At 42.4% G+C, this 72,089-nt stretch overlaps 5 protein-coding genes and 1 pseudogene across 5 annotated transcripts in view; 3 read left to right on the forward strand and 3 right to left on the reverse strand.

Moving 5' to 3' along the window:
• LOC139155387 (olfactory receptor 14A16-like) overlaps nucleotides 1-7,848 on the reverse strand; it is an 11,562-nt gene extending 3,714 nt beyond the window's left edge. The window contains exons 1-2 of the mRNA XM_070730519.1: nucleotides 7,834-7,848; nucleotides 6,767-6,793 (exon numbers count right to left, since the gene is read on the reverse strand). Coding sequence (XP_070586620.1) covers nucleotides 6,767-6,793; nucleotides 7,834-7,848 — 42 coding nt within the window. The remainder of the gene's footprint in view (nucleotides 1-6,766; nucleotides 6,794-7,833) is intronic.
• Nucleotides 7,849-10,843: 2,995 nt separating this feature from the next.
• Nucleotides 10,844-11,773, forward strand: LOC139155381 (olfactory receptor 14A16-like). Its single transcript, XM_070730513.1, has one exon. It carries the CDS (start codon nucleotides 10,844-10,846, stop codon nucleotides 11,771-11,773), a length of 930 nt encoding a protein of 309 aa, XP_070586614.1.
• An 8,432-nt stretch (nucleotides 11,774-20,205) lies between these two features.
• On the forward strand, nucleotides 20,206-21,135 carry LOC139155389 (olfactory receptor 14A16-like). The gene has a single exon (XM_070730520.1). The coding sequence runs from the start codon at nucleotides 20,206-20,208 to the stop codon at nucleotides 21,133-21,135; it is 930 nt and encodes a 309-aa protein (XP_070586621.1).
• An 8,325-nt stretch (nucleotides 21,136-29,460) lies between these two features.
• Nucleotides 29,461-30,414, forward strand: LOC139155390 (olfactory receptor 14A16-like). The gene has a single exon (XM_070730521.1). It carries the CDS (start codon nucleotides 29,461-29,463, stop codon nucleotides 30,412-30,414), a length of 954 nt encoding a protein of 317 aa, XP_070586622.1.
• An 11,785-nt stretch (nucleotides 30,415-42,199) lies between these two features.
• Nucleotides 42,200-48,800, reverse strand: LOC139155370 (olfactory receptor 14I1-like; annotated as a pseudogene).
• A 15,808-nt stretch (nucleotides 48,801-64,608) lies between these two features.
• On the reverse strand, nucleotides 64,609-65,523 carry LOC139155368 (olfactory receptor 14J1-like). Its single transcript, XM_070730502.1, has one exon. It carries the CDS (start codon nucleotides 65,521-65,523, stop codon nucleotides 64,609-64,611), a length of 915 nt encoding a protein of 304 aa, XP_070586603.1.
• Nucleotides 65,524-72,089: the final 6,566 nt, after the last annotated feature.

Raw genomic sequence — 72,089 nt, forward strand, 5'->3', positions numbered from 1 at the left:
CTTCTGCATCCTATTTTCCTTACAATAACAATCTTATGAGATTAAATTGGACTGAAAGAATATGAGTAGCCCAAAGACACCAAGCTGGATTGATCTGTGATTGAGGAAATGGTTATATCTTTTTTTAGTTTGAGGTTAAGGAGCTTTGACATCACAGATCTGTCCTGGCCGGCCGAAATGTGGCCTCCAGGAAGGATGTCTTCGTGACTTCAAAGCTCCACCCATGGAATTCCCTATTGGGATTCCCCACCTCCGTTTGAGCCTCCCGACTAGCCGACAGCTCTGCGGCTCTTCTGCAAAGTTGACAGCTGGGCGGCGGTGCTTCTCAGCGGCCTCCCGAACCCGAATGCTGAACCTGAACTTTTGCCGAACTTCCAGGTTCGGCGTTCGGGAGAATGCCGAGAAGCCCCCCAGCTGTTTCAAAAGGTGACAGCTGGGTGGTGGTGCTTCTCAGCAGCCTCCTGAACCCGAACTTTTGCCGAACCTTTTGGGTTTGGGTTCAGGAGAATGCCGAGAAGCCCCCCGGCTGTTTCAAAAGGTGACAGCTGGGCAGCGGCGCCCAGCAAAGTGCCATTTTTGTGGGTTTTTTCCTTGCACGCATTAATCCCCTTTACATTGTTTCCTATGGGAAACATTGTTTCATCTTACAAACTTTTTGCCTTACGAACCTCCTCCCGGAACCAATTAAGTTTGTAAGACAAAGTATCACTGTATTTTGTTTGCTGCTAGATTGGCTTTTGCACAAAAATGGAGGAACAAAGAAACTTGCTCAGATGAAGAGATATTACATAAAATACTGTCTAAAGATATTACATAAAATACTTATGCAATAAGATATTATATAAAATACTTACGATGGAATTGAAAAATAAGAATGAATTGGAATACTTTGAATCTGGGATAAACTGTACCATTGGTGGGAATTGAGGAGGACTGTTAGGATGAATCAGTAACAAATTGGAAATGTATATATTCTTATGTTAACAAATAAGAAAAAAATGGATTTATTATTGTATGTAAAGTTTGTATATATTTTTATAGAGATAAAGAATTGTATTAATGAGAAGAAATTAATTGATGGAAATATTTAAAAACTGGAATGTTACATCATGTCCAAAGTTTTTATTTTTTAATTGTACTATAATAAAAAAAACTTTAAAAAAAGGTTTGTTACTGGTATCAAAGAATATAGCAATCACTAGTACTCTGTACTAGTGTACTAGTACTAAAAAACATGCCAACAGATCTGAACATTCCACAAATAAGGTTATATAGAAATGTCAGGATTCAATCTTTATACAGTAGTACAAACTGTACCCATTTTATATAGAGATGTGCAACAATTCTCTTAAGGCATCAGTTTAGAAATCAGGAGACCATGTGTACTAATTCTATCTTAGGCACAAAGCCAGATGGGTGACAAATTTCCAAGCAATGGCCTGAAATACCAACAACCCTACTACTTTCGAAGTTTACAGTCCCATGTCAGAAACCTGGGATGCTTATATGGAGATGTTCAAGTGTTTTTACAAGCTAATGATTTCATTGAACTCTCCATAGCGAGGAAATGGGCTTACTTCCTCAAAATGCATGCAGCACCAGATGTTCTCAATAGCTAAAGTGCTGGTTGCCCCCCCCCCCAGATCATATACCATGTGCCTTGGGAAGAGTTCCTCAGTAAATTGAGGAATCACTACTCTCCCATGCCTTCACATATTGCCCATCACTTTGCATTCTGACAGAGAGTTCAGAGGGAAAGTGCGGCCATAATGCTGCCCTGGAGTACGATTTCCCAAATCTCAATGATTCATATTGGAGCAGTTGGTTTGCAGCATATGTGACATTCAACTACAGCAGGGCCTTTTGGCCCACTCAGAGCTCACCCTTAACATTGCATTGGATAAGGCATGCGTGCCAGAAATGTCTACCACCTCAGCAGCCAAAATCCAGAGATTCCAGCTTTCTGTGTCCCAGGGCCAGCTTTTTAATGCTCTATGCTAATGGGAAGCTGAATTTGAGGAGGCCATAGATGTCAAGGATGATGTCAGCCACCTGAGAACCACTCCTCTGAAAATATGGGCCTGCCTCAAAAACCAGCCCTGCCACCCTGCTTCAGCTGCAAAGATCCACATTGCTACAGCTCATGCTGTTTTAGAACAGTCAACTGCAGATGCTATGGGACGTTTGGCCACCTAGCCAGAGTTTGCTTCTCTGGCCCATCCGCTGCTGCTCCAGCCGCTGTCCCTTCAGCACTCCAGCAAGATCTTTCCAGACCAGCAAAGTCACATGACAACTGTTACAATATCAGATGAGCCAGGGAAACTGCAGAGGAAGATGTGTGACTAGCTTCTGGGGGAAGGCAGAGAAAGCTACGGATGACCATTAAACTTGAGGAAATTCCTTGCTCTATGGAGGTCAATACTGGCTTCTACAGGAGCATAGTGTCTTGGCAAATCTTAAAATGTCTACTGCCCTCCTTTTCTGAAGCCTCTTTAGCCCTTGCAACATAAAGCTTAGGGATTACCAGGGGAAGGAAATTCCAATTAAGAGGCAGGCCAGGCTCTTAGTGGAGAAGGGCTCCTTTGTGGGCCCTCTACCGTCATTGTGGTTTCAGGGTCCCTACTTTCATTCCTACGCCTTGACTGGTTTTTCTCTCTAGGCCTGGCCATCACTAGAGTCTACTCCATCTCAAGTGATGACATCAGCAGCCTGTTCACAGAATTTGTTGGTGTATTTGAAAACAAACTTGGTAAATATGTGGGCACCCCTATTTCTTTAAATCTCAATTCTCAAGTGGCTCCAATTCACCTCAAGCCCAGATGCATCCCACTTGCCGTAAGGCCAAAGATTGACACAGAGATTGACAAGCTCTTAGCCCACGTCATCTTGGAGCCCACAGATCATTCCAAGTGAGAGACCCTTATGGTAGTTCCCTTGAGACCAGATGATTCTATTCACCTCTTTAAATGTTCTCTCAACAAGGCCCTGCCAGCCCTACCCTGTCCCCATTGTCCAGCACTTGCTCCATTCCTTAAGCCGGGGCATCCTCTTCACCAAACTGGATGTGGTGCAGCCTACCAACAGTCCCAGTGGGTGAGACCACAACAGAAACCCAGACCATTGTTACCCACTGGGGTGATTTCAAGTGCCACCATCTCCAGTTTAGAGTGAGCATTGCCCTGGGCCTCTTCCAAAACCTTATGAAGTGGTTGCTATGTGGCCTGCCTGGTGTCATATGTTACTTTGATGACAACCTTGTATCTGCTAGCAACCACCAAGAACTCCTCTCCAGAATCAGGAGCATGCTGCGGAGATTCAGACAGGCAAGTTTCAAATTAAAATGGAGCAAGTGCAGGATAGGGGCCCCCAGTGTCAAATTCTGGAATACTTAATAGATTATACTGGCATCCATACTACCTCTTCTAAAGTAGATACAATTAAGCAGGGCCCTCCCCAGATATCAAGGCCAAGCTACACAGGTGTACACTGCCTTTTAGATGCCAATTGCTCCTGGCTTTGGGGTCCTGAGGCTCAGACAGCTTTTGAGGGGTCAAGATGCTCCTTATGTCTGATGCTGCACAGTATAGCCAGGATTTGCCTCTTTCCCTGGCTGTGGATGCATCCTTTTACAGCATTGGGGCAGTTCCGGCCCACATTCTTCCAAATGGCACAGAGGCACCAGTCACATGCTTCTCCAGAACCCTCTCTTCCATTGAAAAGAACTATAGTCAGACTGATGAAAAGGTCCTAATTCTGGTATCTGCAGTTAACAAGTTCCACAATTACTTGTATGGGTGACCATTCCTTCTATTCACCGATCACAAACCACTTCTGGGGTTGCTGCTTGTGGATTGCCAAACACTTTGGTACTTCTTCCCTCAAATGTCCCGGTGGGTGGAATTCTTGTCTGGTTACTCCTATAAGACCTGGATAATAATGGGGTCTCTAGCAGAATGGGTGGCTATGTCTATGTCTTTGACTTAATGACCTGGCAAGGCCCTCTCCAATGCTGATGACCTCAACCATTGCCCTCTTCCTGTATCTGTCCAGAACCCAGCCCCAGCTTCTGACATTCTTCTCATTGAGGGCCTGTGGCCACCCAAAAAGTTAGAGACATAGCCACCCATTCTGCTAGAGACCTCATTATTATCCAGGTCTTAGAATGGGTTAGAAGGGGCTGGCCCCTTGGGGAGCTCGAACCCCCTTTGGACCTGGAGCTTTCAACTCACAAGGGCTGCCTTCTCTGGGGAACAGGGTGATGGCACCTACTTCTTTACACAGGCCTATTCTTCACCTATTGCATAAAAGTAATCCTGGAATTGTTAAGAATGGAGGCCCTGGGGAAAATTTATATGTGTTGGTCTGGCATGGATCAGGCAATCAAGCAGTGGGTGTCTAAATGCCAGTCATATCAGTATTCCAGATCTGCCCCACCTAGTGCCACCCCTAGGTCATGGGAGGAATCCAGAGGGCACTGGTCCAGGCTTCATTTGGATTTTTCAGGCCCCTATCATGGCCATCAGTTTTTGGTAATAGTGGATGCTTAATCAGGCTCGGTAGAACTTGAACTCATGGCCTCCTGATGAAAACTTTTACAACCCATGGTTTCCCGGACATAATGGTTTCTGACAGTGGACCACAATTTACATCCATGTGGTTCCAACTTTTCCTTGCATCCTAAAGCATTCACCAGGCCTTGATCATCCTGTGACACCTGCTAGCAATGGCCAAGTAGAGCACATGGTTCAGTTGGCAAAGAATGCATCCAATTGGCAGGACAGGACATCCCAGTACCTTTTGGCTCTGCACTCCACTCTGTGCCTGGCGACTAATTGCCCCCTGGCAGAAACCTTATTGGGATATTGACTCCATATAGCCTTTTAACTGAATGCACCCACTGTATGCTCCAGAATGCCGATGACCCTACAAGCCTGGGCTCAGGGGTTTGCAGAGGGGGCTTTCATTTATGCCCTTAATTTTTGAGAAGGAACTATGGTGGCTGCCATGCAGGGTGATCTCCATAACTAGCCCTTTTTCCTACAGGGTCAAATTCAGTGATGGGCAAATCTGGAGGCAACACATTGGCCAGCTGCAGAGATGCTTACCACTGGATGAACCACCACATCCTAGTGACATCATTCCAGACATTTAATTAATTAATTAATTTGATATTTTTTTTTAAATGCAACCCTTCTCCTTAGACTCAGGGTGGCTTACAGCATATTAGCAACAGCACTTTTTAACCCTGCTGTTCTGCTCTAGTCTGTGCAACACGAAATTGAAGTTTGAGACCCTGTAAAAAAAAATTCCCTGCATTTCTGAAACTTGAAATTTCATGACTTTTCATCATTTCAGGGGTTCTCTCTATGATAATTTTTTTGGGGGGTGGGGGGCTTAGTTTTTGCTGGCAAAAAAAGTCACACTTGTACTGTTTACGAGTCTGTGTGACTCACACTGAAAATTCTTTATTTTAAGTGCTTATATTTGGTCAATTTAAAAACTTCTTTACCTTGTAAACTAGGTTGAACATTTATGCACACAATGAAATGAAAATTGAAATAAAAATAATGCTTATTGGTTTATTTTGTTCATCAAAGACCGCCCGCCCCCTTTTTTTTGTGAATTTTTTTCAATTTATAGATAGTTTAGCCTGCAAAATGTGTACATTTTTACTAAATTCGGTATGGGATTACTAGTTTGAACATTCCTGATCATAAGAAAAATATAAATGAACTGAAAAAAATAATGTTTATTAGTTTTATTTAATCAGAAATAAGGCCACCCCCCCCCCGGCTGCTTGCAACCATTTTCACTTTAAAAAAAATTTTAGGCTCCAAATCTGAAATATTTGTAATATCTTATGCATTCATTTACTCAATTTAACATTGCTGATCATCATAAAAATATTATGGGGGGAGGGGAGGGATGGGGGGTAACTTTTTTCTGGGCAAAAACCCTTCAGGTTGAGTCTGTTTCTTGTCATATACGACCCGGACCAAAAATATTTTTTTAGGTACTTAAATTTAGTCTTTTTGAAAACTTTCTTCACTGGGAAACTAGTTTGAACATTTCTGAACATAATCACATGAAAATTAAACTGAAAAAAATTGATGCTTATATTTTTAGTTTGATCAAAAATCCCCCCCCCCAATTTTATGAGCATTTTGTGTCAGTTTATATTTTTTTAGGCTACAAATCTCTAAGGAATTTCCTCCAAAAGTTTTGATATACTAAATTGAACATTCCTGATCATAAGAAAAATAGAAATGAACTGAAAAAAAAGACGCTTATTTGTTTATTTTGGTCACAAAAGGGCCATCCCCCTTTTGCCATTAATTTCACTTTTTATATAGATTTGGCTAGAAACATTGGGAATATCCTTTTGAAAAGCAAGCACATGATAGCCAGACAATTAATTTTATGAAATAAATCCATTTTACTAACGACAAGTATGTAATTTTGAAATTAACAGCATAATTTTTATATAAATTGAAATAATTGAACACAGTGGGGGGGACTTTTATGTGCAAAATAAACAAATAAGCATCAATGTTTTCAGTTCAAGTGTATAATGGTTTTGAACAGAGCAGCAGGGTTAATCAAATTCAAGCTAAACCTGTGATAAAAACCCTAACCAAACCATCCTGCTCTGCAGTGTGGAATAGGCAAAAGAATGGTCACAACTAAGGTGCCATGACCACCCAAAATTCCTATTCGATCCCCTAGGGCAGTGATTTTCAACCTTTTTTGAGCCGCGGCACATTACTTTTAAATTTTGTTTCTTTTTTTGTAGCTATTTTTATTTCTTTATAATTCCTTTAAAAAGGAATTATTAATTAGTTTTTCTTTAATTCTGTAATTCGGCTAATTGGGTGTTATTATGAGACGTTTTTTATTTGATCTTTTTTGATTTTCCCCCTTTAGTTTATTATTGGAAGTCTTCTGGTGTTTATTTTAGATGTTTCTTACTAATGGTCAATTATCATTTTAAATGGTTTTTAAATATACATGAAAATAGACGTAGAAGAGATATGGAGAAATTTGAAATTCTATAACCTAATCATCTTTTAGATTTTGAAAATGTGAACAGCTTAAAGGAGGTTTCGCTAATAGTATTGTTGTTTAATGCAAGAAAATAAGCAGCTATTTTTTTTATCCAGATGTCAAAAGTTAAGGAGGCAGCAATGGGGGTTTTTTTTGCATATCATATTTTTAAAAGTGACCTATTGTAAAACAATTTGATTGTATTGGTATTTCTTTGTATTGTGTATAGAGAGAAAAAATAAAAAATTCTTTGGCAAAAAATAATATAGTTTCTAAATGTATTTATACTCACTTAGTGTGAAACCTGGGCCTGTTTCGATGAACACAAAATGAAGTTCTCTCTGTTTTTAGTTTTTATCACAGTCAAGTTTGAGAAGCTTAGCTCACATAGATATGTGGTTGAAAACGGGAGCAATCTTTGTTAGCCAGAATGGGGAACTCCTTGGTGACAACCAAAAACTGTCCAAAGGAAGATCAGAAAACTTTAGCTTTAAACCACGATTAGAAATTGGGAAAATGGGGAGGAGTGCACGGCAGCCTGAACGGGGACCTTCCTGGGTTTGGACGAGAGGCGGCCTGCTATTGGTTCATCGCGAGTGGTCGGGATGAATCCTATAAGGTGACTGGTCAGTGAGCATTCCCTGTGCCTCCACTCTTCCTGTCGCTGATAGCTGGAGGGATTGTGAGGGGAATGTTTATGTTCGGATGGATGCGGCTGGTATTGGGCTGGATAAATGGCCTCCACGGGCCATAGTTTAGGGACCCATGTTTAATTTCACCACGGCACACCTGACCATGTCTCATGGCACACTGGTTGAAAAACACTGCCTAGGGTGACCCAATAAGCACACTGAAAGATGGGGAGGGAGGGAGGGAGGGTGTTGGCTCTTTAGCAGCCAGGGTGAAAAGGAGGCCCAAACTCTTTTTATAGGGCAGCCCTTTGTATAGGGCAGGCAGGCCTGCCCCAGCTGTGTCATAGAGCTGGGCCATCACGTGAGGCCTGGGGCCAGGATCTTGCGAATTCTCACGAGATCCTGGCAGGCAAAATGGTGGCTACACCGTAAGCCATGTTTCCTGGCTCCGGCACAAATCCCAGCTGGCCAGCAAGCCGGCCGGCAGGTAATTATAGCCAATATCATTTAAAATAGTTTTAGCCCTCCTGCAGAGGTAACTCTTGATATGGCCTACTTAGTGACCCTGACATTAATGATGTCAGTATATAGCTCTTAATGTTGACTGAAATTTGCTATTTCTAAAAGCAAAGAATGGAGCAAAACCATCTCACTCATTCCAAATTCTGCCTAAGACTTGTCAGGATAAATAATCTATAAAATGCATTGTATGTGTGCATACTATAAATGTTTCTTTGGCCTGACCAAACTAGACTTTTATAGATTATTACTTTTGCTGTTATAAATTGCACTCTTTTGGGAGTTTGTGAATGTTAGAAGGTATGTTCATGAATCCAGCATTTCCTGTTATGTTCTCCTACCTGCCTGATCTTTTACTTAACAACGGAAAATAGTTGGTTTGCTGTTTGAAAGGAGAGACTTCCAAAGTAGATGAGCCAAAGCAACTAATGAGCATTTGAGTTAGGACATGTTAATTGGATTGATTTATTCTGCCTTCAGAAATTAAATTCTTTGATCCTTTTGGGATTTCAACATTACTCAGTTCCATGGCACAGCTATATTTTGCATAGTTATAGTTTTGGTTTACAGAATGACAGACAATAAATCTATAGTAATAAAAACAATATTTTTCTTGTGATGGGAACAATAATATTTTGCTATTTGAAGAAACAACAGCAACAGAAAAGGAAGGAAGGAAGGAAGGAAGGAAGGAAGGAAGGAAGGAAGGAAGGAAGGAAGGAAACTTACTTAAATGTCATTCATGATATCATATTTCAAACCTGAAGAGAAAATTCCCGGTAAGTTCCAAGAAAACTGCTAAATAATAAGTTAAGTTCTTTCTTTATATACTTTATATTTTAGAAAAAGAAAGCCATTTCTCAACTTCTTAGACAACTTTAACATTTGAAATTTTAATATATTTGTCAATTTCATCGACATAAAGAGATTAAAGAGCAGCAAACAATAGAACTGGCCTTTTTTATGTAATCAAAAGCGGATAGTCTTTTACCATAATTCAATTGGTTTCTAATGGCAAGATACAATCTGTGGACATTTCAAAATGTCTAATTACACAATTATTGCAGATAGGTATGAATTTTAAAATTATTAAGGTCAAGCACCCAGAAATGAATACCACCTCTATTGTCCTTATTTTTTAACAATAGAAAATAGAAAATCCTTTTTATGTTCTTAAAATGATAAGTCAAGTTCAAGTATAAATTCAGAATTTATATTCTGTTATAGTGTTGCAATTAAAAGATAAATGTCAAAGTGGGCTATGTATACAAGAGTGTAGTCTATTTGCTTCTTTCTTTCTTTTGCTTATTTGCTTATTTGCTTCTTCCTTTTGCTTTTCTTCCTCTCTTTTTCAGCATATTTTCACTTTATTGGTGCTTTTAATCCAAAATGTTAATGCAAATGCTTTGAAAGCATGTGTAAAACATAAAACAGCATGCAAGAACTCATTAGTAGGGATCTATTCTGTGGAAAATATTTAGATATTTTTAAAAAAATTGATTAATCCAGACTACTATGACCATTTTGTTGATATTTTTTTTTGTAAATAAACCGGATACAGTCTCAGAAATTCTTGTCCATAGTTTTCTTTTCAATAATAATTTGGATGACGTTCGGTAGATAAGATGAAATTGCTTATCATCAATATGAGTTTATTTACAAAGTCTTTAAAATGTGCTTGAGAGTATACAGGAGGATGTATGTAGTCTCTCTCTACAATAAACAAATTGCATTGTTTCTATGATCACATGGCAGTTGGTGGAATGATTGAATCTGGCACGAATTTTATACCTACAGAATTTCAATTCATATTGATGATGGGCTTTGTGGGATGGAGACAACTTAGTCAATAATGTCAAGATGAAGAGGGAATGATTTGGGGGGGGGGGGGGGTTACCTTGCATCCTTTCCTGATTCCCCCCAAGGTTTCCATAAGGGCAGAACTTTTTTCCTTTCCTTTCTTTTTCTCTTTCTTTTTTTTTTTTTAATCACTACCAACAATTTGTTATATCCCCATTCTATCACATGAACCTGCCACATATATTTATTTCATATAGAAATAAAATATCAGTGTATTTATTTATGAAGAGATTTTCTGAGGTCAGTTGGAAATATTTCAGACTGATCATGTCTTTAAGAACTATTAACTAACTGAATTTTAATTTAATAAATTTTCAGACAATGATAAGTTTTTTTGCAAAATATAGTAAATTGTTTGTGTGCTGGTAGTTATTACTGATGTTTTCTGGTGATAGTTTGCAATAATCTTTTTTACTTATTTCATATAAGTAAGTTTCTCTCTCCTTTCAAATTATTCACCTGTAATTTTAATTCCCTCAGAATTGAAAGGCTAATCAAAATCCAGTGCTGACTTTCTTGTCTGAAAGTGGGAATAAATATTTTTTGCATAAGAATAGGCTATAATTTGTGGGTCTACGCAAAGAGGCTTAGGAGGAAAAAAGAAGACAACATTGCTTTTGTAAGAGTCACTTCTAGTTAACACAGGAGAGGGAAAGTTTGCTTTAACACATACAGGATAGTACTTGTAGACTTGAAATGCCCAAAGAACTTTAGAAAAATATTTTTGGAAGCTGGGAATTGCCTAATTTAATTTTCCTTTTCTTTTAGATACTTTACCTCTTAATACAATGGATAATATGTCACATCCTTCCTATTTTCTGCTCCTTCAATTCTCAGAAGTCTGGGAATTACAGATACTCCACTTTTTTCTGTTCTTGGTACTGTATCTGGCAATTGTCTTAGGGAATCTCATGATTATTTCTGCTGTTATTTTTGATCATCGCCTTCACACCCCGATGTATTTCTTCCTGATGAACTTGGCTATTCAGGACCTTGGCTCTGTTTCTACTATTATTCCCAAATCCATGGGCAATTCTTTCATGAACTCTAGAAACATTTCTTACTCGGGGTGTGTGGGTCAGGTTTTCTGTTTTGTATCCTTTGTTGGATCTGATTTCTCCCTCCTTACAGTCATGGCATATGATCGTTATGTTGCCATTTGCCATCCACTGCATTATGGGATGGTGATGAATAGGCAAGCTTGTGCACAAATGGTGCTTTGTGCTTGGCTAATGGGAATTTTCAATGGAGCAATGCATACTACAGGCACATTTGCAGTCCCTTTTTGCTCCAATATTGTCAATCAGTTCTACTGTGAAATCCCACAGTTACTCAAGCTAGCATGCTCTGATTCATACCAACCCGAACTTATTGTTCTGGCAATCAATATTATGATAGAAGGAGCTTGCATTGTCTTTATCATCATAACATATGTGCTGATCTTTACAACAGTTCTAAGAATCCCTTCTATTCATGGACGACAAAAAGCCTTTGCAACCTGCATTCCACACCTCACTGTATTTTCCATATTAATATCCACTGGGTGGTTTGCCTACTTAAAACCACCTTCTAATATTCCATCTAGTTTCAATTTGGTACTGACTATGGTATATACCTTTGTCCCACCTCTGCTGAATCCAGTGATCTATAGTATGAGAAATAAAGAGCTCACAGTTGCCCTCACAAAGTTATTTCTTTCAGTATGTTCTTCTATATAAACCTATTTTAATGTTTTCATATCACAGTGAGTTTTGCATTGACTTATTCACTTTCATATAATGCATATAATGCCGCCCCGAGTCTTCGGAGAGGGGCGGCATACAAATCTAAGTAATAAATAAATAAATAATAAATAAATTTTAGGGAGATTAAATATATTTTAAATAGGATATCACCAAAATTTAGGCAAAGCCATGTTCCAGAAAGAATTTAAAATTAATATAAGGTTGAAACTTGAAAATTTGCCCATCTTCTGAATTTGAAAAAATATTAAATGTCCTAATTAAACACACTAATTATTTTAAAAAAAGATAGTGTTCTGATGTATTTGTTTGTTCCCAGGGTTTTGGAAATACAAAGATGATTTTTAAAAAACTTTTGACTCGTCAACTCTATTTAATATAATTTATTCTCCTCTTCCTCTTCCTCCTTCTCCTCCTCTACTGTGGTAGAGCCAGGGCGGCGCAGTGGTTAGAGTGCAGCAGCACTGCAGGCTACTTCAGCTAACTGCTAGCTGTAGTTCAGGAATTCAAATGTCATCACCGGCTCAAGATTGATTTATCTTTCCATCCTTCTGAGATGGGTAAAATGAGGACCCAGATTGTTGGGGGCAATATGCTGATTCTGTAAATTGCTTAGGGAGGGGTATAAAGTCACTATGAAGTTTATTAAGTTTTGTTAGATTTTGTATGCTTCCCCGCTCCACAGACTCGGGGCAGTATATAAGTGTAAATGCTATTGCTGTTGCTATAGTCCTTCATTCAAATATAATTAGTTACTTACAATTATAAATAAGACAGATAATTTTAAAAATATATTTTATTATCTAGTGGGAATACAGGCAGTAGAGGGTTGCTATTCGTACAGATAAGGATATTGCACCAGTAGCAAAAATTGAGCTGCACACACAGCTTCACGTCTCTGGCATGCATACAAGCACATCCGAGCAAAATTTTGCTTCTGTACATGCGCAGGAAGCAAAATCTCACAAGTTTCAGTGATTTTTGTTTGCTTCTGCACATGAGTGGAAGCAAAACAATCGCTGAAATCTCTCTCTCATGCATGTCCCCTCATGATATTTTGTTTTCTGCACATATACAGAAGCAAAATCTTGCTCATATGCGCACGCACACGTATGAAGACATGAAGCTGCACACAAAGCACACCAGTAGCAAAGGGAGTGGCACACCATCCCCACCCTGGATACAGGTAATTTTTTAACAATTACTTAGTTTTTTAAAGATAAGCTAAAATTATATGGGCATTTCCTGGAATATTACTTTAAATTTATTTTTAAAAACTCTTTGTTTATATTGAACTATTTACACAATCTCCACTATAGCAGCTTACATGCAAAATTGAAGTATTTAGCTAAGGAAAAATAAGCAAAAACAATTATGCATACAAATGTAGAGACTTTACTTCTGGAAATGACATCAGTATAGATATCATTTGCAACTATCAAATCATCTTTTTTCTATAGATTTAAGGAAATATGAACAAATCTCTAATCATATTTTCCCACATCTACATAGACTAAAGATTGCTTCGTTCACTCTGGACTGCTTAAGCGCCACCGAAAGACTCCTCTGGCAGCCCATAAAAGCCCAAGATGGCCAGGATTATAGGGGGAATGGCAGGAAACTGGCCAGCCCTTTGTGGCACTCTCAAATTTCCTGGGAAATTTTTCCAGGCTCAGTTCTTAAGTAGAAAATGGTTCTTAAGAAGAGACAAAAAAATCTTGAACACTCAGTTCTTATCTAAAAAAATTCTTAAGTAGAAGCATTCTTAGGTACTTGTGTATCTTAGATTTTTCTTACATTTCACAGTTTATCGGGTAGTCATCAATGAAAGAATTTGTTGTACCTCTTATCTGAAATATAATAGCTTTCCTTTTTTGGGTTGAATTCTGTATATTTTTGAATTTATTAATTTAATTTTCTTTACTTTTTACTGTATTTGAATCATTTTATCCATTTGTACCATTGATCTCAAGCATTATAAAAATCCGTTTTGTCTCTGTCTTGAATTTCATAGGTCATTTAAATCAGTTCCGCACATTCGTGTACCTTGTTTATAAAATGTAGAGAGGATGGAATTGTGTCTTTTTTCCCATATTGGGCATATAATATTCTGGCTGCTGTCAATATATGAACAACAAGATATCTCTCCTCTTTTTAAAGATTTTGCATACAAATTCATACTATACATAAACGACCTTTTCAATTGCATCACAAGCAATTGTGTTCTCTTTGCAGATGATGTCAACCACCGACAATACTGCTAGCCTTCAAAAAGATGTAGCAGAATGGTCTAAAACCTGGCAACTTCAAATCTCCATCACTAAATGCTCTGTATTACACATTGGTAAAAAGAATCAGAATACTAAATATAAACTTGGAGGAATTGAACTTGACAATCTGTCAGAGACCTTGGAGTACTCATATCCAATGACCTAAATCCTAGAGCCCACTACAACAACATTTCCAAAAAGGCTTTAAAAGTTCTTAACCTAAAACTTCACAGTTTCTTCTTTGGTAATTTTGAACTCCTAACAAGAGCTTACAAAACATTTGTCAGATCAATCCTAGAATACAGCTCACCTGTATGGAACCCACATTGCATATCTGACATCAACACAATTGAGAGTGTCCAGAAATATTTCAATCCCCTTCTCATAACAAAATACCTTACTCCACCAGACTCAAAATTCTTGGTTTAGACAACTTACAACTCCATTGTCTCTGTTCCAACTTAATTATAGTTCATAAAATCATATACCAAAATGTCCTACCTGTTAACGACTACTTCACTTTCAACCACAACAACACACGAGCATGAAATCTATTTAAACTAAATGTCAACCGCTCCAAACTTGACTGCAAAAAATACAACTTCAGCAACAGAGAAATCAATGCCTGGAATGCACTACCTGACTCTGTGGTTTCTACTCCTAACCCCAAAACCTTTAACCTTAGACTATCTACAATTGACCTCTTCCCCTATCTAAGAGGTTTGTAAGGGGTATGCATAAGCGCACCATTGTGCCTACCGTCCCTGTCCTATTGTCTTCTTTTGTTACTTTTTACCATTACTTATCTAATGTCTTATTTGTACAAATTACCATCCTATAATTGTTTGATAAATAAATAAATAAATAAATAAGAATAATTATGGTTTTAAATGAATGTTGAAATAGTAATGTACAAAATCCCTGCCACTTTATAACAGACTTTATAATATCTGTGAGAGAAAAAGTTTTTTAAAATGATTACTATTGATCACACATACAATTGGAAAATATACTGGGAAATATATTTCTGTCTGTCCATCTGTCTCTCTCCAGATATTTGTATCGATCTTCATGATTTGAAAAAACTGGGATTGTTTTCAATATCAAGTTTTTACTTTCTTTCTATATTGTTTTAAGATATATTACAGTATTTATTTATTTATTTATTAGATTTGTATGCCGCCCCTCTCCGCAGACTCGGGGCGGCTCACAGCAGTGATAAAACAGTATACAATTACAAATCTAATATTAAGTCTAAAATAACAATTTTACATTAAAAACCTAAAAAAAACCCTTATATAAAAACTTACACACAAACATTCCATAGATAACAGTATTGAATCAAGCAAATTAAAATGTTGTCCAGGTTTGGTAATTTATTTTTAAGAGTTATCAGCAAGAAGTTACTATTATGAGTATTATTCTTTTTGCTAACACCCACCATTTTTTGTTTGCTTTGTTTCATTTAGAAACCCTAAAATTGCTTTTGCCACCAATAGGTAGGTAGGTTGCTCCATTGTCCCCAATCCCTGATCCTGTGTTCTGGCACCAAACTGGCAAATACGCTGTCACGGCTGGACTTAGACAGCTATCATGTGTGGTTACTACAGTTATAGGATTACCCTCTTTGGATCAGTTGTGATTTGACTACTGTGAACCAACCAGGCACCTGCCATCCAAAATGATGGGAAGAAATCAACAGAATTCCACATTGGGTCAGTTGTTGCCAGAGCCTACCAGGACCATATCAGATGCTATGGCTCCTGGACATGTGTTGAAAAAGGGGCTACAGGGCTCAATTGTTACCTATGTTCTCTGCAAGGTGTGCAGCCACATGGCTGTGCATGTGACAACAGACCTCCTTACAGCAGTTTATAACTGCCATGCAAAGGTAGCCGGGAGCATGAAAATTGGAACTGTGATAGGGCAAGTGATAGGGCAGCAACAGCCCCTCTCACAAAGGGGGGGAGGGAGCTATAAATTGCAGGCTTGCCTTCTCCTCAGTGCAGGTACCAGCTCCTTTGGTTGAGGCAAACCTCACACCCCTGCCATCTGTCCATTGAAGAGCTGGATAAGGTAAGTAAGGCTTTAAATATGTAGTGTAATACAATATGTGTAGTGTGTAGATATGCAGTATAATACAATGATGCACTAACAATATTGTTAATATAATATTGAGAGCAGGAGATGGCTAAGAACCCGGAATGGGAAAGGAAAAGAGGGGGAATAGGGGATAAGAATAGGGGAAAGCAACACCAAAACCCATAGGCCCTGGGGAAAAAAATCAGATTTGAGATCCCCCACCGAAGTCATACAGGGAACAAAGGATGGTGTCCAACAGCCATGCTGCCAAAGAAAACTCTTCCTTCTCATCCTCTTTGGGTAATGGGCTCTGCCCACCAGTGCTTCCCACCATGCTGCTTCTTTTTCCTTGCCCCTTTCCCCCCCAAAGGCAATAACTGCTGAAGGGGAAGTTTGGCCCTACGCAAATACCATCCTCGTCAAGATGGCAATACCCGTCAGGCACTTCCACATTTCTGAACATAATGAAATGAAAATTGAACTGAAAATATTGATGCTTATTTGTTTATTTTGCACATAAAAGTCCCCCCCACTGTGTTCAATTATTTCAATTTATATAAAAATTATGCTGTTAATTTCAAAATTACATACTTGTCTTTAGTAAAATGGATTTGCCCCGGAAGCGGAGTAAAGACGCTGAGACATATTGTGGATTAAATAAAGGGTCATTTTATTAAATTAACATAAATTTAAATAACATAATTTAAATACGTAAATTTAAATATTCAAATTCAACATAACTAAGGACCTGCAGAGGCCAAAACTAACGGGGCGGAAATTCCTACCAGAAACTTCCTTGGCAACATTGGGCAAAAACTCCTTGCTGAACCAGGTGAAGGTAGCCATCTTCACCTGGATCCAAGCCTTTAGTCGTGTGGGAGGAGCTCACCCTCCAATCCCTGTGGGAAATTGGATCCGGTGGTTCCCATGGACATCCTCTCTCCAATCCCCGACGTTGTTCCAACCTCTAGATCCTGGAGAGAGGCGGTCCATCACCCTTTAAAAGGATGCCCAAAGGAGCATGCGCAGTCACTTCTAATTGCCCATTTCTGCCCCTAACCTGCCACGGAGGGGGGTCATATCTCAATCTTGCCCCCCCGACCCCCACTCAGCCTCCTAAACTAATTCCTAGAGGCACCTCTGCAGGTCCGACAGGAAAATGGCGTTCCCCTCATCTGAGAGGTGAACGCCGTCGGCCCGGTAGAGCCAGGGTGTTCCAAATTTAATCAGGGGATGTTTCACTATGTATCCACCCAACTCCCTAACAACCTTCCCAATGGCCAGATTAACCCTTAACCTGGTCTTGTTGACAGCTTCGGGAGACACAGCATTCCGTGTGGGGAGAATCTCAGACCACACAATATGTGTGTCCGGGAAAGCAGCAGCAATGGCCCGGAGGTCATCATGGGCTTGGATGCTCACCTTCAAGCCACTCAAAACACCAAAGTCGTTGCCCCCAAGATGGATCACCAACAACTCGGGGGCTCTCTCGGATTGGCACCGGCCAAAAACCAGAGGGAGGAGCCCCTCCCAACGCAGACCCCTGCAGCCCAACCACACAACTTCTGTCCGAAGGCCCAGGGACAGCTGCGATCCGAAGGGAGACTTCGCAGCAAACCTTCCGGCCCAAAAAATGAAACTGGGGCCACAGAGCCAAACGAAGGGCTGGGAAGCAGAAACGGCTGAAAGAACAAGCAACAATTAAAAACAGCTAATAACGGGGACCCTATTGAGGGGGCCTAACATACAAATTGAATGCTGCGGACCTCCAGCGGCCGATGGCCATGATGCGGTGGTCTGCAAAACCAGCTGCTGCAGCTGCAGGGGCAGCGCCTATTCGGAAGGAATGTGTGCCGAACCTGGATGGGTCCACACCTATCTGCTCTAAGGCCCTGGATGTGACTGTCCAGAACTGATACTTGGTTAAAGGGGCCCCATTACTATGGTGAAAGAAGTTTCCCTGGCCTTCACCACAAACTGCGCGGAAGGCCACCAACGCTGCCACCAGGCACACCCCCTTGTTTGTTGTTGGCGCTAATGTGATCTCCGTCCCGTGGCCATGCTGGTCCGTTTTGGACTGGCACAGGCAGAGGGGGACCCGTTTCCTGGTAATGCACATCACTCCATTGGAGCGCGCACAAACTAACATCCCTATGGGAGGTGGCCAGAACCTCACTTATCCTAAATGCCCCAAAGAAAAGCATCATTGCTGTCACGTGGAACAGGTAGGCTTCATACTGAGAAGTACACAGCCTGGCCCAAGTTTGGCTTAAGGCCGACAGCTGTGAGATGGACAGCGGTCACCGGGTGTCGGATACTGGCCATGGGCGTTCCCGGAACCATCCTTCCAATATCCTCTTGACGCGGAAGTCCCTACAGGTATCAGTAAACCCATGAGCCTTGGTGATAAACGCTAGGCTCGCTAACTTACCCTTGTTGGTTTTAACATTCAAACCCCGTTGATGTAACAGCACACAGTGCTCCAACAACTGTTCAATCAGTATGGGCCAAATCTGTCTGTAACCCTTGCTTGACCTAAAGTCCCACAACTCCTTACCTGTTCTTTGGTAAGCAGCCCGGGTGCTCGGGGCTAAAGACAACCCAATGGCCTAATCTGCCTCCTGCCTCCAGGGTTCAGCAGTCCTGCCAGGCTCCATAAATGCCGTGGCATCCTGTCTAGTATGCTCCATACCCTGGGCGCCAAAGCCCGTAACCTGGCCAGCTGTCCACGGGATAAAGCATCAGCTGCGCCATTCTCCAATCTGGGGACGTGGCACACTGTGAACAGTGCGTTTAGAGCCAAAGCTCTACTGATGAAAAAACGAACAAGGAGCATTACCCATTTGTTTTTGGACGACAATGAATTAGCCACGTGGACAACCACCAAGTTGTCACACCAAAAGTGGACCATCCGGTTGGCAAGCTGTTCTCCCCAAAGTTCCATCGCTACTACTAGGGGAAAGAATTCTAAGAAGGTAAGGTCCCTACAAATACCGGCCGCCAATGTTCCCTCTAATTTTTTGGGGGGCTGGGCGGAAAAGTATAGTGTCTGAGCGGCAGTCCCCTTGGGACTGGGCGGCATAGAAGTATAAATAAACAAATAAATAAATAAACAAATAAATAAATAAACAAATAAATAAATAAATAAATAAATAATAAATCCCTTCTTTTTATTAAAAGAAATCAATAATAAAACAAAACAAAACTCTATTACTATTAAAACTAAAACAACCAGCAAATCCAAAAACATAACTATTAATAAAAACAGGTGAGGGCTGGGTTTTTTTTCTCTGTTATTATTTAAGTGCTTTTACCATTTGCTTTAAATCAAGAGTCATTTCTCTCTCTGTTTCTCTCTCTTTCCTGTCATTCTCTGCCTCAATCATTTTCTCATTTCTCTTTTTTCTCCCCTTTATTCTATCATTTCTCTCTCTCTCTCTTCCTTCCACTCCTCTCTCTCTCTTGCTTTCTTGCTCTCTCTCACTCTCTCTCTTCCTTCCTATCTTCTCTATCTCTGTCTCTCTTTCTCTATCTCTCCCTTCCTTCCTTTCCTTCTCTATTCCTTCCACTTTTTTCTCTTTCTCTCTCTCTTTTCCTTCCTTCCCCTCTTCCCCTCCCTCTCTTTTTCCCTCTCTCCCTTTATATTTATCTCTTCCTTCCTTCCTCTCTTCCTCCCTTTCTCTCCCTCTCTCCCTTTATATTTATCTCTTCCTTCCTTCCCCAATTCCCCTCCCTCTCTTTCTCCCTCTCTCCCTTTATGTTTATTTCTTCCTTCCTTCCTCTCTTCCCCTCCCTCTCTTTCTCCCTCTCTTTGAATGAACAAAGCTCTAATCACATTTTCCAACACCTACATGACTGCAAAAGTAAACTAGGCTCCTGAGAAATTATCTTCTCCCTGAGGATCATTACAAGCATCCCATACATAATTTTCTTTTTTACCTTACACTCCAACATAAAAATAAATTGTTTGAAAGGCATTGAATATAGCCATAGATATACAAGAAAAGAGTGTGAGGGTTGCTTTCCTATTAGAAGCTCTGAAGTCTAAAAAGCCAAATGGAAAATGAATCTGGAGTAAGTGAATTTCTTTTGCATGGATTTCCTGATACTGAGAAGCTATGGATATTCCATATTGTTATTTTTTTAACCATTTATTTGGTAGCAGTTATTGAAAACATCATCATCATCACTGTCATTGTTTATAGCCATCAACTCCATTCGCCCATGTATTTTTTTTTAGTCAATCTCTCCTTGCAAGATCTTGGCTCCATCTCGGTCACTGTTCCCAAATCAATGCTGAATTCTTTGATGAACACAGAAGCCATTTCTTACTCTGGATGTCTCTGCCAAGTTTTCTTTCTTCTTTTCTTTACGGTGTCTCACTTCTTTCTCCTGTGTGTCATGGCCTATGATCGTTATGTAGCCATTTGCAGCCCACTGCATTATGAGAATATAATGAGCAAAAAAACCTGTATCCAAATGGCAACCAGTGTCTGGATGGGTGGGCTGTCTTATTCTATGCTCCACACAGGAAACTTGTTTTTTGTGAAGTTCTGTTCTAAAATCATCAATCAGTTCTTTTGTGAAATTCCTCAACTGCTCAGGATCTCTTGCTCTGACTCTTATGTTGCAGAAGAATGGGTACTTATCATGAGTTCTTGTTTAGTATTCATTCTTTTTTTTTTAATTGTGTTTTCATATGTGAGGATTTTTAAGACAGTTTTGCAAATCCCATCTACCCAAGGAAAACAAAAGGCCTTCTCTACTTGCTTACCTCATCTCCTAGTCATTTGTCTGTTTATGGTAAGTGGTAATTTTGCATATCTGAAACCCCCATCTAGCTTTCCGTCAAAATCAGATATCCTGATTTCAACATTTTACTGTGTAGTGCCGCCAATTTTGAATCCATTGATCTACAGTATGAGGAACAAGGACCTTAAAATGGCATTCTGGAAGATGATCTTCAAGTTTTTTCCCAATACCTGACCTATTTCCCTCTCCCTCCAATTTTATTTATTTTAATAAATGCTTTAAGTTATTGCTTGAACACAAGGCTGGCAGCTAATAACTAATAAAGCTTAATTTAGATAAAGATTATCATTTTCTCACAACTACTACTATTAACTCTTTGTGAAAGAACACTAAAAAACCAGCAGAATGCTAATTGTGCCATTTAATTTCATACTCCTTTTCCTTTAAACGAGCATGCATTGATTATTATTTATATTAGATATTTATCAAAGAAATAAAAGAAATGTATAAAATTGTAATTGTAAAGTTCCTGCCTATGTATAGATTAACCTAAATATAAATTTTATACAGGCTTGCTTAATTGCTATTTTCATACAACAGATGCATTTTACTGTAGCATTCACATTAATTAAATCTGTATATTTATCTAGAGATACTATCAAAAAGAAAAAAGAAATATATGCACCTGCATGAAAAAAAACAAGAACCAAAGTTAATTTCATGGATATATAATCTTTTCTTTGAGATTACTTAAGAAACCTAGCCTGTGTATTTAATATAGAATAAACTTGATCTGGATAAATAACATTTATGAAAGAGTACTGATAAATGGCCAACCTTGAGTTGAAGCAAGTCTTCAGTTAAAAATTTGTATCAATGCAAAGTATGATAGAACTTTTCCTTTAAAAACAATCAATATTTTAATTTGTATCATATAATAATATAAAACAATGTTTTGAGAATTTTTGTAGAACATAACTATAAAATATACATTATATATAACCTTTCAGAGTCCCCATTGAGCTTCTCTGACTTTATTTCTGATAGCAGCATGATGTATTCAGGTACTTAGTTTCAAAAATATAAAAATGATTTAAAAATGCTTCCTCTCTCTCCTCTTCCCCCTCCTTCTCTTCCTCCTCCTTCCCATTCCTCTCCCCCTTGCCTCCTTTGGGACTGGGCAGCATAGAAGTCTAAATAAATGAATGAATGAATGAAGTATGGGCACGCGCTATCACGCATGCGCGAGTTCTGACATCCATAATTTGCTCCCCCTTTCTCTCTCCTCCTTCCTCTCTCATCTCTCTTTCCTTTCTCTCCCTCACTTTCTCTCTTTCCTTTCTCTCCCTCCCTCTTTCTCTCCATCCTTTCAATCTCTCACTCTTTCTTTCTCTTCCTCCTTCATTCCCTCTTTCTCTCCCTTCCTTTCTCGCTCTCCCTTTCTCTCCCTCTGTCTTTCTCTTTATCATTTCTATCTCTCATTCTTTCTTTCTGTCCCTCCTCTATTCCTTCTTTCTCTCCCTCCCTTTCTCTCTGTTTCCTTTCTCTCCCTCCCTTTCTCTCTCCTTCCTTTCTCTCCCCCCCTCTTTATCTCTATCCCCCCACAGACAGCCATCATTGGTCTGGCAGATCTGCCCCCCTGCAGACGGACATCGGGATGGCGGGGCCGGCATATCTGCCCTCCCCCACAGACAGACATTGTTGGTCCGGTGGATCCACCCCACCCCCACCCCCGTGGACAGACATCGAGCTGGCAGCAGTCCAGCAGATCTGCAACCCCCCCATTGTAAGGGGCTTACCCACCCTAGCTGGAAGGAGAAAGGGTTAAAGGGGCGGGAAGGAAAGCAGTCCTGCAATTGGCCTCTTTCTTTCCCGCCTTTCCACCTTTACTGTGCGCTATAGCATGGAAATTTAAAATCTCAGCACAGTTTACCAATTCTAACACAGAGGTCAGTCCTCTGCACTAAAATTGCAATCTTCTGGGCTGAGATTTTAAATCTTCTGTGCTACAGCGCACAACTCAGCTTAGAGGGAACACTGCTGCCAGCAGTTTGGGAGATCAAATCTTTGTAGCCTCAAGGTTGACTATTTCCAAAGTTGGTAAAATGAGAACCCAGATTTGTGGGTGCAATAGGCTTACTCTCTGTAAACCACTTAGAGAGGACTGTAAGCACTGTGAACTGCTATATAAGTCGAAATGCTATTGCTAGTGCTAAATACTGGCCATTTTAAACAAATTCTTAATTTTTGTAAAGTAAGCCAAAATCTGATGGATGTTTCCTGGAGAATTACAGTATTTTTTGGAGTATAAGATGCACCAGATTATAAGAAGCATCTAGATTTTAGAGGTGGAAAACAAGGAAAAAAATATTGTGAACCAAATGGTGTAATATATTATTTAATAAAATACCAGTGTAGCAGAATACTTTTTACAAACATGTATACTTTTACAACCATGTACCCTATTTACAAACTTCAAACTTGACAGTTTTAACAATTGTTCAGTTACCAGAATTCCTATTCCAGTCATGCTAGCTCAGGAATGGGAACTGAAGACTCTTGTACCCCTAACCACTAACCCAGGGGCTTCAAATTTGACAGCTAGAATAGAATGGAGTGGAGTGGAGTGGAATAGAATAGAATAGAATAGAATAGAATATAGAATAGAATAGAATTCCTTGTTGGCCAAGTGTGATTAAACACACAAGGAATTTGTCCTTGGTGCATATGCTCTCAGTGAACATAAAAGAAAAAGATACATTTGTCAAGAATCATGAGGTACAACATTTAATGATTGTCATAGGGGACAAATAAGCAATGAGGAAACAATCAACTTTAACAAAAATCTTAAGGATATAAGCAACAGGTTACAATCATACAGTCATAAGTCGGAGGAGATGGGTGATAGGAATGATGAAAAAAGTAGTAATAGTAGTGCAGACTTAGTAAATAGTTTGACAGTGTTGAGGGAATTATTTATTTAGCAGAGTGATGGCGTTCGGGGAAAAACTGTTCTTGTGTCTGGTTGTCTTGGTATGCAGTATTCTGTAGCAATGTTTTGAGAATACAAGTTGAAACAGTTTATGTCCAGGATGCAAGGGGTGAGTAAATATTTTCACAGACCTCTTTTTGACTCATGCAGAATACAGGTCCTCAATGGAAGGCAGGTTGGCAGCAATTGGCTTTTCTGCAGTTCTGATTATCCTCTGAAGTCTGTGTCAGTCTTGTTGGGTTACAGAAACAAACCAGGCTGTTATAGAGGTGCAGATGACAGACTCCTCTGTAGGAATCATTTGATGATGTTCTTGTTGTTAGGTGATAATTTTAGATCTTGAGATATGATAGAACCTAGAAATTTGAAGGACTCTACTGTTGATATTGTGTTGCCTAATATTTTGAAAGGTGGTAGGATGAGGGGGGGTTTCTCCTAAAGTCTACCATCATTCCTATGGTTTTGAGAGTGTTTAGTTCTATATTGTTCTGGTTGCACCAGAAGGTTAGTTGTTCAATCTCCCTTCTGTATGTGGTTTCATCATTGTCTCAAATGAGACCAATAATTGCTGTATCATCTAAAAATTTCAGTAGTTTAACAGATGGATCATTTAAGACACAGTCATTGATATATAGAGAGAGAAGTGGTGAAAGTACAGAGCCTTGGGGGGCCCTTGTGCTAGTTTTACGGGTATCTGATGTGATTTTGCCTAGCTTCACCTGCTGCTTCCTGAAAGGGAGCTTGTGGTCTACTTCTGCACTACACTGCACTGCTATTTCGCTCATTACCAAAGCTATGGTCACAAGCAACAGTCATCCCCATCTTCAAAAAAGGAGATCCCAGTCTAGTTGAAAACAACAGACCAATCTCTCTATGCTGCATTACATGCAAATTCATGGAATCAATCATAAACCAACCTAGAAACTAACAAGCTACTCTCTAACAAACAATTTGGTTTCAGAACAAAATGATCTTGTAACCTACAACTCCTTCACTGTAAAAACATATGGACTACACATTTCGATCAGGGAAAATCAATAGATGCACTTTACACTGACTTCTGTAAACCGTTCGACTCAGTGGTTCATGACAAAGTACTTCTAAAATTCAAATCCTATGGCATCTCAGAATCCCTCCAAAGCTAGATAAGTGTGTTCCTATCAAACAGACAACAAGTTGTCAAAATAGAGAGCGCCATATCCAATCCTGTTCCATTTAACAGCAGCATACTTGGACCAACACCCTTCATACTCTATATAAATGACCTTTGCAATCACATTAAAAGCAACTGCATTCCATTTGCCAATTATGTAAAACTTTTCAACACAGCTTGACTTTGTGTCTGAATGGTCAAACATCTGGCAACTCCAAATTACTAGAAGAGCCCTCCACTCCTCCAGTCACAACAGAATACCCTAGACAACTAGACTTACAATCCTAGGTTTAGAAAGCTTAGAACTATGTCACCTTAAACATGACCTAAGTATAGCCCATAAAATCATCTGCTACTATATCCTCCCTGTAAATGACTACAGCTTCAACCACAACAACACACAAGTGCACAACAGATACAAACTTAAAGTAAACCACACCAAACTCGATTGCAGGAAATATGACTTTAGTAACCAAGTAGTTGATGCATGGAACTCACTACTTGACTCTGTAGTATTATCACCTAGCCCCCAAAACTTTACCCTTAGACTATCCACTGTTGACCTCTCTTGATTCCTAAGAGGTCAATAAGGGGTGTGCATAAGTGTACCACCATGCCTTCCATCCCATGTCCTAATGTTTCTCTCTTACTAGTATCCTGTATATAAACATTGTTATATCTTTGTATACTACCAATACATACTTGACAAAACGGGTTTAGGACATTTTGCCTCCGCCAGTTGGACGAAACTCTTTCTTCCCCAGCAGCTAATCAAGGTGGGTCAGGTCAGACTAATGGCCACCAAGGTCCCTTCCCTCTCTATCATTCTGTAAGTCTCCTAAATGAGAAGGTGGGTCAGGTCAGACTAGATGGCCACCAAGGTTCCTTCCCTCTCTATCATTCTGTAAGTCTCCTGAATGAGAAGGGGTCAGACTAGATGGCCACTGAGGTCCCTTCCATCTCTATCATTCAACGTGTGTGTTTGTGTATGAAAGAGCAAACTGTCCCATTCTTTCCTTCCAAAAGTAGCATTTTGTAACAACTGTTCTGATTGGATGGTGGCAAAGTGTCCCATGTGGCCAAAAGGCTGTGGCTGAATTTGGATTTTTGTGGTGAAAGGGCTGGGGCAAAGAGCTAGGGCCTTTGGGCGAGGGAGAGAAGGCAGCGGCCGATTAGCTGCTGCGGAAGAAAGAGCTTTGTCCAACTGGCAGAGGCAAAAAGTCCCATCCCGGACAAAACAAATACAATTTTATAAACCCTTACAAGTGTGTTCAGGTACCTCTAGCTGATTTAGTTTAGTTAAGAGATATCTGGTATGATGGTTTGAATGCTGAATTAAAGTATATCACGAGGATCCTAGCGTATGACTTTGGAGATGTAGGATGTAGGATGTAGGGCAAAGCCATATTAACAGCATCATCTCTTGATCTATTTGCTCCGTATGCAAATTGCAGGGGGTCTAACAGTGGATCCATAATGGTTTTCAAGTGGGTTATCACTAGTCTTTCAAAGATTTTTATAACTACAGATGTTAGAGGAACTTGTCTGTAATCCTTCAGTTCCTTGATTAAGGGCTTCTTTGGCACTGGGATGATAGTAGAGCACTTGAAGCAGGAAGGAACATAGCACATTTCTGTGATTTGTTGAAGATTTGGGTGAAGATGGAGGCAAATTGGTGTGCACAGACTTTTAAGTAGGAAGGAGTTATCTTGTCTGGGCCTGATGCTTTTCCAGGCTACTGGAAAAAAAGACTAAGACTAGTGGATTTCAAATCCCAGCCATGCTAGCTCAGGAATGGTAGTTGAGGTCCACAAGTCTTAAACTTGACAGCTTTAAGACTAGTGGATTTCAACTCCCAGAATTCCTTCCTTGTAGTCTCAGCCTGGAATATTATGCAGCTGAGGCCCTGGATCAGATTGCACCTGTGGGGTGTCTCCTGGTCCAACACTCCCCAAACCCCCATGGGTTACATGGCTGTGCAAAAAATTGGTTGGATAAAATGGATTTGAAAAATGATGGATAAAATCACTTGGGTCTGTCCAAGGGTGGGACATTTCCATTTAGGATGGTTGGAGAATAGAGTTACCTGATTATCTATGAACAGTTTAACAGTTTCCTGTTAGACCTGAGGAAGTTGACAAGGTCCTTAGGCTGTCAAGGCAACTACTTGCTCCTGGTTAGTGAAAGTCTTCTGTGGGTCCAGGTGTTAATTAACACATTGCTACAAAGGAGGGTGTTTCTGATACCAATAAAGGAGGATAATCCAGCCCTCCTCAAGAAAACATAATTTAACCCAGCCTGATTGAACAATTTTTATATAATTTTTGACCTTTCCTTTCTAGGGAAGACAATGGAAAAAGTTGCTGCCTTACAGCTCCAGTGAGTTTTGGATTGGAAATTATCTGGATCCTGTTAGGTCAGGGAGATGCCTATTTCATGCTACAATTTTCTCTGTATTTTAATCATTGTGTATTTTGTACTTTGCTTATGATCCCCATCTCTGATTGATATATTTAAGGGGACGCACACAGAGAGACACACATCAGAGATGGGGGCCTATCATAAGCAAAATACACAATGATTAAAAATAAATCACAACATAAAATAGACAAGTAGATTATGCCTTTTTTCTCTCTTGAAAAGAAGGGATTATTAGGAATGAGATATTACCTTTTTGTAACAATAATGAAGAAAATGGGCATTGGTGCCACCTGATATACCCCTTCTCATAGGGTGGAGCTAGCCTCCAAGGATGGGAAGACAATACCCTTTAGTGAATCAGGACCGAGTCTGAAGTATAAAAGTGTCCCTCTACTGTCATTCCCCCTCTTTTGGTAAGGGAAGATGGTCAGACTTTAATGTTTATCGCATAGCAAACACAATATACTCATACGCACATGAACTAAAGAACTAAAAAAACCCCTGAAATCTCCAAACCAGGAAGATAGACAAGGAAGGGACTTGGAGACTGTTTGTATGTTTGTTTGTTTGTTTGTTTGTTTGTTTGTTTGATTGTTTGTTTGTTTGTTTGTTTGTTTGTGAAGTTTATTTATTTGGGTGAAGTTCATTTAGATTACCAATGTCCCTCAGGACTTATTGGAGCCCAGTGACTAATTAAAATGTCTGACAGCAGGTCATCTTTGAATGACCAAGTTGGCTGTAATGAGATGAGGCTTCCCCCCAGCAGCCTCTGGTGACATGGCGCCTGACCAGCAATCATGTGAGCCCACCTTCCAACTGATTGTTGAGTGTGCAGGGGCTACAGTTGGTGGCAACTCTGGCAGATGATACATGTCTTGGCGGCCAATAGTGGACCTTGATGACATGAGAAGGCCAAAGAAGTGATCAACAGCTTTTGGTGGCAAGCGCTGAAGCTGGCCTGCTGAAAAATTCCCTCTTCACTCCTTTTTCACCCATGCATGATGGAGAGATTGGATGGTGCCAAGCCAGCTATCAGAGCACTGGCTCTAGCCAGAAGGGAAAGGAACATAGCTTTTGTGACAAGATCACTCAGCAGCAATCAATTGGTCCTCTCTCCCTCCTATTATTAACAGTGGCTAGCCCTGCAACCTGATTTAGTGTTGATAGATGGGCTTAGCCATGTTACCTCAACAGCTGGAATTTGGCACATTAGTTCAAAGGCAGGCCTTTGGCTGAAGGCATTCCGGGCGGGTGGGTCAGAGCCCTTATCATCCCACAACCCACTCTATGACAGATATCAGATGTCAATAACTCACAGAAAAGGATTGAATCAGGATACTTGGAAGATGTGGAGTCCTTCAAGGATGGAAGAATGCAAGTCCTTTATGGTAGGACTGAATCAAAAGAGGAGAAGTGACAGTAGGGGGACACTTTTATACTTCAAACTCAGTTGTGATTGGTAAAAGGGCAGTATTTTCCCATCCTTGGAGGCTAACTTTATCCACTACAGAGAAGATTGCCAACCTGAATTGGAACTTTAAAAAATTACAGCTTCAATTTAAGTAAATTTTAAAACAATAAATATTTATGACAAAACAAATATATAGGTCTCTATCTGCCTATCCAGATACATACATAGCTTCAGAATGGTAATTTTCACCTTTTTACAGTTTTCTCTGTTTTATTTCAGATCATTTCTTAATTTCTTTATACAAATAAGAAAATAGAATATATAGACAAAAAGAAACATGAATAAAACTCTAAACATATTTTCCCACATGGAGTTATAGCTCTAAAAAAATTAAGCTCTTGAGAAATCAGCCCCCTGACAAATATCCTATAGATAAACCTCTGCTTTTAAACTAGAACTCCCTGATTAAAGGAACATCTTTGAATAGCATTTCATTCACTGTTGACTACTGCCATTGATACATGAGAAATACATCTGATGTTTTTTATCTCCTGTTACAAATTCTGAAGTCTAAAAAGAAAAATGGAAAATAAATCGAAAGTTAGTGAATTCCTTCTGCTTGGATTCCCTGATACTGAGGAGCTCCAAATATTCCATATCATTGTCTTTTTAATAATTTATGTGGTAGCCTTCATTGAAAATCTCATCATCATCATTGTAATTGTTTATAGCCATCAGCTCCATTCACCCATGTATTTTTTTCTACTCAATCTATCCTTGCAAGATTTTGGCTCCATTTCGGTTACAGTTCCCAAGTCGATGCTGAATTCCTTGATGAACACGGAAGCCATTTCTTACTCTGGATGTTTTTGTCAAGTTTTCTTCCTTGTTTTCTTCATGCTGTCTCATTTCTTTCTCCTGGGTGTCATGGCCTATGATCGTTATGTAGCCATCTGCAATCCATTGCATTATGAGATTATACTGAATAAAAAAGCCTGCATCCAAATGGCAACCAGTGCATGGCTGGCTGGCCTTTTCTATGCAATACTTTATACACAAAACTTATTTACAGTGAACTTCTGTTCCAGAATCATTAATCAGTTCTTTTGTGAAATCCCTCAGCTGCTCAAGATCTCTTGCTCTGATTCCTATGTTGCAGTAGTCTGGGCTCTAACATTTGGTTCTATTTTAGCTTTTTTCTATTTTGTTCTAATTATTTTTTCTTATGTTCAGATCTTCAGAGCAGTGTTGAGGATCCGATCTACCCATGGAGAGCATAAAGCCTTCTCTACTTGCTTACCCCACCTCACAGTCATTTGTCTGTTTCTGATAAGTGGTAATTTTGCATACCTAAGACCCATATCTAGCTCAACTTCAACTTCAGATATACTGATTTCTATGTTTTACTGTGTAGTGCCACCAGTCATGAATCCACTGATCTATACTATGAGGAACAAAGAACTCAAAATGGCATTCAGGAAGCTGATAATCAATATTTATTTCAAGAACCTGCCACAAATTTCTCAACTTGTGTAGTTTAGTAAATACTTTAAATTGATTGACTATTTAAATACAATAAATAAAGTGATTCACATTTTATTATGGATATCAATTGATAAATTAAGTGGAATTATATTAGTATGATAGGCTTTATCCTTTCAACATTAAGAAAACTGTAGTGCTATTATGCAGCCTTGTTTTGGATTGTTTTTAAAACATTTGTTTACAATTCTGGGCAGCTTACACTCTATAAGCATTAATCTAGTAAAAATATTATTGTCTCAGATCAGCATTACTACACAAAGTAATACAGGTGAACACTAACTCTGGTGTTAAATTTTATACACTTTTTCTCAAAAGGAGAAATGAATCCATATCTTATTATTTTCATCACATAGTAGATATAAATGGGAAAAAATGTCAGATTATACTGCTGTAAGTAGATACATTTCTTTAAATATAAATTTAATGCTGGCTTTCTTAATTACAACAATTATACTAATTTTCTTGTTTACAGTGGCAATTAAAACCAGCATATTATAAGCCTAGACCATCAGTTTGTATTCAAATCCCCACAATATTTCAATCTGTTCTTTTTTTATTAATTTTCAAATTATAAGTTCATTATTGGCATATGATCATTGTCATATTTCTTTGATATTTTTAATCCTTTTAATTTTAGTTCATTTATATCTAACGAATCCTTTAGGTAAATATGATAATTATCAGTCTGAAACAATGGATGGGTATTGGTAGGTAGTTAGATACATAGACAACATAAATTTTCACTTTAAAAGATCATTTATAGGATCAGCTGAGATAATATAGTATACAGAAATTTGTATGATCTTGATGGTACGTAAATACATTATTTAAATATTCAACAAACTGTAGAGTTTAGTTATTTTATTTTGACCAAAAATAATGCATATTGTATTGGTAAAAGTCTGAAACTATACATCCTACTTTTGTTCTTCATATATTTTATGTTAGATTACTATATTTTTGGAGTATAAGATGCACTGGAGTATAAAACACACCTTAGTTTTTGAGGAGGAAAATAGGGGAAAGAATCTGTTTACCAGATATTCATTTGGCTAGCGTCCTTAATCTGGTCAGTTTCTGTTGTGTTTGGGCCTGGGCCAGCTGTTGCCCCCACAGATGGGGGAGACGCGGCACACAGTGACTGTGAAAGCCTGGCTGACAGCCAGGATGATGCAGCTGACAGCCAGGAAAATGTAGCCAGCAGTCAGGAAGATGGGGCAGAGAGCCAGGACGAATTGGCAGACAGTTCAGGGGAAGGGGCTGGCAATTCGTCAGACAGTTTATCTTCTCTCAGCTCATCTGCAGGACAATACATCAATTTACGCAGCCGTAGGGCCTTACAAAGAAGGGGTCGCTTTAAGAAGTAGGAGAAACACACCTGGGCTGGGTGTGGTTCCCTTAATGAGGGCTAAACAGCATAAAAAGGGAACAGGGCCAAGGCAAACTGTGGCTGATTATCTGGGTGGTTTGTGGTTTGTTCCTGCTCTGAAGTTCCTGCTCGTGGATTGTACTTCAGCGTTGGGGGAGTTGAACACTCTGGGACAAGCTGCTGCTTTTGTGCTGTGAATATTCAGAGACTCTTGGACTATTTCTGCTCCGTGACTTTTGTATGGGTTGGCTTTTCACTGAACTTTATAGCTGATTGAATTTTGCAACGAATCCTCTTGGTTTCTCCTGAAAGTAAGGACCATTTGCTTTAGTCTTTTTTCTTTACTGTTTAAATAGAAGTTTGCTGATTAACTATCCACGTGTGTGTTTGACCTTCTTTTCTGGACCATTAATCATTGCTTGAGGCCGGTCAGGCAGAACAGTTTCAGCATATTATTTTATCCCCTGGTTAGGGCTTTAAAAAAACCTTATTCAGAGAGAGTAACAATGAAAAAACTTGCAAGCCGGTAAGAGCTGGGAACATTGTTAGCACCTGATTCTGGCTGGAAAGAAACTATTCAGAGCAAGTTAGAACAATAAAAAAATACCCTGCAAAGACATAGGGCTTGGAAAACTTTCTTCACAGAGAATAACAATGAAAGAACCTGCAAGGTAAGAGCAGGGAAGATTGTAGCACCTAGTTAGGGCTGGTGGTTGGGGAGCTTTGAAAAAAAGTTACATTCAGAGTATAAGATGCAACCAAATTATCAGCCTCTTTTAGGGAGGAAAATGATGTGTCTTATATGGTACACTTTTAAAGATATTCCTTATCTTTGTCATTTTGCTCTGTATACTCAGGCTGATATCAAATAGAATTTAATTGCTTCCGCCTCAATGTAATTTATGATTAATTGGAGTTATTTTACCAGTAAGGACCAGTAAAATATGCTTTAAACTATGGGAACAACTTAAAATAATTTCTATCTTTCTTTTACTGTTAAAATATGCAATGGAGATACAAGGTGTGGAATAGCTGTGAATCAACAGCAAAGAAATGTGTGGCAGCCTGCCATTACACATTGCTTTGTAGCATTTGTACATTACACCCAAGCCTGAGATCACAATAAATAATAATCTTCCCTCTCACCTTCTCTTTCCTGTAAAAAGAAGGAGGTATACAGAGTTGACAAAAGAGATTGAATGTGAAAGGGGGGAGAGACATTTTGTCAACCACAATGCAAAGAGGAGGAATGGAAGTATTAAGAGTCAGCAACCTAAAATGTAGACAGCTTTGGTTCTTACAAATTTGGAAATAAAGGGAAGAAGGAAAGAAGCAAATTGGTTAGTGATCCTGAAAAGAAATGGGTAGTTTTAAGCTGCTAAACAGATTTGGTTGGAGGGATTTGAAGTTGCCTGGAATGATGCAGGTTGAGTTTCAGAGAAGATGGCCAACGTATTACAGGTTCAACAGTGAACCCAAATCTGGGAAATCTGGGAAGCACAATGAGATCTTTTTACTAATAACAAAAAGTTTTTAAAAGCATGAAGTCACCTACAAGTCAAAGGGACTCAAAGTCTGAAAAATAGGGTGCCAGGTAAAGCAACTGTTCCCTGCTTTTTTCTCAGTTGGTCTAGGGCAGTGGTTCTCAATCTTTTTTCACCACAGATCACTTTAATTACATTTTGTTGTTATAGACCATGGCCATAAACCATAAAAATCTAATGCAAGATTTAAATTATAACATTTCTGCAAACTTTGCAGACCTCCTGTATTGACATAACAATACCCCAGGAGTCCCTTGACCACAAATTGAGAACCATTGGTCTATGTGATAGAATATAAGGATATCAATAAAGATACAGAAATAGTAATAAAGAAAAATACCTTTATCAAAATTCTGCCACTTTAAAATAGATTTTATTTCTCTTTTTTTAAATCATGTCATTTCTTTGTCCTAGGTGTCATAGCTTTTGATTATTGTGTAGCCATCTGCAATCTATTGAATTATGAGGTTATAATGAACAAAACATGCCTACATCCAAATGGTGACCAGTGCATAGATTTTTTTTTTTTTGCTGTGTGTGTGTGTTTTTTTTTAATGCAATACTTTTTACAGGAATAGTGAAGTCCTGTTCCAGAATTGTGAATCAGTTCTTTTGTGAAATCCTCCAGGTGCTCAAGATATCTTCTGTCTCTTATGTTGCAATTCAAAAATCTTTGTTTTTTGTTGAGAGCTCTTTTTTTCTGTAATTGTGTTTTCATATGTAAAGATTTTTAGAACTATTTTGCAAATATCATCTATTCAAGGGAAGCGGAATTCATCTTTAAATCATCTCCTAATCTTTTGTCTATTTATGGTTAGTGGTGATTTTGCACACCCGAGGCACATATCCAGCTCTCCTACAGCATCAGATATACTGATTTCTATGTTTTACTATGCTTCGATAGAATACCGGAAAGCTTACAACAAATAAATATTTATTTAGATATCAGATCAGCATCTATAAATTGAATGCTAATTGTGTTGTATCCCTTCATACTCTTGTTCTTTTAAAGAAGAAATGTATATATTAGTTATTAGTTCTATTTTTTTGCAGAAGTAGAAGAAATGTATAAAATACTTATATTATGGTGCAGGAATTGTCAAACACAAGGTTGCCCAATGGGCTGAATCACATGCCTCCTTCCCCACATCTCTCACACAATTTGTTTTTGTTTGCCTGTGGCTGCTACAGTTGGGATGGGGCAGTCAGCCACATTTGGCCACCTGGTGAACCAAATCATGTGCCTCGCCCGCAGCCACCACCACAGGGCTCACCCCTGCCAAACCTCTTTCAACTGTGCCATACATGAGATCATCCTCTTGCCCATCACCCCACCCATGATGGGAAGAGTGGAGAGCCTGTATCCTGAGGAGGCAGCTAGGATCCCTCCCCACTCTACCCCACCCAAGCCCAGACCCAGAGCTTTTACATGTGATATCTACCCATGCACATCTGGGCCTTGCAGCCAGGCTATTGTCCTGCCATCTGCCTCAACTTGCCCCACCTCATGGCAGCCCTCTCCAGCAAAAGCCCCGTTGTCCCTCCCCCCCCAAGTCTGGAAAGCCCAGTCCACACAAGGAAAGCAAGCACAGCAGCAACAGCCTTAAGAAGGAAGGAAGCATGGCTGGATGTGCCCTCAGGGCTGGGCTGTGGGGCTCATTGCTTTGGGAACTCAAGGGCTGCATGCCTGACACCCAAGTCATCTGGTAGACCCTCATGTAGCCTGCGAGGGTCAGTGAAGCTCCTCCAGTAAGCAAGCCCAAATATCCACCCTGGTCCTATGCCCTAACATAAGTGACATTGAGTTGGCCACTCCCCCCAGCCCTGCTCACCAGTCATCCAAGACCACGAGTCAACTGCAGCCAACCCAGTCCCCCAAGGACATCCACAATCCTGATGCAGCCCTCAATGAAATTGAGTTTGACACTCCTTTAAAATTATCATCATTCATAAGGTACTTTTGAATATTAGAAAGTTAATATGGAAATACAATTAATACTGCTAATTTTACCACCATCAGTTCCAACATTAATACTAATACTAGTAATGAAACACTACATTCAATTCTAGTCATCATAATATTTTCTTGTTGTGAGCTGCTCCGAGTCCTCGGAGAGGGACAGCATACAAATCTAATAAATAATAATAATAATAATAATAATAATAATAATAATAATAATAAATATTGAAACTCGAAAGAGTGCAGAGGAGAGCAACACAAATGGTTTGGGGACTGAGGCTAAAACATATAAAGAATGGTAGCAAGAATTGGGTATATTTAGTCTAATAGAAAGAAGAATTAGGAGGTGACATAATAGAACTGTCCCAATATTTTAAAAATTCCTACAAGGATGAGGGTGTCAAGCTATTTTCCAAAGAATCAAAAGACAAGATAAGAAGCAATGGATGGAAACTAACCTAAGAGAGAAGCAACCCAGAACTAAGAAGACCGGTGAAGGGGAAGTAAGAGGCAGAAGGAAGTCCAGGATGAGGGTGGGTGGAGTGGATCACTGCACCCTGCAAAAAGGGGAAGGAGAATGGTCACTGGTGTCCTGTAGGTTATGCAGCGAATTCATCGGCTGTCTTCCTGGATAGAGGAGGGTTGACACTGCATGCTCCTCTCACCCAGAAAGCCTGTAAAAGGGATCTGTATGAAATCCTCCTCTGGATATGGGGGGGGGGAGTGGGACACAATAGAAGTAACATTCCTTGCCCCCAGATTGCAGATGAGGCAGGGAGACATTTGCAAATGAAGAAGCACCTGACATCCCCATCCTAAGCTGCATGCCTCCCTCCCCAAGAGCCCAGTTCTGCACTGGCTGCGGACTGCAAGAAAGGAATCAATTTGGAAAGAATCTGGAGTGCAGCTCTGGCGAATGTCCATTTGACTGTGCACATCCAGTCGGCCTCCACCTGCCTTGTGCAGTATGCCCTTCTTGGGAGTCTGTAAACTGGACTAGGAATAAGGAATTGCCTTCCACATATCCCTCCTCCCTTCACAGCCAGCAACTCCAGACACCTTCAGAGTGACTCTGCCACATCCAATCCATTCTCAAATGCCTCCAGAGGCACTCGTCCTCCCACAATAGATGGCTGGATGCCTGTGGTCCTAATCTTTAAATAAAAAGTTTTTTTCTCCATCTTACAATAAGACATTACATTGCATCAATATAAGCTATAACAAAATCTCTTTTATCCAAATCTTAAGTCAAACTTTTATATCTCAATTAAACTAATTAATCCAATATTCACCTATCATATAACTAATAGAGATTCTATATGTATCTAGGATAAAGGAAACTTCTCATAATACATCACATATTCTATAAAATGAAATTCTATATGTTTAAACTAATATCAATAACTAAGTTTTGTGTTATATCATTATATAGTACTACCACCATTTCTTATCTTTGCCATCTGGCTTTCAATATTTAACACTAATTCTCTTGTCTCAGTTTTTCCAAAAATAACTAATTATTAATACTTAAATATTTTTTAATTTTCTATCCAATCATAAAACTTCCCAAAATTTTATAATAATCAGAATTTTGTTTATATTTAAGATTCAAAGTCAACCTATTCATCCCTGCACAGTCCATAATTTTTCTAAAAACTTCCCTTTCAATTGATACCAGCGTTCCCCGTAAGCTGCACGCATGCGCACACGTGCACTCCAAAATACCCACACACACACCCTTTTCCACGGGCGCATGCTCCCCATACCCCTGCCAGCCCGCAGGGGGGCAGGGGTGGGGAGGCGCCGGTAGTAGAAAGAAAGGGAGCTGTGGCCGCCCCTGCCTCCCCATGGTGCATCCGGCCCCCTCGCACCCCTGGCCTCTCTGCCCTGCCCCTGCCCGCCCAATCCACCCCCTCTTTTCCTCCGCCACCTCCTGCCTTGGGGTGCGACTTCTCCCATGGCAGTGGCTGCGGCTTCTTCTCCTCATCTGCGCTCCCAGCCAGGGGGCTGCGAGAGAGGGTTTTCTCCGCGGGCTTCGGGAATGCCTGCCCTGCCCCTCTCGCAGCCCCTTCGCTGGGAGCACTTTCGTCCCGGACCTTTCAGCAAGGGGGCTGCACTAGAGGCAGGGCAGGCATTCCTGAAGCGCTCGGAGAAAGCGCTCTTGCAGCCCCCTCACTGACAGAGAGAGGGGGGAGAGAAAGTAAGTGAGAAAGAGAGAGAGAGCAAAAGGGGTGGAGAGAGAGATAGCAAGAGAGAGAAGAGAAAGAAAGAAAGAGAGATAGATAGATAGAAAGAAAGAAAGAGTGAGAAAGAAAGCAAGAGAGAGAGAAAGAGAGCAAGGGGGAGAGAGAAAGAGAGAGAAATGACTCTTGATTTAAAGCATATGGTAAAAAGCACCCGAATAATAAGAGAGAAAAAAAACCCCAGCCGTTTGTGTGTATGGGGTGGGGTGGGGGGTGAACTCTTGAACCATTTCCAATAGCTCACCTGTCATTGGAAATGGTTCAAGAGTTCACACACACACACACACACACACACAAGGGGGGAGGAGACAGGGATTGAAAAAGAGGAGAAGATAGTAATAATAGTAATAGATTTTGGTTTTGTTTTATTATTAATTTATTTTAATAAAAAAGAAGGGAATTTTATTTATTTATTTATTTATTTACTTATTTATTTATTTATTTATTTATTTATTTATTTATTTATTTATTTATTTATTTATTTATTTATTTATTATTTACACTTCTATGCCGCCCAGTCCCAAAGGGACTGCCGCTCAGACACTATACTTTTCCGCCCACACCGGAAAAAAATTAGAGGGAACATTGGTTGATACCCTCCGAAGTTGAATCATCTTGTACTACTCTCCTTACAAATTTCACATGAACTTCTCAGCAGATGATGTTTTCTTGCATAGAAATTGTGAACCCAGTAAATTTCATTAATCTCCCTTATAGTTTCCTGGGGGTCAATTTGCAGAATTTCTGCCAGGATTTCTACATTTTTGTTGCTAGATTTTCTTCCTTCTCTTCTACAATATTCTGGAATGTAAGGTTATATGAGGGACACTCGATGTCAAGTTGACCAATAACATCTTCTAAATTCCTACGAGTCAAAGAATTTTTCTCTTGAATGGTATCAACTTTTTCTTCCAGCAGTTCCATCTTACTTTTGATTGTTTTTCTTTTTTGTTTCAATGGACTAAATTAATGAACCTCTGACCTTCAACTCAGGGAAATCCCCCCCCTTATGCAGGACTTTAGTTTTTATTATGTGTTGTTCAGTATATAGTATATGCATTCTTCAGTATAATTTATAATGATACAAGAATGATTCAAAATAATACTTTCCCTAAAAGAAAAGAAAAATAGAACAGAACGAGGGTGACCTTCCAGTACCTTTATTCAGCGTTTTTGTCTAAACAACAGAAAAATATATGTTTCTTGTATTTTGATTAATTGTTTTTTCATAATAACTAATGTTTATTCAATAGCATATTTCTGCTGATTTTGTCATTACTTTAATTCATTGAGCTATATAAATTATTGTTGATAATTAAACCATATATTCAGTATATTAAACCCTCAATTCAGATTGTAAATATGCCATAGAAGAAATATACCTAACCTAACAATTTATTTTTTATTTATTTCAAGCATTTGTTCTTAATATTGAATCAGAAACATATGTTAATCTTTGAAACAATGATCCTTCAATAGGAACATTTTTTAAAAATACTTTGGAAACGGGCAGAAAAAGCCTGTTAAAATATAGACCAGGATATGCAGATAGTTTTTCCCTACATACTTTAGTGTTTTTCACTGTATTTGTGAATGTGTATTCATTAGAATATTTCTCCCTGTGTTTGTGAATGTGTTAAAAATGACAAGCATAACATTATTTATTCATCCCATTTGAAGACATTTTTGGTCATAATTCATTCTTCTGAAGACATGAAATCTCTGTTATCTTATTTTGCAGAAGAGACGGAGTAACGACACGGACACCAGAGCTGGATTTAAACTGGGTCATTTTTATTAATAATAAATTAGCATAATTTATTTAATTAAATTAGCATAAATTTGCATAAATCAACATGCTTAACTATGACCCAAAACAGTGGACCTGCAGGGTCAAACAAATACTTCCGGGGCGGAAATGACGTAGCAATAAACATTCCTGGGCAACTATGGGCGTAGCTCGATGCTAGTCCAGGTGAGGGACCTCTCCCTCACCTGAGACCCTGCCATGCTCTTGCATGAGGGGGGTCCTGCCGGCTCACCCCTACCCGGGGACTTCAATGTGCGGGACCCAAAGACAGGTTCCCCCCAACTGCTCAGGTAGCACCCCACCATGAGCTTGGAGAGAACCTGTCAATCATCCCCAAAGATGCCCAAGGGAGAACGCGCAGTTGCTAAACCACCACCCAGATTTCCGCCCCTAACCTGCCTACCCAAATGACCAAAGGTAAGCCAATCAGCCTAAAAAGGTGCAAACACCCCCTAACCGCACATCCATCTCCCCAGTGTGGAATGGGCGAAAAAACGGCCTGGCCTAAGGAGCAAAGCCGCAAAAAATTCCCATTCGGCCCCCCTAGGGGCGACCCCAAGTAGCACACTGCAAAATAGGGAAGGACGGGTGGGTGTCTGTTCAGCTGTAGAAATCCGGGTGAAAAGGCTTGGCCCAGGGCCTGCAAGCCCTTATATAGGGCCAGCAAGCCCCGCCCGGCTTCCACAGCATGTCAGGCCACGTGGGCCTGACTTTCGGCCGAAATCTCGTCTCGTGAGATTTCGGCCGAAAATCAAAATGGCGGCCGCCATGGGGAGTCCAATGTCTCCCCCGACCCTCCTGCAAACGCTGCCGGTGGGTAAGTCCACCGGCGCTATATTATTTATTAACTTTTAAGGTCCATTTATTACTGATGTAATTCTAGACTGCTTATATTACAGGGAAAAATGAATCTTAACTCCTTTGTGAAAAGTATGTTTTCTCCACCATCAATATACAGCTTCATATAACTTCAATACAGCTTAATGTACATATATTGTTATTCAAATACAATAAACTAAATCACATTCTAGGTTTGCTTCATATTATTTCATCTGTATCCATTTTTCTTCCTTCCAATTCCTTCTTTCTATCTCAGGCAGCTATTCCACCTCTGCTACCTACTTACTTATTCCTTCTCCTTTCTTCTACTCCCTTCTTCTACTACTCCCTTCTCTTTCCTCCTTCTTTCTACACTTTTTCCACTCTCTCCCCTTTCACTCCTTCCTTCCTACTTCCCTTCCACCCTCTAAATCCTTCCCTAAGTGGATGGTTTTATTATCATTACACAGCAGTTAAAATATTCCTCAAACTCTTACCCATCATGATCATCCCTCTTTTTCCAAAATCTCCTATCTCTCTAACATATAAAATATGTTTATTGCCTCCCTTCCTCCAGATTTATTTCTTGATTTTAAATGAATTATCCATGAAATGAACTTTGATTATTCTCTTCATTGTTTCCAACCAAACTTAAATACTCTGTTACAGGGTGAGCATACATTGTTCCATCACTTTTTAAAAGAAAGAGCATGTTAAAAGTTAAAAGTACATGAATTAGGGTGAGAATTAGGGTTAGGATTGAATTATTTCAAATAACTAAAAATATGACTCTTAATTCAAAGATTATTTCATTTCCAATGGCAGAATAACATCATTTCAAATGATTTTGTTTATAACCAGGAAGAATTTAGAACATTAGATATTAAAATCTTTGTGATTTAGATTTGTGATTTTTTAAAAATCTTTCTGCCTAGGTAGTGGTAAAATAGAACTCCTACAACATTTTTAAATCGCTGGTGCAAGAAATTATAGGAGTCAATAACATTATAGTAATGACTCTTGTGATATAAGCAATATTTCAACTCTAATGTTTATGCTTATTTACATTTGTATGCCGCCCCTCTCCGCAGACTAATAAGAGACCAAATAACTTACTCACTGAGAGGAAATGAGGGCATCGACATATTTCCTTTCTGAAAAAAAAATCAGTGGGGGGGAATATGAAGAGAGAGAGAGAGAGACCCAAAAGTGATTTTTTGAAAGGCAACTGTTTTGCCTGAAGTCATTTCTCTTCTCATCCAAGAAGCTTCTTCAGTTCACAATGATGAACTGGATGACTTAGAATCTCAATAGACAAAGAGATAGAAAGTTTATTTGTGTTCGTGCGTGTGTGTGTGTGTTCCCCATTTCCCCTAAAATAAGACATACCATCATAATAACCCCAATAAGTGCATAGAATAAGTGCTTATTTCAGGGTTCAGAAAAAATATAAGGCAGGGTCTTATTTTGGGGAAAACATGGTATGTACACACTCACACACATATACACTTATACATATATAGATATATATACATACATAAAAACAAACACATACACACAAAAGATACACATATACATATGAGGTGAGATGGCGCAGTGGGTAAAGTGCAGTACTGTAGACCACTAAGTCTGACTGCTAGATCTGCAGATCAGCGATTCAAATCTCATCACTGGCTCAAGGTTGACTCAGCCTTCCATCCTTCCAAGGTGGGTAAAATGAGGGCTTGGATTGTTGGGGCAATAGGCTGGCTCTGTTAAAAAGTGCTATTGCTAACATGTTGTAAGCTGCTCTGAATCTAAGGAGAAGGCCGGCATAAAAAATTGAATAAATTCATAAATACATATATGCATAAAGAGAGATTATTATTTCAAAGTTGCATACCACTCCAGTAAATTAATAAGATTTTATAAATTTTATGCATGTCACAGTTATTGCTGAAATTAAATTTGACACCCATTTCCTAATATAAAGGCTACATAATGACAGATTCATAGCTAAACAAAAATGAACATGATATTCTTAGAAGAATCTCAGAAATGTAACAGCTTTGATAAAGCATTTTTTATTTCTTTATTTCTCAAGCTATAAATCAATGGATTTAGCAGAGGTGGAATAATGGAGTATGTTATAGTTATTGCCAAATCCAAGTGGGAAGGTTTTTGAGGTGGGGTTCTAAGATAAGCAAAACTGCTAATAGTTACAAATACAGAGAGAACAATGACATGAGGTAGACAGGTGGACAATGCCTTTTTCCTTGCTTGAACAGAAGGAATTCTCAAGACAGCAGAGAAGATCTGTATATAGGTAACAATAATGAAAATAAGGATGCCAACCCCAGTTAGAGCACTAAAAATGAGAGCTCCGGTTTCAGCTAGGAATAAATCTGAGCAAGCAAGTTAAAGCAACCGTGGGATTTCACAGAAGAACTGATTAACAACATTGGAACAGAAAGGTGATGCAAAAGTGCCACCAGTATGTAACCCACCATAGAGGAAACCAGCAATCCATACAATTCCAACCATTTGCTTGCAAGCTCTCTTATTCATTATAAGTTCATATTGCAAAGGGTTGCAAATGGCAACATAGCGATCATAGCCCATGACTGTAAGAAGTGCAATATCACATCCTACAAAGGAGATAAAAAAAAGGACTTGAGCAACACATCCAGAATAAGAAATGTATCTATTGCGGCGCAGGCGGAGTAATAGTCGGACACAAGGTGTGGGTATAACGGGGTCACTTTTATTCAACAACTTAATTCTTAACTTATTAACTTATTTAAAAACATTAACCCCACATGACCTGCAGGGTGCAAAATCAAATGGGGGCGGAATAACATGCCCAATTCAGACAGCAACCCTGGGGCGAAAACTCCTTGAAACTGGGTGCGGGTCATGTTAAACTACACCTACCCCCTGCACCCTTACTACGCCACACCTGGCGTGTGGGATGGCTCGCTACTGGTCTACGTTAAACTCCAGCCAGCGAGCCACAGGAGCGACTCACTCCCCGGACCCAGGCCGGTCGAGCCCTGTAATCCGAGAAGGAGCTCGCCCCTCACCTCAGTAGAGGTGCCCCAAAAGGAGCTCACCAGTTGCTATTTATTTTATTTTCCGCCCCCTATCGGCCACAGCAGGGGGTGAAATTTTAATTTATTCCCCCTGCTCCCCCCCCCCTGCACATATATGTGCAGGCACCTCTGCAGGTCGGCTATAAATTTATCGTTCCCACTATCGGTCAAGTGTACCCCGTCCTGCCTGTACAAGTCTATGAGGGATGCCCTGATGTCTGGATGGTCTATCACTCCACCCCCAGCCTGAATCACCCACTTCTTAACCTCCTGTTTACCCTCTTTCTAGCCTTATCCACTGCGCTAGGGCTTCTAGCCTGCCGCCAACTCCTCCTGGGCAGGATGTTGGACCACCACACACACGTATCTGGCCACCGCTCCCAGATCACCTGCAAACTCTCCCAAATGTGCCACAGCAGCTCTACACCTGTCATCGCTCCCAGATCGTTCCCACCGACGTGCAATACCAAACAGCCCGGCACCCCTCGCACCCTTCCACTGTCGAACAACAGTGGAAGAACTTCCCGCCAACGTAGGCCTCGTCGGCCCAGCCACTGAACCACCGCTCGATCGATCTCCAAATTCGTGCCGGGCGTCGTCTCACGGGCCCTCCGCTCGGCCCAGTGCACCATGCTGTGGCCACATATCAGGATTCTGCGGCGCCAGTCAAATCGTCGGGCTAGAGAAAGGGAGGAAGCAGAGCAGCATCAGACTGGCGGCCCGGCGCCTCCCCCCCACCCCGCCCCACTCACCTAGGGGCGGATGTACGTCCGGAAGGCCCCAGATCTCCAGCGGCCCACTGTCTTTATATCCAGCCTGCTGAAACCTTCGACTGCTGCCAACGACGCTGCACCTATTCTGAATGAGTGAGTCCCGTAACGTCTGGGGTCCAAGCCCAGCCGTGCCAGCGCCTTGGACGTGACAGCCCAGAACTGGTACCTGGTCAGGGGTTCCCCGGACACATGACAAAACAAAAAACCCGGCTCTACACCCCTGTGGGCCCAATACGCCCCCAGCGCGGCCACCGGGCATACCCGCCGGTTGTTGGCCCGGGAAAGTTGGACCGTCACACCTCTACCCCTCTGGTCGGTCTTGGACCGTCGCAACCTCAAGGACACCGAGCTACGACCTAACTTGATATCCCTTGTGGTGAACGCCTGGCCGGAGCTATCGGCTCTGGAAGCTGCTAGAACCTCGCTAACCCGAAAAGCCCCGAAAAACAAGGTCACCGCCGCGGCGTGGTACAGTGACGCCTCATAATCAGAGCGGCAGAGCCGACCCCACAGCTCGTAAAGCCCCATCAAGTGGGTGAGCTTTAGGGGACGCCTGCTGTCACCCTGGGCCTGACCTTTCTCCCTGATCCAACCCTCTAATGTCTTTCTAATCCTGAAATCCCCTGTGGTGTCCGCAAAGCCCCGAGACTTGGCCACGAAGGCCAGGCCTGCCAACTTGCCCCTAATCGTCCGGGCAGACAACCCACGGCGGCGGTCAAGCGCGCAAAATTCGAGCAGGTGTTCGACCGGGGCCGGCCAGAGCTGATCGTATCTCCTATCATGACGAAAAGCCCAAAATTCCCTACCTGCCCGCTGGTATGCTCTCCTGGTGCTGGGAGCTATGGACAAATCCATGGCCTTGCTTACGTCGGCCCTCCAATCAGCCACAGATGCTGTGGGGCTGCTTCCGGGTACTCCTCGGCCTGTGGGGCAAGCAGCCGGAACCTAGCCAACTGCCCCCTGGACAGAGCGTCAGCCACCCCGTTTCTTACCCCTGGAACATGATGTGCCCGGAAAAGCATATTGTTGGCAAGGCATCTCATAACCATATGCCGGACCAAGCCCATAACCCGTTCGTTCCTAGAGGAAAGAGTATTCACTACGTGTACTACCGCCATATTGTCACACCAAAAGTGGACTGTCCTACCGGCAAAACTAGATGCCCACAACTCAATGGCCACGACTATTGGGAATAGCTCCAGAAATGTCAAATCCCTACAGATGGCCCCTCCGCACCACTCCTGGGGCCAGTCAGCCCGGAACCATTTGCTCTGCCACACCACTCCAAAGCCGGTCGTGCCCGCCGCATCGGACTTCACTTGAAAGTCCGCTTTCAGCAGCATATCCTGCCTCCACAATGACACACCGTTGTACCCGTCCAGAAACCCTTGCCACACCACGAGGTCCTCCCTAACACTCTTCGATAACCTGATCCTGTGGTGCGGTTTTGACGCGCCAACCGTTGCCCTGTACAGTCTAAACATAAAGGCCCTTCCTGGCGCAATCACCCGACAAGCAAAATTCAGCAGGCCAGCCAGCTCCTGCACCTGTCTCAGAGTCACCTTCTTTGCGGCTCGTGCGACCCTCACCGCTTCCTTGAGTCTAGTCAGTTTGTCACCGGGTAGCCTACACGTTTGTGCAACGGAGTCCACCTCGATGCCTAAAAATGTCAGTTTGGTCGAAGGCCCCTCGGTCTTTTCGTGAGCCAAAGGTACGCCTAAATCCGCGCATAAAGCCTGGAAACCCAACATTCCCTGCTGACAATTGACGGCGCCCGCCGGCCCCGCGAATAGAAAATCATCCAAATAATGTACTACAGACGCGAAGCCCATACTTTTAACATGTGCCCACTCCAAAAATGAACTAAACTTCTCAAACAACGAGCAGGATATAGAACAACCCATTGGCAAGGCTCTATCAACAAAGAACCCGCCCTCGAACTGGAAACCCAACAAGTCGAAATCCCCCGGGTGAATGGGCAAAAGCCGGAAGGCCGATTTGATATCACACTTCCCCATCAGCGCCCCCACTCCGCACGCCCGGACCATCGCGACAGCCGTCTCGAATGGTGTGTAGCGCACCGAGCAGAGCTCCTCGGGAATGTGGTCGTTCACCGATTCACCAGGGGGGAACGACAGGTGATGTATAAGCCTAAACTCACCCGCGGCCCTCTTAGGCACCACACCGAGTGGGGACACCTGCAGGAAGGGCAGGGGGGGCTCCAAAAAGGGGCCCAAAACCCGGCCCTCGCGCACCTCCTTCATAATTTTGTCCCGCACTACGTGGCCCATACCTGCCACAGACCTCAAATTGTCCGCCATGCAGGCCCTGCGCGGCCCCCCGTACGGGATCCTGAAACCCGCAGTAAACCCCGCGAGCAGGAAATCCGCACCCTTCTTGGGGCGGTAGCCGGTGAGCCAATGCTGCAACCTGTCCAATCTAACGGGGGTTGGGCCCCTTACCTTGAGCTCCCCCAGGTTGGGGTTTGGCGGGGGTCCCGGCGTCCTTGGAGCCGGCCCCACCCCGTCCCCTGTAACAAGCGGAGGTCGGGTGTCTGCCACTACACAAGGCGCAGGCGTGGCGAAAACGACAATATGCCCTGGAACAGGCCCCTCTAGCGCCGTACTCGTAACAGTACGGCTGGCCTCGAAAGGACGACCCAGCCGTGCTGCGTTGGCCGGAGGCCGGGGTCCCCGTCCCCACCGCCGGGCGGGGAAGAGTTGCCTCCTTGCCCGTTGTTAAGAGCAGATGACCCGTGGGTGTTCGCCCACTGGCCGGAGTTGACGCTTGCTGCGTGGCCTGAAGCCACAAATCGTTATGCCGCATATCCCACGGCCAGTGCCTGTTGTGGGCGGCGAACCTGCGGAAATCCTCGTCATATCGCTTCCAAGCCTCCCCCCCAAACTCCTGATACGCTCTCAGAATCATGTTCATGTACAAGATGAGCTCATGTGTCTTATGGACATCATCTTCTACCACCACAGAGTGGTAGGCCAAAAATGCATACGCCCACGACAGAATTCCCTTGTCCATTTTGGTGCCTTTTGGGTCATCCGACCCCTTCTTGCCCTTTTTATCCTTCTCCTTCTTAGACTTTACCGGTAGCAAAATCTGAAACATGTCCACGTAAGCGCCCCGCCAAATTTTACGCTTGAGGGACTGGGACATGTGCATACTGAGCGGAGTGTCTGGTAGGCCCGGCGCGAAAGGATTATCGCTGTCAAAAGAAGTACTGGTAGACCCCGAGGTGGTTGACCCTGAGCTGTCCCTTGAGGTATCCCTCTTCCGTTTGTGCCTCCTAGCCACCGCCCTTCTACGCCCCCTCCTCCAAACTTGCGCAGCTGTGCGGGAGCGCCAGGTCCTCTGACCCCCCCGTGTCGTGCGTTTTGTAGCCCGTAGCCTGCCACGAGGCCCTCTTGGGAGGGACCACCGGTGCCTAGGCACAGGGCACTCACCCCAGTGAGAGGAGTCGTCGTCAGCCTCCTCAGAGCCGGACACCATCCTGCTGGCCTTCCTCCGCTTGGTCTTTGACTGCGCATGCCGGTCCTCGTGGGATCTCTGTGGGCTCCCAGCCGACTCTGATGAGCTCCGAGACCCATCTGCGCTGGCAACTTGCGTGGCCCGGCCCCGACGAGACCTGCCCCGCTTCTTTGGCCTCTCTTCCAGTTTCTCGAGTAATGAAGACAGTATACGTGAGGAAACAGAAAGTGAATCCCTCGCCCCCTGCCCCCTCCTGGCAGGCCGTGCAGCAGATGCCTCTGCTTCCGAGAAACCTGATTCAATACCGCTGAGAGGCCCCTCCTCTGCGCCCGAAAACACCCCTGGGGCCCCCAGTGGATCCACGGGCGGGGCCCGGCCCTGGCGGGGACCCCTCGCCCCCACTGAAGCTCCCCTTCGGCCCCTCGTGCGCCCCCCGGGGGGTCGCCACCCCCCTGGGGCCCTCCTCATTAGCCTGCCTCCCGGCAGGCCCTGCCCCTGAGGCCTCGCTCCATGCCCGCTTGGGCGCCCTCCTTCTCCCGGTGCGGCGGGGCTCGATGGGGGGGGTGCCTAACCCACCGGCCTGCCCCCTTGCAGCCCGCCGCCGGGCCCCTGTGCGGCTGTTCCCTCCCCCCGCCATCAACACCGTTCAAACTGCGCCTCCAAACCCTGACGGGGTGTCGCCGAAGCGAACTGCCTCTCCAGCCGCCGATCGCGGCTCTTCAAGCCGCAGAGGTGCCCCGCCGAGTGTCCCTCGACGATCGGCTGCTACCCGGCCTTCGGGCCTGTGACGCAGCCCGAATGACGCAGCCACGAGCCGGCAGCAGCAGCAGCAGCCTCGCCTCACGATGCTCCGGGCGAGACTGCTGCGCCACAAGGCAGCCCCCTCTTATAGGGCTGCCTCCACTCGCCCGGCCAATCGGTGCCCACGCACCGCACCACGTGGTCACGGCACCCGACGTGGGTGCCGTGACTCCGCCCCCCAACATGGCGGCCTCCATCCCCCGCCGATCGCCGCAAACCCCACCGGCCGGTAAGTCGGCTGTGGGAATTGTTCAAGACATAATTGATCGTGATTTTGGGGATAAGAACTGAGACAGAAGCAATGTCCTGGATGGCCAAATTCATTAGAAAGAAATACATGGGTGTATGGAGACGGTAATCAAAAGCCACTGCAGAGATGATAAGAAGATTCCCTGTTAGGGTTGCCAAATATAAAGTCAGAAATAAACAGAAATGTGCAATTTGCAGCTCTCGGATTGCTGAGAATTCAAGGAGCAGAAATTCAGAGATGAATGATTGATTTGCCATTTCTTAAAATTAATTGCCAATAGCAAATGCATCAGCTGCAAGAAAACAAAAAGATAAATATTAAAATCAAAGCCTCTTATAAAATCACATTTGCATTTGAATCTGAACACTTCTGGTAAATGCGGGCGACTTGAAAGTTATAAAATAGGTATTGGAGATTGATTAGGAAAGCATGTTTTCAAGATTTTTATGCAAATTCAGATAAATGTGTGAGTAAGGAATATATTAGTGACAAAATGACTAATAAAATAATTAACAATATTTTCTGAATCAGAAATTATATTGCTAAGAAGGAAAATTCTAGAATCTGTAACCACTCTGATCTAACACAATCTTGTTGAGATGTATTCTTTCCACTATACTAATAATTACTGTAAACATTGTATGGGAAATGTTATGTAATTGAAAAAAGAAATGAACTAGATTAAAATATATAAGAATATTTTAGAAAAATATGAAGCAATGGGAATTATCATTCTGAAATTCTGTATATGTTTATGTAGCTTGGTAGATAACCATCTACCGGTATTTGAATTTCAATGCTACAATGTACATGTACGCATAATCATAAATTTTCTTTGTTTTTCAATTTATTTCAGGCCTGTTTTTCCTTATTTGTTTTTTATTATAATTTAATGGTTATTTTGGGGAAAGGGGAGGGAATTGAGGAGAACAATTTTGCTACTTAATTGTACTTTATGGAAAAATGTTTTGACATTCCATAATATTTTTACTTTGCCCAGAATTAATTAATTAATTTGACTTCTATGCCACCCACTACCATAACATATGACTTCATCAAAGATAATGAAATAATCTACAGAAAAAACTCTACACAAAGATATCAGATATTAATGAGGGATGCCAATGCAATAAATATCTTATTTAAATATTTTATAAACAATTGAGTTCTGTTATAAGAACAATAACCAGTTTATCAGTAAATTTTTTAAACATAACTCTTACTTTCTCTCTTGGCATATTTTATTTTTAGATGGAATTTTCTTCTCCAGCTTTGGATCACTTCAAATCAATGTATTCTTCTGCTTGATCACGATGCCATATATACTACATAAAATACTCTCCTTTCCTTTTCCTCTTCAATCAATCAAAAAACCTTTCTGCATTTGTATATTAAGTGGTTACTATGGGACACATATTATTGTAAATATAAGTGTTATATTTGTCAAAACATGATCCTAATAATTGAACAGAGTTCCAAATTTTAATCCTGAGGGATTCATTCAGAAGATTAATGCAAATGAATATTGAGAGCACAGAGAAAAATATTTATTTTCTGGTTGATGTGTTTGCTAATTATAATAATTGTAACTATCTATTTTAGCTCAATGATTGCAAAAAGATAAAATAGCAAAACTGTCTCCTCAACTATCACCTTTCTAAAGTACCAAAAACACTTAAAATATTAAAATGTACAAAGTACAGTAATGTGTTTTTATATATTTTTGACTCACATGTTCTCCATCACACACATAGCTTTGGATATAAATCTAGTGTTTTGCAAATGACTATGATTTTACAAAAGTCACATTGTGTCAGTGTGATAAATGCTCAATCCCTTTTATTTGTGCATTGCTTAAGCTGACCAGACGTCCTGCTTTTGGCGGAACAGTCCTACTTTTTGGCAATTTGTCCCACATCCTGCTGGGTTGTTTAATAAAAGTCCCAATTTTTTAAAAGCAATATCAGCCGGTGGCTTAAATGGCAGTTGGTGATTGTGTTGGAGCCGGAAGGACTGGCTCTTTGATGCCGGGTGACCATGCTGCCTGAAATCGGCCAATGCAGAGGACTGTTGGGCATTTGAAGGCAAAGTGGGGAGTAGGGGAAAAAATGAAGCAGTGGCCCAAAACTTTACACATATCCAATAGTGAGAGTGAGAGATTGGCGGGTTGGAGGAGAGACAGTGGTAATTTTGCATACCTAAGACCCATATCTAGCTCAATTTCAACTTCAGATATACTGATTTCTATGTTTTACTGTGTAGTGCCACCAGTCATGAATCCACTGATCTATACTATGAGGAACAAAGAACTCAAAATGGCATTCAGGAAGCTGATAATCAATATTTCTTTCAAGAACCTGCCACAAATTTCTCAACTTGTGTAGTTTAGTAAACACTTTAAATTGATTGACCATTTAGATACAATAAATAAAGTTATTCAAATTTTATTATGGATATCAATTGATAAATTAAGTGGAATTATATTAGTATGTTAGGCTTTATCCTTTCAACATTAAGAAAACTGCAGTGCTATTATGCCTTGTAACATTTGTACATTACACCCAAGCCTGAGATCACAATAAATAATAATCTTCCCTCTCACCTTCCCTTTCCTGTAAAAAGAAGGAGATATATAGAGTTTACAAAAGAGATTGAATGTGAAGGGGGGGGGGAGACATTTTGTCAACAACAATGCAAAGAGGAGGAATGGAAGTATTAAGAGTCAGCAACCTAAAATGTAGACAGCTTTGGTTCTTACAAATTTGGAAATAAGGGGAAGAAGGAAAGAAGCAAATTGGTTGGTGATCCTGAAAAGAAATGGGTAGTTTTAAGCTGTTAAACAGATTTCGTTTGAGGGATTTGAAGTTGCCTGGAATGATCCAGGTTTAGTTTCAGAGAAGATGGCCAACATATTACAGGTTCAACAGTCAACCCAAATCTGGCAAATCTGGGAAGCACAATGAGATCTTTTTACTAATAACAAACAGTTTTTAAAAGCATGAAGTCACCTGATGGTGAAGCAACCACATTCTACAAGTCAAAGGGACTCAAAGACTGAAAAATAGGGTGCCAGGTAAAGCAACTGTTCCCTGCTTTTTTCTCAATTGGTCTAGGGCAGTGGTTCTCAATCTTTTTTCACCACAGATCACTTTAATTACATTTTGTTGTTATAGACCATGTCCATAAACCATAAAAATCTAATGCAAGATTTAAATTATAACATTTTTCCAAACTTTGCGGACCTCCTGTATTGACATAACAACACCCCAGGAGTCCCTTGACCACAAATTGAGAACCATTGGTCTATGTGATAGAATATAAGGATATCAATAAAGATACAGAAATAGTAATAAAGAAAAATACCTTTATCAAAATTCTGCCACTTTAAAATAGATTTTATTTCTCTTTTTTTTAAATCATGTGTCATTTCTTTGTCCTAGGTGTCATAGCTTTTGATTATTGTGTAGCCATCTGCAATCCATTGAATTATGAGGTTATAATGAACAAAACATGCCTACATCCAAATGATGACCAGTGCATAGAATTTTTTTTGCCGTGTGTGTGTGTCTTTTCTATGCAATACTTTTTACAGGAATAGTGAAGTCCTGTTCCAGAATTGTGAATCAGTTCTTTTGTGAAATCCTCCAGTTGCTCAAGATGTCTTCTGTCTCTTATGTTGCAATTCAATGGGCACTAAACTTTGTTTTTTGTTTAGAGCTCTTTTTTTCTGTAATTGTGTTTTCATATGTAAAGATTTTGCAAATATCATCTATTCAAGGGAAGCAAAATTCATCTTTAAATCATCTCCTAATCTTTTGTCTATTTATGGTCAGTGGTGATTTTGCACACCCGAGGCACATATCCAGCTCTCCTGATTTCTATATTTTACTATGTTTCAATAGAATACCGGAAAGCTTACAACAAATAAATATTTATTTAGATATCAGATTAGCATCTATAAATTGAATGCTAATTGTGTTGTATCCCTTCATACTCTTGTTCTTTTAAAGAAGAAATGTATATATTAGTTATTAGTTCTATTTTGTTGCAGAAGTAGAGGAAATGTATAAAATACTTATGTTATGGTGCAGGCATGTCAAACACAAGGTTGCTCAATGGGCTGAATCACATGCCCCCTTCCCCACATCTCTCACACAATTTGTTTTTGTTTGCCCGTGGCTGCTACAGTTGGGATGGGGCAGTCAGCCACATTTGCCTACCTGGTGAAACAAATCATGTGCCTCGCCCGCAGCTAAGCCTTTGCCTGTTGTCAGTGCCACCACCACAGGGCTCACCCCTGCCATCCAAACCTCTTTCAACTGTGCCATACATGAGATCATCTTCTTGCCCATCACCCCACCCATGATGGGAAGAGTGGAGAGCCCCTATCCCGAGGAGGCAGCCAGGATCCCTCCCCACTCTACCCCACCCAAGCCCAGACCCAGAGCTTTTACATGTGATATCTACCCATGCACATCTGGGCCTTGCAGCCAGGCTACTGTCCTGCCATCTGCCTCAAATTGCCCCACCTCATGGCAGCCCTCTCCAGCAGAAGTCCTGTTGCCCCTCCCCCCCAAGTCTGGAAAGCCCAGTCCACACAAGTAAAGCAAGCACAGCAGCAACAGCTTTAAGAAGGAAGGAAGCATGGCTGGATGTACCCTCAGGGCTGGGCTGTGGGGCTCATTGCTTTGGGAACTCAAGGGTTGCATGCCTGACACCCAGGTCATCTGGTAGACCCTCATGTAGCCTGAGAGGGTCAGTGAAGCTCCTCCAGTAAGCAGGCCCAAATATCCACCCTGGTCCTGTGCCCTAACATAAGTGACATTGAGTTGGCCACTCCCCCCAGCCCTGCTCACCAGTCATCCAAGACCACGAGTCAACTGCAGCCACCCCAGTCCCCCAAGGACATCCACAATCCTGATGCAGCCCTCAATGAAATTGAGTTTGACACTCCTTTAAAATTATCATCATTCATAAGGTACTTTGTACATTAGAAAGTTAATATGGAATTAACAATTAATACTGCTAATTTTACCACCATCAGTTCCACCATTAATACTAATACTAGTAATGAAACACTGCATTCAATTCTAGTCATCATTATGTTTTCTTGTTGTGAGCCGCTCCGAGTCCTCGGAGAGGGACAGCATACAAATCTAATAAATAATAATAATAGTAATAATAATAGTAATAATAATAATAATAATAATAATAATAATAAATATTGAAACTCGAAAGAGTGCAGAGAAAAGCAACACAAATGGTTTGGGGACTGGAGGCTAAAACATATAAAGAATGGTAGCAAGAATTGGGTATATTTAGTCTAATAAAAAGAAGAATTAGGAAGTGACATAATAGAACTGTCCCAATATTTTAAAAATTCCTTTAAGGATGAGGGTGTCAAGCTATTTTCTAAAGCATCAAAAGACAAGATAAGAAGCAATGGATGGAAACTAACCTAAGAGAGAAGCAACCAGGAACTAAGAAGACCGGTGAAGGGGAAGTAAGGGGCAGAAGGAAGTCCAGGATGAGGGTGAGTGGAGTGGATCACTGCACCCTGCAAAAAGGGGAAGGAGAATGGTCCCTGGTGTCCTGTTGGTCACGCAGCGAATTCATCAGCTGTCTTCCTGGGTAGAGGAGGGTTGACACTGCATGCTCCTCTCACCCAGCAAAAGGGATCTGTATGAAATTCTCCTCTGGATATGGTGGGGGGAGGGAGTGGGACACAATAGAAGTAACATTCCTTGCCCCCAGATTGCAGATGAGGCAGGGAGACGTTTGCAAATGAAGAAGCACCTGACATCCCCATCCTAAGCTGCATGCCTCCCTCCCCAAGAGCCCAGTTCTGCACTGGCTGCGGACTGCAAGAAAGGAATCAATTTGGAAAGAATCCGGAGTGCAGCTCTGGCGAATGTCCATTTGACTGTGCACATCCAGTCGGCTTCCACCCGCCTTGTGCAGTATGCCCTTCTTGGGAGTCTGTAAACTGGACTAGGAATAAGGAATTGCCTTCCACATATGCCTCCCCCCTTCACAGCCAGCAACTCCAGACACCTTCAGAGTGACTCTGGCACATCCCATCCATTCTCAAATGCCTCCAGAGGCACTCGTCCTCCCACAATATCGCCGGCTCGACTTACCGGCCACGGCGCTTTTGCAGAAGGGCCGGGCAGACACCGGACACTTCTATGGCGGCCGCCATTTTGTTTTCGGCCAAAATCTCGCGAGACGAGATTTCGGCCGGGAAAGCCAGGCCCACGTGGCCTGGAATGACGTGGGGACCGGGCGGGGCTTGCTGGCCCTATTTAAGGGCTGCAGGCCCTGGGCCAAGCCTTTTCGCCCGGACCCAGTCAAAGGAGCAGACACTTGGCTGTCTGCTCTTGGAGCCTTTCAGCGGCCGCGTGGAGGCGGCCGTCGCTTTGGATGGCACTGCTCGTCGCGGGCAGCAGGCTTCGGCCCATCCGAGGCTGGCGGTCTGCCCATCTTCAATAGGAGCTCTTGGGCAGCAACGGGCTTTCGGCAGGAGTCCTGCGTGAGGCCCCCACCCCCACCCCGTGCTGGTAGCCCCCTTGGGGACGTGGGGGGCTCGGGCGGAGGGCTCGCGTGTGCGGCCCCTCCCGGTTCGTGGCCCCCGAAAAACAATAAAAATAAATAAAACATAAAATAAATAAAAACGGAGGACAGTTGGGCCCGTGGCGGCAGCTTCCTGCTGCTGCGCTGCCTGTTTGGGCAGAGGCCTTTTGCTGTCCTCTTGGGGCCTGGGTGGCCCCGGTTCCTTCATGTGTAAAATAAGAATCACGGGTACACAAGATCATAATAATAATAATGAGACTGATGATGGTTGAAATTATTTCATTTATTTATATGGAAACATGGACAATAACGGCAAGAAAAGACCCATTGGTCCCTCTGGTCTGCCCTTGTTCTGTTTCTGTATTTTATCTTGGGATGGATATATGTTTATCCCAGGCATGTTTGAATTCTGTTGCTGTGGATTCATCTACCAGGTCTGCTGGAAGTTTGTTCCAAGCCTTTACTATTTCAGTAAAATCATGGCCAAACTTCAGTACAGTTATGGTCTAACTTAATTATTTAAATATTGTTGCCACTCGGTCCCAGTCTCTTGGGGTTTTTTGTTTCGGGGGGGGGGGACACCTGTACCCAGGTTTGCCCCCCCCCGGCTCCTAGTGCGGGAACACAGGCCCCTGGGGCAGCTTTTGCCAGGGCCTGGTGTGTCGGGGGCGGGGGGTTTGACCCCGCCAACCCAGGCCGTAGGGCCTCCATCCCTTTTGACGGCTTACCCGTCGGGGCCAGGGAGGTTGGACATGGGGGCCACCACAGTGTGGGACCCGTTCACTGCATGTCATGGGTTTGCTGCAGAGGGGCTTGTTTCCCCCCTTTTGTATGTACAGCCATGCGTGTGGGAAGGCGGGGCTCCCATGCCGCTTCAATGTGCCCCTGCCCCTAAAAGGGGACGGTTAGGAGGGGAGGGTGTCCAGGGTACAAACCCCACCTACTGGGGGGAAAGCTGGGCCCAGCCCAATTAATTTACAAAATCAACAACAACAACAACATTGGGGTTGGTTGAGGGACGACCACCCTCGCTCGAGAGCGGCCGCTCTCTTGCTAGGTTTCTCCAAGGGATTCAGGATCCCTTACATGGGGGGTTCGAGCAAGCCTTTGGGTTCAACAACCTCAGGTGGTTGTGGGACATGACGGCATTGTTCGGTCCGGAATAGCATAAGAGGTGGCCATGGGGAGGGGCCTTGGGCCCTTCCCGGAGCCGCCCTTCCCGAATCTTGGGGTCTCCCCATTAGGGGGGTCCCCTGAAAGGTGGGTGATGAATTTAGGTTGATTCACCACTTGTCTTTTCTTAAAAGGGAGTCAGTGAAGGATTTCGTTCCTGACGAACTTTATTTAGTCCGGCTCGCATCCTTGATGCGGTCGTGGCCATGGTAAGGCAGTGTGGGGTTGGAGCCCTTATGGATAAATGCGACATTAAGTCAGCATCCCGGCTCTTCCCCATGCACCCGGACGGCTTCGAGCTGTTGGGCTTCCATTTCATAGGTGTTTTTATGTGGTCGGGGTTTTACCCACGGGTGGCTCCGTCTCATGCTCTCTTTTGGGCGAGCTCGAGCACCTTCTTGGAGTGGGCGCTCAGGAGGCGCAGCGGTCTGGGCTCGGCGTTCACTACCTTGGGGGTTTCTTGATGGCGGGGACTGCGCGGGCAGAGCACTGCTTTGCTCTAATGCGGGTCTTCGAAGCCCTTTGGCTCTGTTGGGGGTGCCTTTAGCCTCTGCAGGGACCGAGGGCCCCGCCACCAGGATTACCTTCCTCGGTATTGAATTGGACTCAGAGGTGCAATCTTCTAGTTTGCCCCTGGACAATGTTGACGCCAAATCAGGGATCCCCTTGGTACGGTTTTGGGGGCTGCAGGAAGGTCACTCTTCGGCAGCTCCGGGACCTGGCTGGGATACTTAATTTTGCCCGCCGGGTCGTGGTGCCGGGCAGGGTTTTTGCTAGGAGGTATATACTGCGATGGGGGGGCTCCGTTTGCCCCGTCATCGTACCCGCTTATGTGCAGGGGTCAGGGCTGACCTCTGCGTGTGGCGGAGTTCTTAGAACGTTTTAATGGGTTGTCTTTTTGGAGGCAAGAGCTTCTTTTGGAAGCTGATTTGCAGTTGTGTTCTGATACTGCGTGTACTCGTGACTTTGGCTTGTGTTGGGTGACCAGTGGTGCTGGTCTGCGTGGCCTCCTGAATGGGGGGCCTCTTCTTTGGTTAAGGATTTGACCCTTTTGGTAGCTCTCCCCCTTGATAGTGGCCCTAGAGCTTTGGGGTGAGCAGTTTGGGGGCAAGACTGTGCATTTTGGTGTGACAGCCTAGTGGTTGTCCATGTTGTGAACGCCCTGTCCTCCAAGAGGGACAGGGTCATGCGGCTTGTCCGCCAATTTTTTGGGGGGGCACAGGTCCTTGTCCCCGACCACATTGTTTTTAGCTAGGCATGTCCCCGGGTTAGATAACGGGGTTGCTGACGCCTTGTCCCCTGGTCAGTTGTCCCGGTTTCGGACCCTGGCCCTGCGGGCACGTATGTCGACAGGGGCTTTTCCTGTCCACCTTGGGGCCGGGGGGCTCCGGGGCAGTCAAGAGTAGTGGCTAGCTGGGCTACGGCACTCTTGGGAGTGTTTGGCACTCTGGGGGGCTTAGCAGCGGGCAGGTGAACTGTTTGGGATTGCAGGCAGTATACGGGTTACCCCTATAGCTGGCCTGCCCCAGTTGTGTACCTGGCCATATTTGTGTCCAGCTTAGGCAGCGTGGCCTTTCGGTTAGGACTATTAGGTCCAGGTTGGCCGGCTTCGCCTTGTTTAAGGCGGGGGCGGGGTTATTGGTTATGGTGACTTCCGCATTGTGACAGTGCGGGAAAGTTGGGCCGGGGCCGCATCGCGGGCCGCCGGGTCAATTTGGTGCCTTCCATCTCATTACTTCAGTTAGGTGGGTGCTAGTATGTAGGGTTTGGCCAGGCCAAGTATGGATCCTGCCATTAGGGAACGCTCGTTCTCGAGAGGCGCTGCCACTAGTGCGGTAGCGGCATTCTCGATACGGAGGATTCGGGAAGTCGCTCGCCGGCGGTCAACGGCCTGTTTTAGGGTACGAACGGCCTGTTGAGGGTCCGGGTAAGATCTTAGGCCAGGTTCTTCCTTTGGTCCCCTTCTATTCAACCCCGCCAGGACGCGTCCGACGGTGTTGCTTGGGGTCATGAGTGCTCCGAGACCACTCAGCAACAAGTTACCATCGGGGGTGGGGACCCTGCCGTTGTGGCGGCTGGGTCCTGGTTGTCTGGCTGGGGAGACGGGGTGTGCGGTGGGACGGGCGTTTCTACCGCTAGTGCTGGGAGGGCGGCATCCCATTGCTGCGCCCAGGTGGTCCTGGGAGGGCGGCATCCCATTGCTGCGCCCAGGAGGTGCTGGGAGGGTGACATCCCGTTGCTGCGCCCAGTTGGTCCTGGGAGGGCGGCATCCCATTGCTGCGCCCAGGTGGTGTCGGGGGGCGGCATCCCATTGCTGCCCCCAGTTGGGCTGGGAGGGCGGCATCTATTGCTGCGCCCAGTCGGTGGCCAGGGGCGGCATCCCATCGTTGTGCTCAGAGGTGTGCTGGGAGGGCGGCATCCCATTGCTGCGCCCAGTTGGTGCTGGGAGGGCGGCATCCCATTGCTGTGCCCAGTCGGTGCCGGGGGTCGGCATCCCATTGCTGCGCCTGGATGTGTGCTGGGAGGGCGGCATTCCATTGCTGCGCCCAGTTGGTGCTGGGAGGGCGGCATCCCATTGCTGCGCCCAGTTAGTGCCGGGGGCGGCATCCCATTGCTGTGCCTGGATGTGTGCTGGGAGGGCGGCATCCCATTGCTGCGCCCAGTTGGTGCTGGGAGGGCGGCATCCCATTGCTGCGCCCAGTTAGTGCCGGGGGCGGCATCCCATTGCTGTGCCTGGATGTGTGCTGGGAGGGCGGCATCCCATTGCTGCGCCCAGTTGGTGCTGGGAGGGCGGCATCCCATTGCTGCGCCCAGATGGTACTGGGAAGGCTGCATCCCCTTGCGGCGCCCAGGTAGTGGGTCTTGCACCTCGGTGGCAAGGATCTGTGTGGGCCTGGGGGTCTACTTTAGATCTGCCAGGCTCGCGAAGCCTGCGGTGGCTTCGCACTGCGTGGCCCTCCACGCAGGGGGTGTGGTCGAGATCCTCACGGGGATCGCTTGGTGGGACGCCATTTCCCTTAGGGCCCTTCACCGGGTTAGGCGGGGAGTTAAGGCCCTGGGTACGGTAGTCAGAGGGTTAGGCGGGGTGGTTGTGGCCCATCCCCGCATCACCATAGATCAGCTGTGGCTTTACCTGGCTGCTGGTCTTCCTCTGTCAGAACTGAGGAACACCATTTTTCTTACAGGACCTGCAGTGTCTCTGCGTGAGCTGGCGCAGTTAGAGGGGGGAGTTGGGGGGCCAAGATAGAGATCTGACCCCTGCTCCATGGCAGGTTAGGGGCGGAAATCTGGGTGGTGGTTCAGCAACTGCGCGTTCTCCCTTGGGCATCTTTGGGGATGATTGACAGGTTCTCTCCAAGCTCATGGTGGGGTGCTACCTGCGCACTTGGGGGGAACCTGTCTTTGGGTCCCGCTATTGAAGTCCCAGGGTAGGGGTGAGCCGGCGGGACCCCCCTCATGCGAGTGCATGGCAGGGTCTCAGGTGAGGGAGAGGTCCCTCACCTGGACCAGCATCGAGCTACGCCCTTAGTTGCCCAGGAATGTTGACCTTTTACGTCATTTCCGCCCCGGAAGTGTTTGTTTGACCCTGCAGGTCCACTGTTTCCGGGTCATAGTTGAATATGTTGATTTATGCAAATTTATGCTAATTCATGCTAATTTAATTAATAAATTATGCAAATTTATTTTAATAAAAATGACCCAAGTTTAAATCCAGCTCTGGTGTCCGTGTCGTTACTCCGTCTCTTCTGCAATATCGCCGGCTCGACTTACCGGCCACGGCGCTTTTGCAGAAGGGCCGGGCAGACACCGGACTCTTCTATGGCGGCCGCCATTTTGTTTTCGGCCGAAATCTCGCAAGACGAGATTTCGGCCGGGAAAGCCAGGCCCACGTGGCCTGGAATGACGTGGGGACCGGGCGGGGCTTGCTGGCCCTATTTAAGGGCTGCAGGCCCTGGGCCAAGCCTTTTCGCCCGGACCCAGTCAAAGGAGCAGACACCCACCCGCCCTTCCCTATTTTGCAGTGTGCTATTGGTGGGTCGCCCTCGGGGGCCGAATGGGAATTTTTGCAGCCTCGCCCATTTGGCATGGCTGTTTTTTCGCCCATTCCACACTGGGGAGATGGATGTGCGGTTAGGGGGTGCTTGCATTTAATAGGTTAATTGGCTTACCTTTGGTCATTTGGGTAGGCAGGTTAGGGGCGGAAATCTGGGTGGTGGTTCAGCAACTGCGCGTTCTCCCTTGGGCATCTTTGGGGATGATTGACAGGTTCTCTCCAAGCTCATGGTGGGGTGCTACCTGCGCACTTGGGGGGAACCTGTCTTTGGGTCCCGCTATTGAAGTCCCAGGGTAGGGGTTAGCCGGCGGGACCCCCCTCATGCGAGTGCATGGCAGGGTCTCAGGTGAGGGAGAGGTCCCTCACCTGGACCAGCATCGACTACGCCCTTAGTTGCCCAGGAATGTTGACCTTTTACGTCATTTCCGCCCCGGAAGTGTTTGTTTGACCCTGCAGGTCCACTGTTTCCGGGTCATAGTTGAATATGTTGATTTATGCAAATTTATGCTAATTCATGCTAATTTAATTAATAAATTATGCAAATTTATTTTAATAAAAATGACCCAAGTTTAAATCCAGCTCTGGTGTCCGTGTCGTTACTCCGTCTCTTCTGCAATAGATGGCTGGATGCCTGTGGTCCCAATCTTTAAATAAAAAGTTTTTTTCTCCATCTTACAATAAGACATTACATTTCATCAATATAAGCTATAACAAAATCTCTTTTATCCAAATCTTAAGTCAAACTTTCATATCTCAATTAAACTAATTAATCCAATATCCACCTATCATATAACTAATATAGATTCCATATGTATCTAGGATAAAGGAAACTTCTCATAATACATCACATATTCTATAAAATGAAATTCTATATGTTTAAACTAATATCAATAACTACGTTTTGTGTTATATCATTATATAGTACTACCACCATTTCTTATCTTTGCCATCTGGCTTTCAATATTTAGCACTACTTCTCTTGTCTCAGTTTTTCCAAAAATAGCTAATTATTAACACTTAAATCTTTTTTTAATTTTATATCCAATCATAAAACTTCCCAAAATTTTAAAATAATCAGAATGTTTATATTTAAGATTCAAAGTCAACCTATTCATTCCTGCACAGTCCATAATCTTTCTAAAAACTTCCCTTTCAGTTGATACCCTCCGAAGTTGAATCATCTTGTACTGCTCTCCTTAAAAATTTCACATGAACTTCTCAGCAGATGATGTTTTCTTGCATAGAAATGTGAACCCAGTAAATTTCATTAATCTCCCTTATAGTTTCCTGGGGGTCAATTTGCAGAATTTCTGCCAGGATTTCTACATTTTTGTTGCTAGATTTTCTTCCTTCTCTTCTACAATATTCTGGAATCTAAGGTTATATGAGGGACAGTCGATCTCAAGTTGAGCAATAGTGTCTTCTAAATTCCTACGAGTCAAAGAATTTTTCTCTTGAATGGCATCAACTTTTTGTCCCAGCAGTTCCATCTTACTTTTGATTGTTTTTATTTTTTGTTTCAATGGACTAAATTAATGAACCTCTGACCTTCAACTCAGGGAGATTTTTTCCCCTTATGCAGGACTTTAGTTTTTATTATGTGTTGTTCAGTATATAGTATATGCATTCTTCAGTATAATTTATAATGATACAAGAATGATTCAAAATAATACTTTCCCTAAAAGAAAAGAAAAATAGAACAGAACGAGGGTGACCTTCCAGTATCTTTATTCAGCGTTTTTGTCTAAACAACAGAAAAATATATGTTTCTTGTATTTTGATTAATTGCTTTTTCATTATAACTAATGTTTATTCAATAGCATATTTCTGCTGATTTTGTCATTACTTTAATTCATTGAGCTATATAAATTATTGTTGATAATTAAACCATATAGTCAGTATATTAAACCCTCAATTCAGATTGTAAATATGCCATAGAAGAAATTATACCTAGCCTAACAATTTATTTATTATTTATTTCAAGCATTTGTTCTTAATATTAAATCAGAAACATATGCTAATCTTTGAAACAATGATACTTCAATAGGAACATTTTTTAAAAAATACTTTGGAAATGGGCAGAAAAAGCCTGTTAAAATATAGACCAGGATATGCAGATAGTTTTTCCCTACATACTTTAGAGTGTTTCTCACTGTATTTGTGAATGTGTATTTGTTAGAATGTTTCTCCCTGTGTTTGTGAATGTGTTAAAAATGATAAGCATAACATTATTTATTCATCCCGTTTGAAGACATTTTTGGTCATAATTCATTCTTCTGAAGACATGAAATCTCTGTTATCTTATTTATTATTTATTAACTTTTATGGTCCATTTATTACTGATGTAATTCTAGACTGCTTTTATTACAGGGAAAAATGGAACTTAACCCCTTTGTGAAAAGTATGTATTTTTCACCATCAATATACAGCTTCATATACCTTCAATACAGCTTAATGTACATATATCGTTATTCAAATACAATAAACTGAATCACATTCCAGGTTTGCTTCATATTATTTCATCTGTATCCATTTTTCTTCCTTCCAATTCCTTCTTTCTATCTCAGGCAGCTATTCCACCTCTGCTACCTACTTACTTATTCCTTCTCCCTTCTTCTACTCCCTTCTTCTACTACTCCCTTCTCTTTCCTCCTTCTTTCTACACTTTTTCCACTTTCTCCCCTTTCACTCCTTCCTTCCTACTTCCCTTCAACCCTCTAAATCCTTCCCTAAGTGGATGGTTTTATTATCATTACACAGCAGTTAAAATATTTCTCAAACTCTTACCCATCATGATCATCCCTCTTTTTCCAAAATCTCCTATCTCTCTAACATATAAAATATGTTTCTTTATTGCCTCCCTTCCTCCAGATTTATTCCTTGATTTTAAATAAGAATTATCCATGAAATGAACTTTGATTATTCTCTTCATTGTTTCCAACCAAAGTTAAATACTCTGTTACAGGGTGAGCCTATAGTGTTCTATCACTTTTTAAAAGAAAGAACATATTAAAAGTTAAAAGTACATGAATTAGAGTGAGAATTAGGGTTAGGATTGAATTATTTCAAATAACTAAAAATATGACTCTTAATTCAAAGATTATTTCATTTCCAATGGCAGAATAACATCATTTCAAATAATTTTGTTTATAACCAGGAAGAATTTAGAACATTAGATATTAAAATCTTTGTGATTTAGATTTGTGATTTTTTTAAAAAAAAATCTGCCTATGTAGTGGTAAAATAGAACTCCTACAACATTTTTAGATCGCTGGTGCAAGAAATTATAGGAGTCAATAACATTATAGTAATGACTCTTGTGATATAAGCAATATTTCAACTCTAATAAGAGTCCAAATAACTTACTCACTGAGAGGAAATGAGGGCATCGACATATTTCCTTTCTGAAAAAAAAAATCATAGTGGGGGGAAATATGAAGAGAGAGAGAGAGACCCAAAAGTGATTTTTTGAAAGGCAACTGTTTTGCCTGAAGTCATTTCTCTTCTCATCCAGGAAGCTTCTTCAGTTCACAATGATGAACTGGATGACTTAGAATCTCAATAGACAAAGAGATAGAAAGTTTATTTGTGTTCGTGCGTGTGTGTGTGTGTTCCCCATTTCCCCTAAAATAAGACATACCATCATAATAAACCCAATAAGTGCATAGAATAAATGCTTATTTCAGGGTTCAGAAAAAATATAAGGCAGGGTCTTATTTTGGGGAAAACATGGTATGTACACACTCACACACATATACACTTATACATATATAGATATATATACATACATAAAACCAAACACATACACACACAAGATACACATATACATATGAGCCGAGATGGTGCAGTGGGTAGAGTGCAATACTGTAGGCCACTAAATCTGACTGCTAGATCTGCAGGTCAGCGATTCAAATCTCATCACCGGCTCAAGGTTGACTCAGCCTTCCATCCTTCCAAGGTGGGTAAAATGAGGACTTGGATTGTTGGGGCAATAGGCTGGCTCTGTTAAAAAGTGCTATTGCTAACATGTTGTAAGCTGCTTTGAGTCTAAGGAGAAGGGCGGCATAAAAATTGAATAAATAAATAAATAGAGATTATTATTTCAAACTTGCACACCACTCCAGTAAATTAATAAGATTTTATAAATTTTATGCATGTCACAGTTATTGCTGAAATTAAATTTGACACCCATTTCCTAATATAAAGGCTACATAATGACAGATTCATAGCTAAACAAAAATGAACGTGATATTCTTCGAAGAATCTCAGAAATGTAACAGCTTTGATAAAGCATTTTTTATTTCTTTATTTCTCAAGCTATAAATTAATGGATTTAGCAGAGGTGGAATAATGGAGTATATTATAGTTATTGCCAAATCCAAGTGGGAAGGTTTTTGAGGTGGGGATCTAAGATAAGCAAAACTGCCAATAGTTAAAAAAACAGAGAAAACAATGACATGAGGTAGACAGGTGGACAATGCCTTTTTCCTTGCTTGAACAGAAGGAATTCTCAAGACAGCAGAGAAGATCTGTATATAGGTAACAATAATGAAAATAAGGATGCCAACCCCAGCTAGAGCACTAAAAATGAGAGCTCCGGTTTCGGCTAGGAATAAATCTGAGCAAGCAAGTTTAAGCAACCGTGGGATTTCACAGAAGAACTGATTAACAACATTGGAACAGAAAGGTGATGCAAAAGTGCCACCAGTATGTAACCCACCATAGAGGAAACCAGCAATCCATACACTTCCAACCATTTGCTTGCAAGCTCTCTTATTCATTATAAGTTCATATTGCAAAGGGTTGCAAATGGCAACATAGCGATCATAGCCCATGACTGTAAGAAGTGCAATATCACATCCTACAAAGGAGACAAAAAAAAGGACTTGAGCAACACATCCAGAATAAGAAATGTATCTGTTGTTCAAGACATAATTGATCGTGATTTTGGGGATAAGAACTGAGACAGAAGCAATGTCCTGGATGGCCAAATTCATTAGAAAGAAATACATGGGTGTATGGAGACGGTAATCAAAAGCCACTGCAGAGATGATAAGAAGATTCCCTGTTAAGGTTGCCAAATATAAAGTCAGAAATAAACAGAAATGTGCAATTTGCAGCTCTCGGATTGCTGAGAATTCAAGGAGCAGAAATTCAGAGATGAATGATTGATTTGCCATTTCTTAAAATTAATTACCAATAGCAAATGCATCAGCTGCAAGAAAACAAAAAGATAAATATTAAAATCAAAGCATTTGCATTTGAATATGAACACTTCTGGTAAAGGAGGGCGACTTGAAAGTTATAATATAGGTATTGGAGATTAATTAGGAAAGCATGTTTTCAAGATTTTTATGCAAATTCAGATAAATGTGTGAATAAGGAATATATTAGCGACTAAATGACTAATAAAATAATTAACAATATTTTCTGAATCGGGAAATTATATTGTTAAGAAGGAAAATTCTAGAACCTGTAACCTCTCTGATCTAACACAATCTTGTTGAGATGTATTCTTTCCACTATACTAATAATTACTGTAAACATTGTACATTATATGGGAAATGTTATGTAATTGAAAAAATAAATGAACTAGATTAAAATATATAAGAATATTTTAGAAAAATATAAAGCAATGGGAATTATCATTCTGAAATTATGTATATGTTTATGTAGCTTGGTAGATAACCATCAATTTGAATTTGAATACTACAATGTACATGTACGCATAATCATAAATTTTCTTTGTTTTTCAATTTATTTCAGACCTGTTTTCCTTATTTGTTTTTTATTATAATTTAATGGTTATTTGGGGGAAAGGGAAGGGAATTGAGAACAATTTTACTACTTAATTGTACTTTATGGAAAAATGTTTTGACATTCCATAATATTTTTACTTTGCCCAGAATTAATTAATTAATTAATTAATTAATTAATTAATTAATTTGACTTCTATGCCGCCTACTACCATAACATATGACTTCATCAAAGATAATGAAATAATCTACAGAAAAAACTCTACACAAAGATATCAGATATTAATATACCATGAGGGATGCCAGTGCAATAAATATCTTATTTAAATATTTTATAAACAATTGAGTTCTGTTATAAGAACAATAACCAGTTTATCAGTAAAAATTTTAAACATAAATCTTACTTTCTCTCTTGGCATATTTTATTTTTAGATGGAATTTTCTTCTCTAGCTTTGGATCACTTCAAATCAATGTATTCTTCTGCTTGATCACGATGCCATATATACTACATAAAATACCCTCCTCTCTTTTTCTTCTTCAATCAAAAAACTTTTCTGCATTTGTATATTAAGTGGTTACTATGGGACACATATTATTGTAAATATAAGTGTTATGTTTGTCAAAACATGTTCCTAATAATTGAACAGAGTTCCAAATTTTAATCCTGAGGGATTCATTCAGAAAATTAATGCAAATGAATATTGAGAGCACAGAGAAAAATATTTATTTTCTGGTTGATGTGTTTGCTAATTATAATAATTGTAACTATCTATTTTAGCTCAATGATTGCAAAAAGATAAAATAGCAAAACTGTCTCCTCAACTATCACCTTTCTAAAGTAGCAAAAACACTTAAAATATTTAAATGTACAAAGTACAGTAATGTGTTTTTATATATTTTTGACTCACATGTTCTCCATCACACACATAGCTTTGGATATAAATCTAGTGTTTTGCAAATGACTATGATTTTACAAAAGTCACATTGTGTCAGTGTGATAAATGCTCAATCCCTTTTATTTGTGCATTGCTTAAGCTGACCATACGTCCTGCTTTTGGCGGGAGAGTCCTACTTTTTGGCAATTTATCCCACATCCCACTGGGTTGTTTAATAAAAGTCCCAATTTTTTTTAAAGCAATATCAGCCGGTGGCTTAAATGGCAGTTGGTGATTGTGTTGGAGCCGGAAGGACTGGCTCTTTGATGCCGGGTGACCACGCTGCCTGAAATCGGCCAATGCAGAGGACTGTTGGGCATGTGAAGGCAAAGTGGGGAGTAGAGTGAAAAAATGAAGCAGTGGCCCAAAACTTTACACATGTCCAATAGCGAGAGTGAGAGATTGGCGGGTTGGAGGAGAGACAGAGCATGCACCTCACCAGCCTCACCTTAACACAATAGGAAATCAAGTCTCAAGATAGACTATGCTGCAGCCTTAAAGCAAAATAGGCAAGATATTTTGCTATCTTTGCTCACTTTGCTCCCACATAATATTTAATGGAGGAAGGAGATCAGGTGGAATAAGGAGACAAAATATGTGTGTATATTCCAGCAAGCAAACTTCAAGGGCTAAAGAAACCCAGCCTTATACCTCCCATTGAGAATCTGAGATAAAATTCCAGAGAGTCAATGCCCATTTAAGTTTTCACTTCCTTTTCAGCCACATGGGAAAGAGATGAAAAAGATCAGAGGTGGATGAGCCTGAATCCATTTGGGTGATATTTATCCAAATTGCACCAATGTTGGGTTTTTTCTTTACTTTTATTTACAGTACTTTGGTTTGAAAGAAGAAAGAAAAAGGCAAATGGAGGGAGAGAAAGAGGGAGAAATAGAGAGAAAGGGATGGAGGCAGAGAGAGAAATAGAGAAAAAAGAGAGGAAAGAAGAGAGAAAGAGAGAGAAAGAAAGAGGGAGGGAGGGAGAGAGAGAAAGAGAGAGAGAGAGAGAGAGAAAGAGGAAGGAAGAGAGAGAGAGAAAGTGAAAAAAGAGAGGAAGGAGGGAATACAGATAAAGAAAGGGGGTGGAAGATATATATGTGTGTGTGTGTGTGTGTGTGTGTGTGTGTGTGTGTGTGTTTGAAATGTTTTTTTATATATATTGCTCTATGTAAACCAATCAAGGACCCCCCACACACACAGACACATGTCAATGACGTCCCACTTTAGCAATGTTAAAATCTGGTCACTGCATTGCTACATCATATGACATTTCCCTCAGGGTACTTAGTGGTGGGTTTATTTCTGGTTCCAGGGTAGCGGCGAGAAGATAAAGGATTCGCTGCTCCTCTGAGACAATGGCAAAATTCGTCAAAAATGAGTCAATCCAGATCAGATGTTCTCTGATTCCTTCTGGTTTTTCAGCCTTTCGTGCTGGGAACCCAAAAATTGAATGCTGCTGTGTGTGTTATGTGGCGCTGGGGACAAAATAGCCTTGAAAAACTGCTGGGGGTGATCAGCTGGGGAGCGGAAGATGGCGTCCGCTCCTACCCGATGCCCGATGCCGAGACGGAGAGGAAAGAAATGCGAGGCACCAGGAACTGAGAGTGACTGGAGCCGTAGCGTTGGAATGACAGAAGAGATGGAGGAGTCGAGTGGACGGAGCGGAGATGTGCCTGCCTGTTTCGTGAGACCGAGGACGCAGAGGACGCCGAGTGCGGTTGGTTGCCAGTGCCAGAGGTCGTTTGGGAAGAGCGGAGGAGTTGGGAATGTCATCTGGTGGAAAAGGAACGGCAGCCTAATCCCTTGTATGGCACCAGTGAGTGAGAGTTGCTGGTGCCGAGGGGGGGATGAAGGGAGCAGCGTTGGAGCTCTGAGGAAGGAGACTGAGGTGAGTTGGGGGCTGTCGTGTGGAGCTGAGAATTTTGTCTGAGATTGGACTAAAAGAACAGAATGAATATAGCTGGGGGAGAGTCAACAGTGGAAGCTGAACTGTCGAACTTTGAGAATGTTGGTGGATGTTAAGATCGTCGCTTTGTCATCTACCCCACCACCACCCTCTTCCTCCCCCTGCTCCCATTTCCCATTTCCTGTATTCCCTATTGAATGGACTCTATAATTACAACAGACTTAATGAAGGATTTTACTAAAGACATTATTATCATCCTGTTCTGGATTGACTGATTGACTGATGAATTTTGATCTACTTATTTATTAAAGAACTGATTTATATTAATTGATTCTAATTTATATTATTGTCTCAGATTAATTTTATAACTGACTGGTTAACCTTTTTTAATTAATTAACTAATTTTTTAATTTTTATACATTTTTTAACTAATTTATTTGGGGGTAATTTTAGTGATGGATATTTGGGATCAGATGGAAGGTATATATGAAATGAATCGAATGAATGGTGGGATTAACTTGTAGGATGCGTGGGGTATGGATGAGGTAAATGGTAATTGTAATTTTTATAATATGAATGGGTGGGGTGAGTGGGATGGTATGTATGGGAACAATAGGGTCAGTATGAATGCAGAATTTAGCCTGGCGGTAGAGAGACAGGAGGGATGGGGGTATCTTTCTCCGGGGTGACAGAGGGCCAGAATATTCCGGTCCTGCTGGGGAGAGGTAGATATGGCGGGAGCCACGGGGCTAGCCGTTCTGAAGGAAAAAGAGATCGCTGCTTAATAGCGATCCCTTGTTCCAGTCCCGTGAGCTCAAACCGGAGCCCTGGTGACGAGTGTAATCTGGGCCCTGGGCTCAAGCTGCTGCTACTCAATGCCAGGTCAGTCGTGAATAAAGCTCTCCTCATCCAGGATTTGATCCTTGAGGAGGAGGCAGATCTGGCATGTGTTACTGAAACCTGGCTGGGCCCAGAGGGAGGGGTGCCTCTCTCGGAAATATGTCCAGCCGGGTTTCAGATATGGCACCAGCCGCGACCCCAGGGAAGGTGGGGAGGAGTGGCTATTGTAGCCAGGGAGATCCTCCATCTGCGTAGACTCGTTGCTCCTGAGATTGCGGGTTGTGAGTCACTCCTTGTGAAGTTGGACTTAGGGGTTCAGGTGGGCTTGTTACTCATGTACCTGCCTCCCAGCTGCATGTCAACAGCCCTGCCTGTGCTGCTTGAAGAGGTGGCCGGGTTGGCGGTGGAGTTCCCCGGACTCATTGTCCTGGGGGACTTCAATCTGCCGTTGCTCGGCGGTTCCTCAGGATTAGCACAGGAGTTCATGGCCACCATGACAGCCATGGACCTGACTCAAGTAGTTCAGGGTCCGACTCACGAGGGTGGGCATGCACCCGATATGATATTCCTCTCTGAGCAATTGAGTAATGATCTGAGACAAAGGGGCTTAGAAGTGTTGCCTTTGTCATGGTCAGATCATTTCCTACTGTGGCTTAACTTCCTGGCTCCAATCCTTCCCCGCAGGGAGGCGGAACCGATTAAGTTGTTCCGCCCCAGACGCCTGATGGATCCAGAAGGTTTTCAGAGGGCGCTTGGGGTTATTCCAGATACACTCGTTCACAGTTTGGCAGAGTCTCTTGCTGAGGACTGGAACAAGGCTGCAGTGGGGGCTCTTGACTGGATTGCGCCGTTGCGACTTCTCCGCGGCACTAGACCCATAGAGCTCCATGGCTCAACGAGGAGCTCCGGGAGTTGAAGCGCCAGAAGAGACGTCTGGAGAAGCAATGGAGGAAGAGTAAGTCTGAATCCGATCGAACACTTGTAAGAGCTCATATTAAGACTTACAAAGTGGCGCTCAAGGTGGCTAGATGCGCGTATCATGCCGCTTTGATTGCATCAGCGGAATCCCGCCCGGCTGCTCTGTTTAGGGTAACCCGCTCCCTTCTTAATCAGGGGGTAGTTGGGGAGCCCTTGCAGAGTAGTGCTGAGGATTTTAACATGTTTTTCACTGATAAAATCGTCTGGATCTGGGCGGACCTTGACTCCAATTGTAAAACAGAGTCGACTGACAACGAGTCAGTCAAGGTGACTGGGGCTAAACGTCTTTGTCCATCTGTCTGGGCGGAGTTTGACTTGGTGACACCTGATGAAGTGGACAAGGCCATTGGAGCTGTGAGTTCCGCCACCTGTTTACTGGATCCGTGTCCCTCTCGGCTGGTTTTGGCCAGTCGAGAGGTGACACGGAGCTGGGTCCTGGAGATTGTCAACGCCGCCTTGGAGAGGGGGTCCTTTACGGCCCTTTATAAGGAGGCACTCGTGCGTCCCCTTCTCAAGAAGCCTTCCCTGGACCCAGTCGTGCTTAATAACAACCGTCCAGTCTCCAACCTTCCCTTTATGGGCAAGGTTGTTGAGAAGGTGATGGCACTTCAACTCCAGCAGTCCTTGGAAGAAGCCGATTATCTAGGTCCTCAACGGTCTGGATTCAGGCCCGTCTACAGCATGGAAACTGCTTTGGTCACATTGATGGATGATCTCTGGCGGGCCCGGGACAGGGGCTTGTCCTCTGTCCTGGTGCTCCTTGACCTCTCAGCGGCTTTCAATACCATCGACCATGGTATCCTTCTGCATTGGCTGGAGGGGTTGGGAGTGGGAGGCACTGTTCTCCAGTGGTTCTCCTCCTACCTCTCCGGTCGGTCGAAGTCAGTGTTAGTGGGGGGTCAGAGGTTGACCTCTAGGTCTCTCCCTTGTGGGGTGCCTCAGGGGTCGGTCCTCTCCCCCCTGCTATTTAATATCTACATGAAACCACTGGCCGAGATCATCCAAGGGCATGGGGTGAGGTATCATCAATACACCGATGATACCCAGTTATACATCTCCACCCCATGTCCAGTCAACGAAGCAGTGGAAGTGATGTGCCGGTGCCTGGAGGCTGTTGGGGCTTGGATGGGTGTCAACAAACTCAAACTTAATCCAGACAAGACGGAGTGTCTGTGGGTCTTGCCTCCCAAGGACAATTCTATCTGTCCATCCATTACCCTGGGGGGGATTATTGACCCCCTCAGAGAGGGTCTGCAACTTGGGCGTCCTCCTCGATCCACAGCTCACATTAGAGAAACATCTTTCAGCTGTGGCGAGGGGGGCATTCGCCCAG

This window comes from Erythrolamprus reginae, unplaced genomic scaffold (genome assembly GCF_031021105.1).
Source record: "Erythrolamprus reginae isolate rEryReg1 unplaced genomic scaffold, rEryReg1.hap1 H_18, whole genome shotgun sequence".
NCBI classification, from domain to species: Eukaryota; Metazoa; Chordata; class Lepidosauria; order Squamata; family Dipsadidae; genus Erythrolamprus; species Erythrolamprus reginae.

Excerpts from the sequence above, each read along its gene's own strand:
- LOC139155381 (XM_070730513.1), top strand. The coding sequence starts at position 10,844 with ATGGATAATATGTCACATCCTTCCTATTTTCTGCTCCTTCAATTCTCA.
- LOC139155368 (XM_070730502.1), bottom strand. The coding sequence starts at position 65,523 with ATGGCAAATCAATCATTCATCTCTGAATTTCTGCTCCTTGAATTCTCA.
- LOC139155390 (XM_070730521.1), top strand. The coding sequence starts at position 29,461 with ATGGAAAATAAATCGAAAGTTAGTGAATTCCTTCTGCTTGGATTCCCT.
- LOC139155389 (XM_070730520.1), top strand. The coding sequence starts at position 20,206 with ATGGAAAATGAATCTGGAGTAAGTGAATTTCTTTTGCATGGATTTCCT.